The following is a 72,089-nucleotide window of genomic DNA, read 5'->3' as shown; positions in this document are numbered from 1 at the left end:
CTCACAGCTTGGTCCTTGATCCCACAATGTTGAACTATAGGAGAAAGAGGGTACCTGGAACTTAAACATGGGTCCTAGAACTTAAATTCACAGCCTGGGCCTTGACCCAGGCTTGGGACTTGAACTTATGTCCTAGGCATTAAACTCAGGATCTGGATCCAGAACTTATGACCTGTAATTTAAACAGTGGCCATAGACCTTCAACTCAAGGACTGGGCCTTGAACTCAGCACCTGTGACTTGAATTCTCAGCCTGGGATTTTTACTCGTGGCCTGGTACATGAATTCTCGACCTGGGATTTGAATTCCTGGCCTGCATCTTGAACCATTGGCTTGGGATTTGAACTCCTGGCCTGGATCTTAAACTCTTAGCTGGGCTATTTAACTCAAAGCTTATTACTGGAACTCATAGACTGAACTTTTGGCCTGGATATTGAACTTAAAATCTGGGAATTAAACTCAGAGACTGAGCCATGAACTCTCAGTGTGGCATTTGAATTCAGAACATAGACCTTGAAGTTTGGGCCTGTGATTTGAACTCAAGGCTTGGACTTTGAACTCAAAACCCAGGCCTCAAACTGGGTGCTTGGACCTTGAACGGTCTACCTGGGACTTGAACCCATAGTTGGGCCTGAAACTGGGCCTGGGACCTAAACTCACAACCTGGCCTTGAACTCAAAGGCTGGGACATGAACTCATGGGCTGGTAGTTTCACTGGCAACCTGGTCCTTGAAATCTGGGTCTGAGGATTGAAATCAGGGCCTGCGCCTTGAACTTTGGGCCTTCAACTTGAAGTACAGGACTGGGAATTTTACTCTTTAGCCCTCGGGTCTGCAAGCACATGAAGCCCTGGGTTTGATTCCTCAGTTCCATAGACACAGAAAAAGCCAGAAATGGAGCTGTGGCTCAAGTGGTAGAGCACCATCCTTGAAAAAAGGAAGTGCCCAGGCCCAGACCCTGAGTTCAAGAATCAGGACTGGCAAAAAAAAAGAAAAAGAAAAAAGACCAATGCTTAGCATTTATTGATTGATTATTTAAGTATTATCTGGAAGCAGGCATTTTAGAGGTGTTTGAATTCCACTGGTCACGTTTGCTCACATGTGTAGAAGTTATAGCCAATTTATAAACATGGACAGGTGCACACATACACACAATGTTGACTGAAATGTAGGTGTAAGTCCTTCCAACAACTCACTTACAGTTGATGAAAGATACCAGGAAGGTGGGTTGTGTATAGCTAGGGGTGGAATGAGGACACAAGGGGTGGAAAGAGCAAGGGTGGGTGGAGAGAGCAAGGGAGGGAGAATTCAGCCTTTGTATTCCCTGTCCACAGATGAATTTAGAGTCCCTTGGGACTGCAGGGGAGGGGTAAGGGGGGTTGAGACATGGTGAAGGAATGAAGGGACGGTGTGGCTCAAGATGCATTGTGCTCACACACCGCCACGTTTGTTCAAAACCCCTTTGTACAACTGCTTAACCATAAAAAATAACTTATTTTAATTTAATGAATGTGTGTGTGTGTGTGTGTGTGTGCGTGTGTGTGTGTGTGTGTATGTGTGTGTGTGTGTGTGTGTGTGTCCTTGGTCTTGATTTTAGGGCCTGGGTGCTGTCATTGAGCTCTATCACTCAAGGCTGGCGCTCTACCACTTGAGCCACAGCACCACTTCCAGCTTTTAAAGTGGTTCATTGGAGATCAGAGTCTCATGAACTTTCCTGCCCGGGCTGGCTTTGAACCACGATCCTCAGATCTCAGCCTCCTGAGTAGCTGGGTTGAAAGGTATGAGCCACCGATGCCTGGCAAAAATAAATTCAAGGGAAACAAGAAGAGAACATTGATGTCTGTTCCACGCAAACTCACCCGTGATGGTGGGAGCGAAAGCTCTCTGTCCGTTTGTCCTTCCAGGCCTTGAAATTCAAGATATTAATTAAGAACAAGAAAATTGGAACGCTAATGGAAACCTGGGCAAGGAAATTTGGAGGAGTATGAAGAGGAAGTGGGAGATTAAGAGGAAGAAGAGGAGGAAGTGAAGGACGCGGAAACACAAGGGCCTCAGGAAAAGGAGTCTGAGCTCCTGAAGACCTTCACCTCCAGCTTTTTCAAGAAAAGGAAGGTGAGGTGGTTGGTCTCGAACTTGCCAATGCCAGGGAGATTTTTCTGACTCTTATTTTGGAGAGCTGGGATTACTGAGACACTGGAATCTCCTTCCTTCTTATGAAAGCCCAAATCTACCACTAAAACTCAGCTTTTTTTTTAATCCGAGAATGTAGAATCTTTTTCTTTCTTAGTAAGGCCCTAATCGATCACCAAATTTCACCTTAAAGAAAAATAAATTGGCAGTGTAAAAGCCAAATTAAAAGCCATCTCTTTTCCTAGAGTAGCTGTTTCTAAGTAGTTTTTTGACTCTAGTTGATCACTAGTAGAGCTGATCACTAGTAGAGCTGTTGCGTGCGAGGCCTGGTGTTGAACACCTATTCTCAATTATTCTAACATGTGATTACATATTAAATAATTATATTTTGTATATAATATTTATTTATTTAGCCAGTCCTGGGTCTTGAACTCAGGGCCTGGGCCCTGTCCCTTAGCTCAAGGATGGCCCCTACCCACCTTAAGTCACAGCTCCACTTCTGACTTTATCTGTTCATGAGGTACTTAGGAGCCAAACCCAGGACTTCATGCATGCTAGGCAAATATTCTTCCACTAAGCTCCCTTCCCAGCCCTATAATATTATAGGTATATCATAGATTGCATCATATTATTTATATATAATATATAGTATCATATATATAATATATTGTATCTTATTATACCATAGACTAGATATAATATATTCTGGATGATTATATATTATAATATATAATATTTTAATGTATTATTTAATATTATATATTATGTATTCTAGATTCTACAATTATATATTATAATATATATTATATTGAATATAATAACAAAATATATTACATATAATTATTATATATGATATATATAAAGTTATATGTGATATGTATTTATTATGTGTAACTTTATTAATTTATATGCATAATTCATATTAGTTTAAAATGAGCACTAACTACATTGCTTGTTAAATATGATGGTTATAAAAATCGTCTGGACTCTCTCTGCATAATTTTGTGGAGCTGTGCCTTATGAGAAGACTGAGATTTATGTAAACAGGTTTGCTCCGAAGTTTATTCTTCCATTCACTCCTCCTCCCTCTTCCCTTCCCCCCCACCTGGCCCCCTTTATTGCAAACAGGGAATGTGTGATGGCTCAGGGTGAAATGGCTGCGTTTTGTTTCCAGACCTGGAAGGGAAAAATAGCTCTGGCCTTATCTGATCTCATCATTTATACCAAAGTGGAGAGGTTCCAAGCTTCCACTATGCAAGGCTGTACCAGCAGTTCAACGAAGGCAGCCCCCTGAGTGAGTCCCAAACCAGGAGTCTTTCCAAGCTGAGGTAAAGGTTCTTGCGAGCTTGGAACGGAGCATGGGTGCATTTGTGTCAGTTCCAGCCTGTGCTAAGTTATTAAGGTATAACAGAAAGAGCTATGAATGGGTATATCAGTCTCTTGCGAGATTTCAGGTTACTGAGAATAACTTGGAGAAGGATGGATTATTACATGTCTTTAATGATCACTCCCCTTTCTTAAATTAGTTGAGGCAGTTCTGGCTAGCCTCCATTGGCAATCCTCCTGACTGGGCCTTCGACTCGGCCTCAAGTCATGGCATTTTGACGGAGGGCGTTAAGTGGGCACCCTGTGGTGGGGATGGTGGTGGTGAGCAGTTTGAGAGAGGAAGGAGAAGGAAGACTGTAAGGTTTAGGTAGACCAGGAGCAAGACACTTGGAGTTGGTCATTCATTCTTCTTTTTTTTTAAAGCAAGAGGAGATTGCCTCAAACTGCAGCTGATGGCTGCTGTCTTTACAGCCCAGCTTTAAGGCTGAGCTCTGAGGATCGCAGTTCAAAGCCAGCCTGGGTAGGGAAGTCCATGAGACTCTGATCTCCAATGGAAACCAGAAGTGGCACAGTGGCTCAAGTAATAAAGTGCTAGATTCAAGTGAAAAAGGTCAAGGATGGTGCCCAGGCCTTGAGCTCAAGTCCCAGTGTGTATTCACTCAGGTCCTATTTGCTCCCACAAACACAACTTTGCTCTTTACAATAACCATTAAGACACAGCCTACCAGCTCTGTGACCTTGTCATAAACAATCTTAAAAGAAAAGCAAAAAAACTCCCAAATACCTCTCAGTCCTATCTCTTAACGTTAACGGACTGAACTCTCCAATTAAGCGACATAGACTGTCTAGTTGGATTAAAAAACAAGACCCTTCTATCTGCTGCCTGCAGGAGTCACATCTTGCCTGTAAAAACAAACACATTTTCAATGTGTTTGGAACACATTCTGGAACAAAATCTACCAAGCAAACGGCCCTCATAAACAGGCGGGAGTTGCAATCCTAATATCAGATAAAATAGACTTCAAATTAAAATTCGTAAGAAGAGATAAACAAGGTCCCTACATACTAATTAAAGGATCTCTCTTTCAGGAGGATATTACAATTCTAAATATCTACTTTCCAAACAATGGAGCACCCAAATTTATTAAAGAAACACTACGTTCCCTCAAATCCCATATAGATCCAAAGACATTAATTGTTGGGGATTTTAACACACCAATCTCCCCACTAGATAGATCAACTCGGCAAAACTCAACAGAGAAACCGCAGATCTAAACAGCTGCATGATCAACTAGACTTAACAAACATTTACCGAACATTTCACCCAGCAGGATCAGAATACACTTTCTTCTCAGCAGCACATGGAACGTTGTCTAAAATAGACCACATGTTAGGCCAAAAAGCAAACTTGTCTAAATTCAGAAACATTGAGGTTATACCTTGCATTCTCTCTGACCATAAGGGAATAAAATTAGTACGCTACACCAAAAGCCACCAAAGAAAGTCCGGCATCACATGGAGGCTGAACAACACACTGCTGAATCATGAGTGGGTCATGGAAGACATTAGAAAGGTAATTCCAATGTTCATGCTATTCAACAAAAATGAACACACAAATTACCAGCTCCTCTGGGACACAGCAAAGGCAGTCCTCAGAGGCAAATTCATAGCTCTGAGCTCCTACATCAACAAATTGGAGAGATCTGAAACTAACAATTTAATGACACAACTAAACCTCCTTGAAAAACAGCAGCAAGATAAACCCCAATCCAGTAGACGGAAAGAAATAATCAAAATTAAATCAGAATTAAATGAAGTAGAATCCAAAAAAACTATAGAAACAATCAACAAAACAAAGAGTTGGTTCTTTGAAAAACTTAACAAAATTGACAGACCCTTAACAAATCTTATCAGAAAAAGGAGAGAACACATCCAAATTAATAAACTCAGAGATGAGAATGGAAACATCACCACGGAAACAACCAAGATTCAGAACATTATAAGGGAATACTTCTCAAAACTGTACGCTAATAAGTTTGAGAACTTGACAGAAATGGACCTTTTCCTAGCAAATATTGACATGCCAAAACTAAACCAAGATGAGTTAAACCAGCTTAACAGGCCCATATCAAGCATTGAAATAGAAACAACAATAAGAGACCTGCCAGCTAAGAAAAGTCCAGGACCAGATGGTTTTACAGCGGAATTTTACAAGGCCTTCAAAGCAGAGCTCACACCAATACTCCTCCAACTCTTCAATGAAATCGAAAGAGAAAGCTCACTACCGAACACATTCTATGAAGCCATCATAACCCTCATCCCAAAACCAGGCAGGGACTCATCAAAGAAAGAGAACTATAGACCCATTTCTTTGATGAACAATGATGCAAAACTTTTCAACAAAATTTTGGCCAATCGACTTCAACAATTCATCCAAAAAATCATACACCACGATCAAACAGGATTCGTTTCAGGTATGCAAAGCTGGTTCAATATACACAAATCAAGTATTATTATTCATCACAACAACAGGAGCAAGAATAAGAGCCACATGGTTATCTCAATAGATGCAGAAAAAGCATTTGACAAGATCCAACACCCCTATATGATGAAGGTTTTGGAAAAATTAGGAATCCATGGAACATTCCTCAATACAATAAAGGCTGTATATGACAAACCTACAGCCAGCATTATAATCAATGGTGAAAAACTAAAGCCATTTCCTCTTAACTCAGGACCAAGACAAGGATGCCCACTCTCTCAACTCCTCTTCAATCTAGTATTAGAATGCCTACCTACAGCAATAAGACAAGATGCACACATAAAGGGGATCCAAATAGGGAAAGAAGAAATAAAACTCTCCCTCTTTGCAGGTGACATGATCTTGTATTGAAAGAACCCCATAGACTCCACTCCCAAATTACACAAGCTGATTCAAAACTTTGGCAAAGTATCAGGTTATAAAATTAACCCCCCAAAATCAATGGCTTTTATGTATGCCAACAATGAAAAAAGTGTGGCTTTAATTAGGAAAGCAACACCATTTGTAATAGCCCCACAAAAAATAAAATACCTAGGAATTAACTTAACTAAAGAAGTGAAGGACCTCTATGATGAAAACTTTAAAATCTTGAAGAAGGAAATCAACACAGAACTAAAAAAATTGCAAATCCTCCCATGCTCCTGGATTGGAAAGATTAACATCGTGAAAATCGCAATACTTCCCAAGGCCATCTACAAATTCAACGCAATACCTATCAAAATTCCAACCTCATTCTTGAAGGAAATAGAAGAGGCATTCCAAAAATTCGTACGGAACTATAAAAGACCCCGAATAGCAAAAATGCTCCTCAACGGAAAGAACACTTCTGGAGGAATATCAATACTAAATATCAAACTCTACTATCAAGCCATGGTAATCAAAACAGTTTGGTATTGGCATAAGAACAGACCTCAGGACCAATAGAATAGAATTGAAATCCCAGAAATGAACCTACAGAACTATAGCCATCTAATCTTCGATAAGGAAGCTAAAACAATAGAATGGAAGAAAGACAGCCTCTTCAGTAAATGGTGCTGGCAAAATTGGTACATTTCTACATGTAGAAAACTAAAGCTAGATCCTTAGATATCACCCTGCACCAGAATCAACTCCAAATGGATCAAAGACCATGAACTCAAAGCAGACACTCTGAAAACATTACAGGATGGAAGAGGACAAACCCTAGGTCTCCTTGGCTCAGGCCGAAATTTTCTGAATAGAGACCCGGAAGCACAACAAATCAAAGAAAGGTTGGACAAATGGGATTGCATAAGGTTGCAGAGCTTCTGCAGGACAAACGACATAGCTAGCAAGATCAATAGAAAGCACACCGATTGAGGGAAGATCTTTACTAGCCATACAACGGACAAGGGTCTCATATCTAAAATATACTTGGAACTCAAAAAATTAAACCACCCAACAACAAATCCTCAAAGACATAACTGCCCAAGAAATAAGTGGGTGAAAGACTTAAAGAGAAACTTCTCTGAAGAAGAAAGAAGGATGGCCAATAGACACATGAAGAAATGTTCAACATCCCTAGCCATAAAAGAAATGCAAATCAAAACAACATTGAGATATCACCTCACCCCAGTTAGAACGGCAAAAATGAAGAACTCTAACAACAACAGATGCTGGAGGGAATGTGGACAGAAAGGAACCTTACTTCATTGTTGGTGGGAATGTAAACTTGTTCAACTACTTTGGAAAGCAGTATGGAGGTTCCTCAAAAGACTTCACATTGATCTCCCCTATGACCCAGCAATCCCACTTTTGGGCATTTGCCGAAATGTTTACAAACAAGGCCACACTAAAGCTACCAGCACAACAATGTTTATTGTGGCATTGTTTACCATAGCTAAGATATGGAACCAACCCAGATGTCCCTCAGCAGATGAATGGATCAAGAATATGTGGTATATATACACAATGGAATTCTGTGCCTCCATCAGAAAGAATGACATTGCCCTATTTGTTAGGAAATGAAAAAACTTGGATTATATTATGTGAAGCCAGGCCCAAAGAAACATAGGTCCCATGGTTTCCCTTATTTGTAATATCTAGTATAAGTATGAGTCAAGCGCAAAAGGTCAGATAATGTGTTAGGAATATGAACCCCTAGATATATATTTTAATGTTTTTTTCTTTCATGCATTTGCTTCTAATGCATTTATAAGATTAACTCTTTGTTGCTTTGTATGTCCGTCCCCCACATTATAATCCCTGCTTTCAGTATATTTGATGTCAGTATAACATGTGGAGGAGATGGGGACAAACAAGTCGTTTAACGATTCAGGTGTACCTGTTGCAACAATGAGAAGTACAAGTTGTCGTGTTGAAAATGAGCTTTACAACATTGGTATTGGGGGGGCAGTGGGGGGCAGGATTGGGTGGAGTGGTGGGGGGAGATTGGGAAGGGATGTGAAAGGGAGACAAAGGAGGAGGCTGCAATGCTTGATAAGAAATGCACGCATTATCCTGCCCATGTAATTGTAACCCCTCTGTACAATATGTTCACAAAAAAAAATAAAATAAATATAGATCAAAAAAATAAGAAACGGGCGGGCTGGAGAGACTGCAATGGGCAGAGAGGACACTAAAATAACGGAGAAGGTTACGTTAGGTGCTACTGTGTCCATCCAGAGGGCATCAACTTTTTAATTCTTTTTTGTTGGACATGGGACTTGAACTCAGGGTCTGGGCGTTGTCCCTCAGGTCTTTCATTCAAGGCTGGCGCTATACCACTTGAGGCACAGTAACACTTCCAGTTTTCTGTTGGTTCAGGGGAGATCAGAATCTTCTGCACTTTCCTGCCCAGGCTGGCTTTGAACTGCCATCTTCAGATCTCAGCCTCCCTGAGTAGCTGGGATGACAGGCATGGGCCATCGGCGCCCATTGGGTTTTCATATGTATCCGAGAGGAATGATAATGCATGTTTGCCCAAACTATCCTTGAATTATTCATTGCAGCTGAATGGCCAAGGCCTCAAGAACCTGGAGGAGTGGAGAAATGGCTCAAGTGGTAGAGCACAAGCCTTGAGAAAAGAAAAAAACAAAGCTCAGGAATAGCGCCCAAGCCCCAAGTTCAAGCCCCCGTCTGAAAACACCAAAGAACTCAAAACACTTAAAAATAAAGTCCAGATGTCTGGCCACAGAGGAAAGGCCAATCAAACAATGGTAGGTTATGTCATGAAATCTTATTTGTACCTAGAAAGGCCTAGATTTGATTCGAAAATGCCACAGCTTGGCTGAGCATGCTGTCAGAGAAAAATATCAATCTCCACACAGTCCATAGGGATGTAATTCCATGCTTAGATGATTCTAGAAATCACAGCATTGGAGGAATGGCAGGCAGGAGAGAGGAGCAGATACACGTTCGTAGAGATACAACCTGGCTTTATCCTGCTTATGATCCTTAGTATAAAATTCCCTAAATTCAATCCTATAAATTCTCTAAAAATAATACAGTTCTCTAAATTCCAGAAATTAACAGGGAATTCTAGAAATTCTGGCAAAATTCTAAGCATTAATTCTCTAATGTAATTCTATACATTCCAGAAATAAAGTCTATAAATTCTATACATTATCAGCTGCAAATACCAGGTCTCTTGGTATTATTTCTTTTCGATGTGATATTCATAATTTTTTTCTTATGAGTTAGCTAGCTAGAGACTTTGGCTGGAGTCATGGCTTAAAGTTTAATGGACAGTAGAGGGACACCAAGAAGGACTAACATAAATCTTGAAGATTTGAGCATTCAATGGCTGGAGAGAAAAAAAATTGCCCCAAATTGGCTGTAAGAAAGAGGTGTTGGTCTGGTGCTGGTGGCTCATGCCTGTCATGCCAGCTACTCAAGAGGCTGAGAGCTGAGGATCACAGTTCAAATCCAGCCCGAGCAGGAAAGTCTGTGAGATTCTGATCACCAATAACCACCAGAAAACCAAAAGTGCCCAGGCCCTGAGTTCAAAAAACATATGATGGACAAAAAAAAATATAAAAAAGGAAGAGGAATTGAAATAATTAGGGAATGAATAGCGAGTTCAGGAAATCAAGAGTCAAGAATATGCATATATACAGATATGTATTTCCTCCCCCTGGAATTTGAGCAAGAGATTAACCAGGACTCTATGAACATTATTTTTTCTTCCTTTCTCAAAGTGACTGATCAAGTCTGCACACTTAAGGACAACGATTGAAAGACTGGAGAGTGTGGGTGGTAGATTTTTCACCCTCAATTTAAACGTGGATCTCACTAATCAGGGACACTTATTATTATTGTTGTTTTTGTATTATTATTATTATTATTATTATTATTATTATTATTATTATTATTATTATTATTATTATTATTTTGTCAGTCATGGCAGGGCTTGGGTGCTGTCCCTCAGCTCCTGAGTAGCTGAGATGACAGACATGAGCCCTGGGCACCTGAGTGTTGTTGTTATTATTATTACTGAAATTTATTTCAACTTGAAATTTATTTGCATAAGGTGGTTGCATTTCAGATTCTTACTCTTAGTCTTGAAATTCATTTGCCTCAGACAGATGCTTTTCAAGTAATTATTACTCTTGAAATTTATTTGCACGAGGTGGATGCATTTCAGATTATTATTACTGAAATTTATTTGCATCAGTTGGATGCATTTCAAATAATATTCTTGAACTGTATTTACACAAGACAGATGCACTTTAGATGATTACTATTTGTGATTAGTCTTGAACTTTATCTGCGTCAGGTGCATGCATTTCAGATGATTCCTATTTTTGGCATCAGACAGTTGCCTTGCTAATGGAACATGGTGCCAACGTGGCATGAAGTTGGGCTGTCTGCAAGGTTTCTGGGAGTCGGAGGCATGCCTTGGTTCCCTGGGGCTGGAGACACCACGTGGCGAGCAAGCTGGGGGCCTAGCTCATTTTTTCTTCTGATGCCAGGAGTGACCTACAATGTGGACGATCTTTTCTCTTGTTTTTTGGCCAAGAGTCATGATAAAATTTAATTTGGCGAGTCTGGGCTAGGGGTTGCTCATGAATTCACTTATTAAGCTCCAACAGAGGGCTAGTTAGATGCTGTGCTTCCAGAAGAAAAAAAAGCCACTGGAATCAGAGAGCCAGGCCTAAGATCTATGGTTTAAGGGTGATGGCTGCTATTTTTTTCCTGAATTCTGAAGCTCAGCTCACCCATTTCTAATCACAGGGAACTAAATGTCTATGCAAGGACAGGGTTCATTTAAAAATAGCAATACTGGGTAGACACTGGAGACTTGCACCAGGAATTTAAATAAAAACAGGATGGGGTGCCAGGATTGGCACCCCTCTACCCCACTGAATATAAATTTAGCATTTTGCAGAAAGAAAAGTGATATATTTCCTAAGCAGTGACTTCAGTTTGTAAAGCCCAGATTTCTTGGGGAGGAAAAATTCTCAAAAAAAAAAGAATATATATATATACATATATATATATATATATGCATACCAAATCACTGTTACAGTAGTGATTAATTAATACTGAAACCAATCTCGATGAGCATATGAGAAGCAAGAACAGAATATGGAATTGGAAGAAATTTAAATAGAAATGTCCATATATGAGAATGGCTAATGTGATGTTTGATGAGAATGAATGATCCAAAATAAATGTACAGGGAAAGTAGTTATGACCTGAATGGGAAAAGGAAGAAATAAGTCCAAAAAATATGTCATCCTGACACTCTCCCTCCCCACCCGCCCCCCATAAAACAATATAAAAAGCTATGTGATTTACTCAATGTTCTCCACAGAATATTCTCTATTACAGGATAACTAAGTTGTGAGCGCTATATAATCGCCCAGTAAGACAAACAGAGAGAGAGAGACAGAGAGAGTGAGTGAGAGAGAGAGAGAGAGAAGGAGAGAGAGAGAGGTAATTCTTTCCAAAAAAAAAAAGGAAATCTGCAGAAAGAAATTGAATTCTATTTGTGGAAATTTCCTGACTGTTCAGAGACTAGTGACTGACTGAATAGTGACTGACTCCCTATGTTGGAAAAGAATGGTCCAATTTTCTTTCTGGGTTGTTGGGTTCTGGGCTCCGTGAGTCATAAAGGAATTGTGGATTTGCGCCACCAGCCCATAGAAGGTGGCCAAGCACAAGCAACGTGTGGACAGATTTATAAATTGTCTGTGGATTATTATGGAATCAGGATACAGGATGGATTTTTCTGAGAGGAGAAAATGAGCCAAGCGTATTAAATGTCAAGTATTTGGAGGAAAAAAAACATTTGAAGAGTATTATTGAACTATAATGGATACGAATCATTGTAGAGGAGGCAGAATTGATGGAACATTCATGAGGAGAGGAAGAGAAGAGAGAGAGACACAAGGACACTTAGAGCTCTTTGATTGGGGCAAATGTTAGAAAACTCCATAGCTCAACAAGGGGTTTCTAGAAGTCGGAGGAAATTTGGATAGTGGACGTTGAAGAACTTTCTTTGGATTGGACCACAACAGACATGCCAAAACTGGACAGCAGAAAATATTATGCAATTTATAAGATATGAATATACAGATCTTCCAGCTTGCTAGGAAACTCAACCCTTAAAAGAATGAAGAGAGGTTTTTTGTTTTTGTTTTTTCTTGTGAAAGGAGTAATTGAAGAAGTAGCAGAGGTTTTAAAAACATGCTAGAAAATGTAGAGGAACTACAGAAAGGCAACAAAGTCAGGGCCATAGAAAGGCCAGTACAAAGTTTCAAGAAGATATGGTAGAAAACAGAAAACTGTGGCAAGAAATAGAAAGGCCCTGATGGTAGGGTGATATGTTAGACTTAATTTAAAAAAGAAAACAAGATTTTCAGAATCTAAAGGGAAGTATTAAATAGAATACACTCAAAATACAGATCAACTTTTGAAGTCCAGAGGTCAATGAAATTAGTGACTAAAAGATTCATTTTGTTTACCTTTTAATTAACAAGTAATAATTATGTACATTTGTGGAACAAAAATGAATATGATCTATCTATGTGTTGATCCATTTATATCTACCTATCTATACATCAATCCATCATCCATTGATCTATCTTCTATATCTGTTTATCATCCATCTATTTATCAATTCATATATCAATCTGTCAGCTAGCAAGCTATCTATACATGCACTGTTGAAAAATTAATTCCTAATAATATTTCCAACTTACAATTTGCCATGTTGAATTGCATTAATCCTAATAGGCAAGGCAAATAATCACAGAAACGTTTTCTTTCGTTATAATTACATTGTAACTGATTCCATTTAATTCTGAGTTGTAATTTTAATTCATTCATTCTGTGACGACCGTGATTCATGCTCCATTTCTATATTCAAGTCCAGAGACTGTCCATTAGAAACATCTCTGTTAGTTCTTTTTCCTTTCCTTTTTATTGTTGGGCCAGTCCTAGGACTTGAACTCAGGTCCTGAACACTTGGCATTGTCCTTGGGCTTTTTGTTGCTCTATCTAGCACTCTACTACTTGAGCCACCACTTCCACTTTTTTTCTGGTGGTTCATTGGACACTTTCCTGCCCAGGCTGTCTTTTAACCAGGATCCTCAAATCTGAGCCTCCCAAGTAGCTAGGATGACAGGCATGAGCCAGCAGCACCCAGCTCTCTGTTCAGTTTCTATGTCCTTGGACCTGAGATATCTTATTTCTTATTTCTGTTTTCTAGCTGAAGAAATAACTTCCCAGTCCAATTAACCAAGTTACTGCACTGCTTATTATGCTTTTATCAATCCATTCAGAATACAACCAACCAACCATCCAATCAATTATCCTAGTTACCTTTTTTACAAGTGTACATAAGAGCTAGGCAAAAGTTTAAGGAGCTTTGCTGGAATCACAACAGTAAAGCTACTAAAAGCAGAATGTTCTAGATATTTTGACTCTTGAATCGGTGAGCATCCATCAGCAAATGTCTTGGGAAAGGTGGTTTAAACTCCCTGCGTTTCAGATATTATGTGTGTATAATAATTAGGTAAAATTCAGTTGTCAGCTTTCCTAGGTTTCTTAAATCCTTTTTTATGTATTTATTTATTTGTATCCATTGTGGACCTTGAACTCAGGGACTGGTCACTGTCCCTCAGCTCTTCTGCTCTAGGCTGGTGCTCTACCACTTGAGCCACAGCACAACTTCCTCTTTTCTGGTGGTTCATGGGACCTCAGAGTCTTGCGGACTTTCCTGACCAGTCTGGTTTTGAATCGCAATACTCAGATATCAGCCTTCTAAGTAGCTGGGATGACAGGCATGAGCCACAGGCACCCAGCTTCTTGTATTCTCAACTACATAAAAATCATTGCAGGATGTTGAATTATTCATTTCACAATCACCCCTAAAGATCCTGCTTCAACAATTTGCTCAGGAAAAAAATATTTTTTTTCTTCTGTCACAGCTGATTGTTTTTGGTACAAGAAACACAACAAAGATATTCATATTGACTTTTTTTTGGTTTTTGTTCCAAGTCACTGCTGAGTGAGTCATTTGACTGGAAACCTATTGGAAAAACAGCTCTGAGCTCCTGATGGCGTTGTAATTCTAAGCTGACAGTAGGGCTTTTAGCTGTGAATAATCTCCCTCGGGAGAGCTTGCTCTGGATTTTGGAGGCTGACATTTTGGTCACACTGGAAACCTGATCTCTGATTTCTTTGCTTTTCATTTCCCTCAAAGCTGCTTTAAAAAATTATTGTTATTATTAAAGGTCGACATTTTGATACATTACATTTAATGTTCACCCCGTATTTAAAAATTTCTTTGAGCAAAACATTTGTTCCTGGATTGTTTCTCTGACTGGAAGGAGAGGGAAGAAAAGATGGAGAAAAGAATTGATAAGGGGAGGAAAGAAGAGAATAAAACCGAATTGAAGAGGTTAAAAGAGATTTTCCCCCCTATTGAAATTCCATGTCCTGCATTTCTTGGGCTTGTTGAAGGCTGCCTGGAAACCTTTACGATTTCCTCAGTGACTGCTAAGAGAAAGTGGCATTGTGAAGGTGTCTGGAAAGAGAAGAAATGGCAGGTCCTAAATGGAAATGGCTTATGTGAGTTTTCCTACCAACAGGTATAGAGTGAATATAAAAGTATGCTGGTTGATGAGAGCTCTTGGCCAGAGGCCAAGGCACCAAGGTCTTAATCAATAAGGTCATTGCAAGGCTGAAATTATCGTCTTAATCAATAAGGTCATTGCAAGGCTGAAATTATCACCAAAATAATCACAAAATGCACTTATCACACACACACATTCACTTCTGAGTGGAAAGCTCAAATTTACACACACACACACACACAAACACACACACACACACACACACACACGTTTGTAGCTATTGGAAGAGGTCTAATGCAAAAGCATACTTCTGCCCAGGAATCTTCTAGTAAGTGGGACATGCAAGAAATGTGTTCCAATAGGGCTGGGAAGGTGGCTCAGTGGTAAAGTGCTTTCTTGCATGCACAAGGCCTACAGTTCGATTCCTCAGTGCCACATAAGCAGAAAAAAACAGAAGTGCCGTGGCAAAGTGGTAGAACACTGCCTTGAGTTGAAGAGCTGAGGTACAGCATCAAGGACCAGAGTTCAAGCCCAATGACCGACAAAAAAAAGGAAGAAAGAAATGTGTTCCAATACAAAAGACTACCCTAGTTACAAAATAATGACTCTCTTGCCAAAATAGTTGTCTTGGGTTTTTGAAAATGCAGCTCTTTTTCACTGACTATTGTGTTTTTGTTAACAGACAGTAAGTATATGGTTTGTTTTTAATGAATTGGTAAATATGTTGTGTGTGTGTGTGTGTGTGTGTGTGTGTGTGTGTGTGTTTGTGTTTGTGTGTGTATGTTTCCTAGAGCTTGAACTCTGGGCCTGGACGCTGTCCCTGAGCTCTTCAGCTCAAGGCTGGTGCTCTTCCATAGGAGCCATAGATCCACTTCTAGCTTTTTGGTGATTCATTGGAAAGAAGAGTCTCATAGACTTTCCTGCCTGGGCTGGCTTAAAACTGTGATCCTGAGATCTCAGCCTCCCGAGTAGCAAGGATGGCAGATGTGAGCCACCGACACCTGGCACAATTATCAGGTTATTTTTACAAATGTGAACCAGAGCTTAGCAAATATCACTAGATGTCTACTATGGTATTGTGTTTTTCCTCACCCAGTGTAATTCTACAATAATAATTACAAAGGATGTACACAAATATATACATATATGTCATATATAATTATATGATATCTACATATAATTGTATATATATGGTAGTTATAAATATCTAATAGGACACATGGATACATATAAAATATATAAATACATATACATATATACTTATATGTATATAATTAAATACAATGCATATAAATATATATAAATATAAAAATCATTAAATACTTGAAAGCTTTGCAAATATCTGCCAGATGTCCCTTCCTTCAGTGTAATTCTGCAATAATTATTATTCACATATTATATATAAATATACATCTATGAATTATATGTACATATATCATTTATGTACACATATATTTATATACCTATAAATACATTATATTATACACATATGTAATGTAGATACAAATAATTATATAATATATACCTATATTATATATATAAATGCATTATATACATATGTACAATATACATATAATTATATAGTATAGACACATATAATCATACATACATCTAAATGATATATATATATTATAGCCACAAAAATATATAAATATCTAAACATATAAAAATCGTGCAATCATCCAGTCTTGCATTTCGAAGAGTCAGCACTCACTGGTTTGGTGGCTGACTGGGAGGGAGTACGTGTGCATTTCTTCAGCTAATCAAGTCATTGGGAAACACAATCAGCGAGCGTGTGGAAAGTTCACACCAGGCAGTAGGCCTCGTGTGGCCGATGACATGCGGGTGTGTAAATATCACGCTGTGTCTGGACACTGTCCAGAGTAACATAGGCTTCATGGAAGAATTTGGAGAAGGAGCAGCTGAGTGTGAAGTGCCAGCGGTCCATCCCCAAGGAGGCTATAAATTATCTTAGACACACACAGGGAAGAAATGCCACCAGGTGGGGGACATATTTATCTGTTGCTCCATAACTCACTTCAAGGGTCCAGAAACGTCAACTTGAGCAAAAGAACAAAACAAAAATATTCTCCGGAGTATTATGTCAGAAGAATATTCCAGACCAACTAAAAGTACGATGTGCATTTCTTTACACGATGCGCTGTTCATTCTATTTAAAAAGAAAGAAAAAAAGAAAAAGGCCCATGGCTGGGTGCTGGTGGCTTATGCCTGTCATCCCAGCTACTCAGGAGGCTGAGATCTGAGGATTGTGGTTCAAGGCCAGTCCATGAGACTCTCATCTCCAGTGAACCATCAAAAAAGCTTGAAATGGAGTTGTGGCTCAGGTGGTAGAGAACTAGCTCTGAGCCAGAAAACTCAGGAACAGCACTCAGAAGTTGAATTCAAGCACACACACTCACACACACACACACACACACACACACACACACACACACACACAGAGGCCTGTAATTCACAAGTTCTTTTCAGTTATTCGTACCTTTTCACAAATAAGTTGTAAGAGCCAAACATTAAATTAAGAAATAAACCCTGTTAGACAACAAAGAGGTTAATTTTAGGTAGAATTGAAAAACTATTCGAAATAGGCTTTACAAAGAAAATTAAAGCTATGGAAGAAACTTTCCTTCAGATATTTAGTGTTAGTGTGTGGCTCCCTATCCTCTTCCTACAAAATGTAGTGGTGGAAGGTGCTCATATTCCTTTTAAAGAAAAGGAAAAGGAGTCAGAGAATTGGGCTGAGAAGGGGGCTCAGTGGTAGAGTGTTCCCCTAGCATGCATAAGCCCTGGGTTCAATTCCTCAGTACCACAGACAGAAAAAAGCAGCAAATGGAGCTGTGGCTCAATTGGAGTGCTATACTTGAGCAAAAGAAGTTCAGGGCAGTGCCCAGGCCCTGAGTTCAAATCCCAGGACTGGCAAAAAAATCCATTATACTTTTAGTGGAGGAACAAAAGATGCAAGGCCTCTGATATATAAAATAACTCCAGGAAATTTAAAGAAGAGGTTCTTTTCTTCTACATTGTCTTTGTTTTCTTTTTGTCTCCTGGATGGGTTTCTCTGAATCTGAGAGGGTGAGGGGGGCACAGAAATGGGGGCACAGAGGGGGAACCAAGGCAGCCAAGGTATCCTCACTGGGTACCATGTGGAGAATGAATTCTACCACTTGTGGGTGGGGACTGGAGTGAAACACTGGGGAGAGAGCGAGGGAAGTGGGGACAGGGTCCAAAGTGAAATGGGCTCATAACTTGACTGATGTCCCTGTCACCTCTCTACATGTCACCTTTGTCATCATAATTTAACAATGAATTCTATGATTCTCTCCGCTGGCCCCATATGATCTCTCAGGCTATGACAGCATATTTAACTTTAATATCTATTTTCAGACCTTCCTCTATCATTTCTAGCCTCACACGTAGCTCTGATTAGAATTTCCGGATAGATTCCAAGAGTGCACTTGCTAAGTGGATAAGCCCATTTGAAAGGGAGCACTTATTGCATCAGAATGAAAAAAATTACTTCTTCTAGACTTTGCATGTATTAATAGAAATAGACTGTGTTCCATTTGCATCTGTGCTGCACTACATTAGTACAACTCAGTTTTGTTCCCCTTTACCTGGAGTAACTAGGGAAAATGTTTGTTTGTTTTCTACTATCTTCAGATTTAGTTGTTGGTGTGTTTTCTTTTCTTTTTCTTTTTTCCTGAAAGCTTTGATGGAGAGAAGGAAAAAAAAATGTGAAATTTGTTTTGTGTTATTTGTTGAATTAAACCTGTAGCGTACAGTGCCACTTATCTAAGAGCCATACAACAAACGATGGCAATGCCACAGAGTTACTTTTCTCACTGTTACCATCTTTGATCAAAGCCTTTTGATTAAGCACCCACCTATAAAAAGCATGGTACTAGCTGAGCACCTGCGGCTCACGCCTGTCATCCTAGCTATTCAGGAAGCTGAGATCTGAGGATCGTGGTTCAATGCCAACTTGGGCAGGAAATCCATGAGACTCTCATCTCCAACTGACCACCAGAAAACTGGAAGTGGTGCTGTGGCTCATGTGGTAGAGCACCAGCCTTGAGCAGAAAGAGCTCAGGGACAGCACCTAGGCCCTGAGTTCAAACCCAGGATTGGCAAAAACAAACAACAAAAAAGAATATACTAAATCCAAAGATGAAATAAATCCTCACAGTTAGCTGAATAGTTGAGAAATGAGAGCACTTATTTCAAACATAACAATAATTCCTGGGCTGGGAAGGTGGCTCAAGTAGTAGAGCGCTTGCCTTGCATGCCTGAGGCCCTGGGTTTGATTCCTCAGCACCACATAAGCAAAAAGAAAAAAGCCAGAAGTGGAACTGTGGCTCAAATGGTAGAGCGCTAGCCTTGAGCTGAAGGGACAGCACCCAGGCCCACAGTTCAGGCCCCACGACCAGATCCCCCTCCCAAAATAGCAATAATTCCTAATATTTATCATCATCTCCTAAGTGCCGATAGATGTCAACTAATCAAAACCCTTAGAGTTCAAAGCAATGATTATTATGCAGTATATAGTATATATACATTATATATTATATACTATATATATTTATTCCAGATCTTCTTATGTGTGACTGTCCTTTATAATATATATCCTTAATAGAGATATACATATATAAAATATATATAGTATATATACATACATATATACACACAAATATATATTATATATTATATATACATGCTTATGTGATATTATATATTATATAATATTGTATTATATATACTTAGTGTCTATATTATATATTTTATTTTACTTATTATAAAGCATATAGCATATATATACTTAGTGCCTACCCAGAGATTGAACTCAGGGCCTGGTTGCTTTCCCAAAGCATTAAGTATTTCTTTGTTTGCCCAAGGCTGGTGCTCTACCACTTAAGCCACAGAACCACTTCCTGTTTTCTGGTGGTTCATTGGAGATCAGAGTCTCACAGACTTTCCTGCCCAGGGTGCCTTTGAACCATGATCCTCAGATCTCTAGGATGACAAGCATGTGTCAGCAGGGCTTGGCCTGAAGCTAATGCTTTGTGTGAAGAGAATCTACCAATAACTTAGGCCATTTTTCCCAAGGTATCTTTATGAAAAAAAAAATCCCAGCATCAGACCGAGGTTGTGGGGTCCTTGGTTTGATCCTAAAAGGCGTGCATAGCTAAATACTAGTGCCATCCAAGTAGAAAAGTCACCCCAAACTTGGCAACCAGCGAAGAGACTGCAGTGGTGTGTTTGGGAGAATGATTCACAAATGATTGTGTCTCCCCCTTCTAGAGAATTCTGTAGAGAGGAAGGTAGAATACTCTAAATGATACTTAGCACACCTTCAAGGGTGAAGATTGGACTCAGAAACATGCAAAAACTTCCACCAGATGAGAAAGGAAAAGCAATGAGAGGAAAACCAAGAAGAAAAGCACATTAGAGCAAAGGAGAGCAAAGTATCACCTTGATAAGCTTGGGGCTTTAGGGTTGAAGGATACATGGAAAAACCTGGGGTAGCAGAGACATGTAAGGAATCAAGGCAATAAATAGTCCATTTTAAGAGATCTTCAAATAGGGAGAGTGTGAGAATTCTAGAAGATGAAAAGGGGCATGATCATATAAAGGGATGGGGTGAGAAACACATATCTCTTTATTTAGTTCATAGAGTTTCCATTGCAAGGTGTGTCTAATAATGACATTAATACACTCACCAGAGAGGTTGGGATTATTTTAATGGTGTGTGTGTGTGTGTGTGTGTGTGTGTGTGTGTGTGTGTGTGTGTGCGCGCGCGCGTGCCTGCACACGCGCGCGCACTTTGCCTTCCTTTATGATTAGAAAAAAGGTTCAAAAAGAGAGCTGGGCTGACTGGAATCGAATCTAAAGGCATCATTCCGACCTCGAATTGTAGCAAGCACCTATTTGAGCCTGCAAAACATCCTTGAGCCGACCTTGACATGTCTCATAAGCTTCCAGTCAAACGTGTTCATAATTGTGAGTAATGCATGTGAATCAATTGCATTTAGGCAGGTGATATCTAAAATCTTAATGCAATTAAAGAAATAAAGAAGCCAAACTTCTAGCTATGCATTTTTACCAGACCCTTCTGCTCTCTGACTCTGTGTGTGTGTGTGTGTGGTGTGTGTGTTCACATGTGCGTGCTGCTGTGCAAAAATCTCCAACTTCAGCAATACTTCCCAATTTGTGCCTGGCCTACAGGCCTCACTACTTGTTATGGTTATAACATGTAAAGGAAGAAAAGTTCATCCAGATACCAGTGGCTCATGTCTGTTATCTTAGCTGCTTGGGAAGCTGAGAGGTGAGGATCATGGTTCGAAGCCAACCCAGGTAGAAAAGTCTGTGATACTCTAATCTCCAGTTAACTATCAGAAAACCCGAAGTGGCACTGTGGCTTAAGTGGTAGAAGACCAGTGAAAGAGTGAAAGAGCTCAGGGACAGTGCCTAGGCCTTCAGTTCAAATTCAGGACCAGCAAACATACATACATACATACACACACACACACACACACACACACACACACACACACACACACAAATCCAGGTCAAAGAGCTTTCTACAGTATTGCATGAGTTTGAAATATGGGGAAATAGTAACAATGATTTGCTGGGTGCTGGTGACTCACTCCTGTCATCCCAGCTACTTAGGAGACAGATCTGAGGATTGTGGTTCAAAGCCAGCCAAGGCAGGAAAGTGGGTGAGACTCTGATCTCCAATGACCCACTAGAAAACCTGAAGTGGCACTGTGGCTAAGTGGTGGGCACTCACCTTGAACTGAAGAGCTGAGGGACAGCGCCCAGGCCCAGAGTACAAGACCCATGACCGCCCAAAAAATAACAAGAACAACAATAATGATGATGATTTAGTGCTAAGTATCCCTTAGCTGGTGCCTAGCCCCTAGCTGTGAGGAGGAATTCTGTCACTGGGTGAAGTGTCCATGTGATTTCTCCCTTCCCATCCACATCTTGATAGCCCTATGTCTCCTGTGTCAGTTTCTCAGATCAACAAATCTGCAAGGTGGCATTGATCATCTAGACCAACTCCCGCATGATGAACTACAGGAGTACCTTCCACAGCTGGTTCAGGTGAGCATTGCAAAGTCTGGGGCTTTAAGATCCTCTCCAAGGTTCCCAGTGCATCAACAATTGACTCCTTCAGAAGAATATTGCAACTCGGCCTATCAGATAACTCAATCCTTGCTGGGCACTTGTGCTCACACCTGCCATCCCAGCTAGGCTGAGATTTTAGGATCATGGTTCAAAGCCAGCCTGGGGGCAGGACAGTCTGTGAGACTTTATCTCCAATGAACCACCAGCAAAATAAAAGTAGAGCTGTGGCTCAAGTGGTAGAGCCACTAGGCATTAAAGGACAGCAGCCAGGCCATGAGTTCGAGTCCCAGGGTCAGAGACAAATGGAGTGGGGGAGATAGGTACAGAAGGAGAGCTAAAGTCCTCTGTGTCTTACCTCAGGCTGTGAAGTTTGAATGGAGCCTGGAAAGCCCTCTGGTGGACCACCTGCTGCATTGTTCTTTGCAAAGCATTTGGCTGGCTCATCGGCTATACTGATGAGCTCATTTCCAACAGGAGAGAGGGACCATTTCAATTGCAATTTAATGTAATCCTCTCTGGGCAGCTGTGGTAGAAGCTTTTTCTACCCTGTAACTGTTAGCAGCCTCAACTTCAAGGTCATCGGCCATTGGAATCCTTCTCATGTGATTATCATTGTTCTTATTATTTTTGTATTTACTTTCTCAAATGATCTTCAAGTAGTTGTCCAGTAATGTTTTCAATTCAAGATAGCAGGTGATGAGGACAATACATCTTGATGCACGGCACCCCTTCCACCATCCTTCTCCCCCATTTGGTGGATGAATCACCCAAATGCCAGAGGTAGAGCTGTGACTCCAGCCCCAGGACATTCTTCCCCTCCCCCACAACACACACACACACACACACACACACACACACACACACACACACACACCCAAACATGCACCATGCACACACACATACCACATTTACTTGCATCACTCATTGCAAACATTGGGATGTGATCACTAATATATATTTTTCTACTCTTCCTGTTGAAAATTTGCTAGAGGGCCAAGCTTTTTTTGCCAAGTGTAAATATAACACATTTTAGCTCACCTCTTTCTCTGTGTGCGCTTTGATGAATCTATGCCCTAGACTTACCAGAAGATCTTACCAGGAGACTCTCTCCTCTCTCCAGGAGATGCCACTTCCCTCCTGTGAAATGGCGTCCGATGACCTGAATATTTAACCGACCGTGGATTCTCTAATAAGACTTAATGTGGTGTCCATGCTACATAAATACTTATACTGCATGGTTCAGGAAATAATGAGTTCTTCAACAGGATAGATTCTTTGTGTTTTGCAGATTGTATTTTTAGATGCTTAATCGTTCTGTAAGCAAGTGAACATGTGGTTGTTTGGAGCAATAAGTTTTTACCACTTTCTGTGAGCAGAAGCAATGAATTGTTTTAATATATTTTATTGTGAAGATAACGGTGACATACAGAGAGGTGACAGTGACATCTGTCAGATCATGAGCACATTTCTCTTTGGACCATGTCCCTTGCTCTCTCCCCCAGTTTTTCCCTCCCATCCCCACCCATGAGGGGTAGAGTTCATTTTCCACATGGTGTCCAGTGAGAACCATGGATGCCTTGATTCCCTCTCTGGTCCCCCATTTCTGTGCCCCCTCTCACTCTCCCATAGATAGGTGAAAGAACAATGACAAAAAGAAAAAAACAAGAACCACAAAATCTTGTTTCAATTTGTTGGAGTTCATTTCATAAAATATTGTTTTATAAGGTAATATACACATTGTTATTGCACTTTGTGATCCTCTCCTAAGATTATCCTCCTTTGGACTCACTGTGTGAATGTTTAGAAACCTGTATATTGATCATGTCCCAGGTGTTTCTTTTTTAAAAACCATCCAGTGTGTTTACTTGTAGATTTATAGCTACCACAAATGAGGGAAATCATGAAACTTATGTTTCTTTGGGTCTGGCTTACTTCGCTTAATATAATTTTTTCCAAGTCTTTCTATTTCCTTGTAAATGGTACAATATCATTATTTTTCATGGAAGCATAGAATTCCATTGTGTGTCTACACTATATTTTCTTGATTCATTTGTCCACTGAGAGGCATCTGTGCTGATTCTGTATCTTGGCTAAGGTAAACAATGCTTCAATGAACATGGTTGTGCTGGTGGCTTTAGTGTGGCCTGGTTTGTGGTCAATTGAATAAATGCCAGGAGTAGGATTGCATAGGGGCACTCTATGTTTAGTCCTTTCCAGGAATCTCCATACTGCTTTCCAGAGAGATTGAGCAAGTTTACATTCCCACCAACAGTGTAGTAGTGTTCCCTTTTGGCCACCTTCCCACCAGTATCAGTTATTGTTGGTTTTCTTGATAATGGCCATTCTAACTGGGTTGAGGTGGAATCTCAATGTGGTTTTGATTTGCATTTCTTATATGGCCAGAAATATTGAACATCTCTTCCTATTTCGCCACACTTACTTCTTCCTCTGAGAAATCCCTCTTTAACTCTTTAGCCCATTAATTAATTGGATTGCTGATTCTTTGAGGGTTTATTTGGGGGGAGGTGTTAATTATTTTGAACTCTATTTTAGATATAAAGTTCTTGTCTGATTTAATAATTGGGTTATTGATTCTTTAAGAGTTTATTTGGGTGGACAGGCATTAATTGTTTTGAACTCTAAGTATATTTTAGATATGAGGTCCTTCTCTGATACACAACTCCCCTCCATGGGCTTTCTATTTATTAGCTATGTCCTTTTCGCAGATATTTTTAAGCTGCAGTAAAAACCCCACAGGTCCAGAGTGCCCAATGCACCTGCTTTTACAAACTGCAGCAGGCAAGGTCATGGTTGGATGAGCATCACCGCCAGCTTCTATTATTTAAGTATATACTCCCATTTTTAAGTCCTAATGAAGGAAGAGTGTATTAGAGTCAACGTGTGTGTGCTAGTAAATTGTTTTCACTGGGAAAAAGAAAAATCTTAAAATAAATCCCCAAATTTGGGGACCACCGGAGAGGAAGTTCCCATTGGAACCATTTTCTCTGTCTGTGTGCAGGGATTGTTTTTACCCACTTCCGGTGTTATTGACTGGCATCTTGGCTTCATCTAGGCCAGGCTTGGGCTTGGTTACAGATGTGCCATGCATGACTCCTGAGTGGCATGAGCCAGCCTCACTCAGGCCTAACTGTGCACCTGCAGGCAGGGGCCATGAGGTGGTGGGAGAGAGCTTTGAAGATCATTCGCATGGTGATTTCAGGAGCCTGGACCAGCAGGGAACTGGGCACTGGATCTACCACAGAAGGGCAGAGCTAGAGAGAAGGGCGTTTGAAGCCCCTCAGACACATTCAAACAGGCACTTGGTGTTTAAGAATACATAGGGTTGTTTTTTGTTGTTGTTGTTGTTGTTTTGATGTGGAGATGTATACCACTTTAATAATAATTTTCATACAGAGAAATAATCAGCTCTTCTTTTTTTACCTTTTCTATAAAATATATTGCTCCTAATATCTGTTTTTCTCTAGCTGATATGAACACATACATTCAGAACATAATGTCCACGACAATCCATTTATTCATGGGACAAAAGGTTTGAGGTGTTGAATGATTGGGAACCAATCATTCTCTGGTGTCTCATACCTGTAAAGCCAGCTACTTAGGAGGCTGAGATCTGAGGGTCGCAGTTCAAAGACAGCCTGCACAAGAAAGCCCATGAGACTCTTGTATTCAAAGAACCACCAGAAAATTAGAAGTGGAGCTGTGGCTCAAATGGTAGAGTGCCAGGCTTGAGTGAAAGAGCTCAAGGACAGAGCCCAGGCCCTGAGTTCAAGCTCCACAACCAAATAAATAAATAAATAAATAAATGTGTGCTGTCATTCTGTCAGTTTTAAATAATGAGAAACACATGCAGAGAGAGTAACTGATCTCTCTGTCTCCCTCCCTCCCTTCTTCCTTACTTCCCTTCCCCCCTTCACATTCATGTCAGGCTAAACAACTGTGCTTAAGGGAGCTCCAACCATGCAGTAAAGACAAAGCGTCCATCCTTCCCTTTCCAGAATCATATCGCTACAAATTCACCTTTTGTTTTTCTGTTTTACCTTGGCTGCATAATAACTAAGAAATTATCGGTTCCCTCTTTCCATGAAGGGAAGATGGGTGTCACTGTTGTTTCCCATCCATCCACTGGCCTCCTCTTTCCATCAAGTTGCTTTTCACAAAAGTGTCTTCGGGACACCATCTCAGCAAACAGCAACTTCTGGAAACAATATCACTTCACTTTCTCTCCTTCCTCCCTCCCCACCCCCCATACACACAAAGAAATATGAAAGAAAAACTGCTATGTATTTGCAAAAAGCGAAGGAAAATGATATACCCTCTTTTATACAGCCATTGGTTAAAAATCAATTTCATTACATGGTTGTTTTAGTAAATATAAATAGAATATGCATTTTCATCTATTTTATTCAACAGAGGTCTAAACCCACGTCACTTAGAAATTAAGTTCACAATATCAACTAAGTTTTAGTACTGCTGTGAAGTACATAGGAAGAAATAATCTGGCAGGATATGGGTGGCACACGCCTGCTATCCCAGCTACTCTGGAGTCTAAGATTTGAGGATCATGGTTTGAGGCCAATGGAAGTGCTGCTGTGGCTTGGGGCAGGGCAGTCTGTGAGTCTCTTATCTACAATGAGCCATCAGAAAACTGGAAGTGGAGCTGTGGCTGAAAGTGGTAGACCACCAGCCTTGAGCAAAAGAGCTCAGGTCGTGAGTTCAAGTCTTAGCGTTGACAAAATAACAACAACAACAACAACAACAACAACAATAATAATAATATAAAAACTAGTCATTGTCACAGGACCTATTGGCCTGAAGGTCTTGCCCCTGTGTATTGGAATCACCATTTTACTCTTCTTTTAGCCAAAAAATAGATAAATAAATAAGACTCACTAGCTTTCTAGAGTTGGAGGAGGTTGAGTGTGGCATGCTGGGAAACACATTCCTCAAGTCGTCTCACGAGGTTACCCTGATTGATGAGGGCAGGGCAGAGAGCTTTGAACTGACTTAAATAGAGCATGCCTTAAAACCACGGTAGAACACCAAAGGTCCACTTAGCCAAAGGCACTTCAGACCAAGATGGCAGCCAGCAACAGATTCACTGGTTCCCTTTGGAAATATAATACTCTGTGCTGACATGTCCTAGGAATGCTGGGAAATTATTGAACAGCTCCTGATTGTGTTTCCCCTCCCCTCCTCCATTTCCCTTTCTTTTTCTTCCCTCTGAGTTATGAGGATCTGGAGCTCTTTGTGTGCTGTTGTCAGGAAAACCCCTTGATTTTCCTGGCTGACCTTTTCCTTTTTATCTCTGCTCATCAAAAGCTGGCTTATCTGGAAAGTACCAGTGACTTTTCTTTCTTTCCTGGCCATTTGGTTTTCTAGCTCAGTCTGTTTGTGATGAATGTAGTGGCAAGAGAAAGAAAGCTTCTTGATTGTTCTTTGACTGCTAGAACTTCCTAGGGTGTTGTTATTATTTGTCAGACACCGAAACCCAGATGTGGAGATTTCAGCCAGATGTGGCTTGTGATGAATAGAGTTGGGGTCCTTGCTTTGCTAGACACGACACCTTCTCCACCAGCCATGGTGAGCAGATGTAGCAACTCCCTTCCAGAGCTTATAAGTCTGCCTGAGGCCTGACCCTCTCTCAGAGAATGTGTAATAACTGGGCTATGCCTCTCGGAGCTCAGTCACCTGCAAAGGTGGAGTAAAATCATCCTGACACAGGCACGGCTTTCCGGAGTACACTGGGGCGTCGTGTGCATAGGTCCCTCAAAATGTCAGGAGTGTGGGGAATTTACAGAGCTAGCATAGCTGGGCCTGCTTCTTTGCCAATGGGAGTTGCCACCCCTCTTATAGAAGCTGCTGGTTGTGCGCACACCAGGGACAGAGTAAACTGAGGACAATCAGACTCTCAGAAGATGAACCAGAGCTCCAGACAGAGGAGGCTAAGGTACAGTGGGCCAGCCAGCCACGAACACCCCAGTGAAGACAGTCAGGCCGGGGACCCGGAGATACTAAGGCACTGTGGTACACCACACTTTCATCATTTCCTCCACCTATTCTTCCAGCCTTTATGTAAATGATCCATCACACAAGATACGTGTAATATAGATATCTCTTTATATGCGATATATACATATAGAGGTATAGATATTTATATATATATTCATTTCTTTATACATATAACTTAATATATATGTCCTATTATATATGCGATATATGTCACATATATAATGTCTATATGTCATACAATATATTTATAGCTGTAGATATCTATAGATAGATATCAATATATTATATAGCTGTATACATTTGTTATATTATATATATGCATATATGTCATATATAATATATATTTATAGCTACATCTAGAAAGCTATAGTTAGATATCATTATATTATATAGGTGTATGATATATATGTTACATTATATATGTCATATATAATACATATTTATAGCTATATCAAGATATCTTTAGATAGATATATATTAGATATATAGGTATGGATATATAGATATAGATACATAGATATAGCTGTCAATACATGACATATGTCATATATAATATAGAGATATCTATATCTAATATATAAATATTTGTACCTATATCTTTATATATAGATATATTTATATTCATCATATATATTTATATTATATATGACATATAATGTATATATATACTGTCATATAATTTATATGACATATAACATCATATAATGTAAAATACATATTATACAACCTTGGAATATATAAAATAATGCATATTATATAAAATATGCATAGTATATATTATATAATCTATGATCAAATATAATATGTGTAATATAATAACCACCTAAAACAAGAAGCAGATTTGTATTTCAGGTGGTAGAGCGCTAGCCTTGAACAACAACAACAACAAAAAATGCTCAAGGACAGCGCCCAGGCCCTCAGTTCAAGTCCCATGGCCGAGAACAGCAACTAACATAAACATTTGCAGTGAGAATAAAAAAGAAAAAATAAATAAAATCAGCAGATCAACAAGCTCCAGACTCCTTTCTTGTGACCTTTGGAGACAGTGTCTTGCAACACTCAAGCCTCAGAGTAAGAGGGCGACTGTGAGAGACTCATTGGAAGGAGTAAGCTCACCTCATTCACGGGTGGCTGGTCGAGACTTGTTTCTACGTTCCCGTTCCCCAAACCTCTACCATCTCACTCCCACTCCAAGACAGAAACAAATACAAACAGAAGTGGTCATTGGTTCCTGGCTCCTTTGAAAGGCTTCTGCCTGGGAACTGCAAATGGAAAATAACCCCCAGTGATCAAGATGAGACCCCAAGAGCCGAGACCTGGGAGAATTAAGTAGAAAGGTAAGAGAACTCATCACCCAGCAGGAAAACCATTCCATCCAAAATGGCCCCCGGGCCTGGTCTGGAATCACAGCTGGAATCCCAGGCTCCTCAGACGTGGAAGAAAATTCCATCAGTGCCGCTCTCGTGGGATTTGCCTGCATTTCACCATACATTGAACCACCAATGATTTATTGGTGTTCTGGTGTTAACGGTGTGATTAGTGTTACAATAAACCTCACTGCTAAGCATGGAACTTAAAATCAGATAAAGCCAGTCATTGGTGACTCCTGCCTGTCACCCCAGCTACTCAGGAGGCTGAGATCTGAGGATGATGGTCAAAGCCATCCTGGGGCAGGAAAGTCTGTGAGACTCTGATCTCCAATGTATCACCCAAAAGCTGGAAGCGGTGCTGTGGCTCAAATTGTAGAGCGCCAGCCTGGAGCACAAAGAGGCTCAGGGACAGCAATAAGTGTTGGCTGTTGTCCATGCAGTTTATTATTCAAATGAAGCTATGAACGCATCAGACCTTCAATACACATCACTGCACTTCCATCCTAGTTTCCTTCCAGAGATAAATTAGCAAGTTAGATTTTTGTGGCAGTGGTTTTGCGTTGACAGGTTTCAAATACATACACGGCTGGGTGATAGTGCTCACGACTGTCATCCCAGCTACTCAGGAGGCTGAGATCGGAGGATCGTGGTTTGAAGCCAGCCTGGGTAGGAAAGCCCGTGAGACTCTGATCTTCAATGAATCACCAAAAAGCTGGAAGTGGTGCTGTGGCTTAAGTAGTAGAGCACCAACATTGAGAAGCTTAGGGACAGAGCCCAGGCCCCAAGTTCAAGCCCCAGTAATGGTACAAAATCAAAAACTTGAATGGAAAGTCTTCTACATGCAAATATATGTGAATTCTTTGAGAACACAGTTTAGCTATGGACATTAAACTACCCCAAGATAGAGGGTTGCATCATGCATGTGGTACGAGGTTAGAGGTATGTGTTTATTGTCCCATGGTTGCCACAACGTGAAAAAAATATTTTTTTCACCACATTTAAAATTTTATTCACATGTTCCTTATACCAATTTATTGATTATATTCATTTTTGTTTTCTGGTGACATTATTTTTGAAAAATAATTTTCAGAGGACAAAAAGAAACCTGGCAGAGAGAGTTTTTCAAAGGTAGAAAAAAATGGGCACAGGGAAAAAGGAAGGGAGAGTTCATTTTTCTTCTCTTTACCTACCCCATCGTTTGCACTTTTAACCTAAAGATAGCATCTGTTCAGAAACAATAAAAAATAGGGAACATAGATGGTTTCAGCCATGTCTGTGACCAAGAGGGACAGAGGACATCATTTCCCAGGTCTTTGTTTTCTTTTTTATATTAAACACAGAATGTAGGTACTACTCATCTGCTGCCTCATTATTTTATTTTATTTTATTGTTGGTCACATAGTTTGAACTCTGGTCTGGGTGCTGTCCCTGAGCTCTTTCACTCAAGGCTGGTGCCAAAGCTCCATTTCCAGTTTTCTCGTGGTTTGCTGGAGATAAGACTCTCAAAGAGTTTTCTGCCTGGGCTGGCTTTGAACCGTGATCCTCCAATCTCAGCCTCCTGAGTAGCTGGGATGAAAGGAATGAGCCACAGCACCCAGCCTAATTTTCTGTCATTTACTTTATTGCATGGTCAGAGATGGGGTCCCATTCCATTCTGTTTATGAAATCATTGTGCTACAGGTGGTGTGCATAGCAGTGACAGTTCTACAAGTTGGGTAAAGAGTGCATTTCTTTTTGGACAATGTCACCTCTCCCTCGCTCTCTCCATATTCAAGTTCAGTCTTTTACATGGGGATTACAACATCTTTTACCTACCATTTGCACAGAAAGCCATCTTCCCCCACCCCCAGCCCTGGAGTTTTCTTGGAGTTTCTGTTAGAAATTAAGTGCCATAAAAATATGTGTGTGTATGTATGTGTAAGTATATGTATATATGAATTTATGTATATGTATATATGTATACATGTGTGCATATGTACATGCATGTTATGTCTATGTATATGTGCATGCATTTTTGCATATGTTCATATATATATAATATATGCTCAGCATAATCTCCAGGCTTACTCTTTCTACCCCTTGGGTGATGGTCTGCCGTTGGTACTTGAATACCATGCTGCTCTTGTGACAGTAGCTTTTATACATAGACCTTTGAATCCTCACAGTATGTAAAAGCGCTTCTGTGACAATGGTTTGGCCTTGGGGGTACAAAGACACTTCCGTGACTTGAGTTTTTAATAACTGATATATGGGACCTGGGGCTGGGTAATGGGGATAGAGCGAGGAAGAAGCAGGTTGAATGCACACATGGATGACACATTCTTCTCACGGGGAACTTAGCACTGCTACTCAACAGTACCAGGTATTGATTGTGAACAGGCATTTGAAAGCCACAGAACGCAAGCGCCTGTCACCTTTGTTTTATTCTTTTTAATTAAGAGAGAGAAAGAGAAAGTAATTTTCTATTGAGATGATCCGTGTGAGTGAACACAGCTCAATTAGCTTTCAAAATGCAAGTTTAATTAGTGTTCTCATACAAGGCCTGCTTGGAATGTTGCCGGTTATTTGTGGTTTAAAATTTTCTAAGCCAAATTGGATGCTTGTTTGGTGTTGTTATTTGTTTTTTAATAAAAAAATTTTATTGTGAAGGTGTTGTACAGAGGGGTTACAGTTACATAAGTCAGATAAGTATGATTGTTTTTGAACAGTGTCACCCCCTCCCTTGTTCTCTCCCAATCTTTCCCCTCTGCCCATATCCCCACTCCCCTGGTGACAAGTTTTATAGTTCATTTACAACATAACATTTAGTGAGTATCACTGCTGGATTTGTTTATTTTTGTCCCACTGTTTCCCACCTTCCCCTCCCAAATCAGATAAACTTACCTACCAGATAAAAGGTACAGAACTCAAAAACAGTGACAAAAGGAACAAACCAAAGGAAAGAAAAGGAAGGAAGGAAAGAAGGAAGGAAGGAAAGAAAGAAAAAGAAAAGAAGAAAGGAAGGACAAACAGTATAGTAAAAAAAAACCCTCTTGTTTCCATCCCATGGAGTCATTTTGATAAGCATCATTTTATAGGATCATATGCACATAACTATTGAACTGTTGTGATCCTCTCAAAAGAATATCCCATTGTCCTCACTGTGTGAATGTTTAGAGTGTTGTAATTAATCCTATCCAAATGTGATTATTTGCTCTTTACCACCCATTGGGTTTATTTGTAGATTTATAGACATATTCTAATTATTACAAATGAGGGAAGTCATGCAGACTATGTGGCTTGGGGTCCGGCTGACTGCACTTAATATAATTTTCTCCAAGTCTTTCCACTTCCTTACGAGTGAGGTAGTGTCATTCTTTCTGATGGAAGCATAGAACTCCATTGTATATCTTTACCACTTTTTCTTGAGCCATTCATCCACAGAAGGGTGTCTGAGCTGATTCCGTATCTTGACTATGGTGAACAATGTTGCAGTGAACATGGCTTTGCTGGTGGCTTTGTGGTGACACTTGATTTGAAGCACAGGGTCTCCAACCTGCCGCTTAATCTCTTGTTCATCTACTGAACAGTGCAGCTTTAAGTGTCCCACAAATGTCCTTGCATACTTAAGAGGATGGATACTCACTTTCCTTAGCAATTTTCTACCAATCTTATCTATGGAGTAGAAATCCAAGCCTCCCTCCCTTCCATAAATCAGCAACAAAAGTACAAGACACTGTCCCAACAAGGGACAGAGAGATCAGCAAGCAAAATTTAAAGAAATGTCACACACCCTTCCAGAGCTGGGAGGAAAGAAGGGAGGAAGAAACTAATACAAAGCCTGAAATAAGTAACATATACAGCTATTCAGGAGACTGTGATCTGAGGATCATGGTTCAAAACCAGCCCCTGGACAAGAAAGTCCGTGAGACTCTTGTCTTCAATGAACCACTAGAAAACCACTTGAACCACAGTAGAGTGCCAGGCTTGTACAAAAAAGCTCAGGGACAGCGTCCAGGCCCTGACTTCAAGACCATAAGACACACACACACACACACACACACACACACACACACACACACACACACACACACACACACGTGTGAGGAGGGATCAGGCCTTCACACTGAGAAAGCCAAGGCATCAAGGTGGTTGGAAGAGGAGGCAGGAAGGGCATGAGGAAGCCTGGTAACACCTTCTCTTTGGCCTTCTCGCTTTTCATGACCCTGTGGAAAAGATGGAGTCTTTCTTTGTTTTTTTTTTTTTTTTGTCTGGTTAGTTGATTGGTTTTTGTGTATGCCAGTCCTAGGACTTGAACTCAGGCCATGGGAGCTGTCCATGAACTTTGGTGGTCAAGGCTGGTGCTCTACCAATTGAGCCACAGTTCCACTTCTGGCTTCTCAATGGTAAATTGGAGCTAAGAGTCTTATAGGCTTTCTTGCCCAGACTGGCTTTGAACTTTTATCCTCAGATCTCAGATCCTGAGTAGCTAGGATTAGAGGCATGTGCCACAGGCACCTGGCATATAAAAGATGATGGGTATACACAAACCTGTTGGTGTTGTCTTGTTATAGCAGGCTGAAGCAACTGCACTTTCTTAGACCCAAGGCTCCTAGGCTTTTGCCTTATATCTGTCCTCATCTCATCTCTCTATGCTAACCTTGTGCTACCCTCTCTAAACCTGTGCTGTCTTCCATGCCTATCTGCCCATCCCACACTCCTTCTTCCGAATCGTCCACAAAGTCTCTTTGATGGTGGATAATCCCCGGTTCTGTGGTTCCAACACCGACCCCAGCGGGGAATCCTATGCAGCCCAGCAAAAGAACTCATCCTCCTGTCCTCCCTTCTTGGAAACAGCTGAAGAAATACAATTCCGATCTTAGCTTCCTGTAGGTTCTGCAAAATCTTGTCTAGTCAAGAATAAGAAACACGACCCAGGCCCCTAAGAGATCCATGGAGCGCTTTCAAAGCACCAGAGAGAGCTTTTCTTCTCTGCAGTAATTCACTTTCTCCCCAGAATCGCCCTACATGCACATTATAGCCGATATTAGAAGAAACCCAAATGGAATGGAGTCAGCAGCCTTTCTTGCTCAGGGCTTTCTGCCAGCATGATCTCTACTGTCTTAGTTAAGGAGGGACTCTTTTTGTAGAGAAACCCCAAAAGCAGGCATTACTCTGGAGGCGGGCACAGTTCTCGCAGGAAAGCTGAGTGAGATAACTGTAATTTATTATTATTTTTTACTTTTGAGTCTGGAAGAAGAAACATCTGAAAATATCAGGTCAGCCTCCATGTTCACAGGGAAACACCTGGTTTAAAATCCCAATCACCTTCGTTTCTTTGAGAGCTAAATTTCTGGCTCAGACTTTGCATTTTCCTGATTTAATTGGTCTGGTGACAATACAGAAAGCGGAGTTGCCAGAAAATCCACAGCAAATATCATCTGTGCTCTAATATTCGCATCAAGTAAAACAGGGCACCCGCATTGCATTCTTCTCAAAGTGAGCTTTTTCAAAGTAAGGGAGGGAGAAAGGAAGGAAGGAAGGAAGGAAGGAAGGAAGCACAGGAAAGGAAGGAAGGAAAGAAAGGAAAGGAAGGGGTGAGGGAGGGAGGGGCTAAAGGAGAGAGAGGAAGAAAAGAAAGGGGAAAGGGAGGAAGAGAAGGAAGGAGGGATGGAAGGGGAAAGTGGGAGGGGGGAAGTTACGAGAGAAGTAACACTGGAGGGAGGAGAGGAAGGTAAGGGAAGGTTATCATTTATAACACTATCTTTCAACCTAACATTGTACAAGAATAAAAATAATTTGTCTATCAAGCATTAAAAAATTACATCCAGTAATTGCTTATCAGGATACATTTGATTTGTCCTTATTTAATTAGCATTCATAGTCATGCTCATCAGTGTTTGATTGCAGGACTGATTCAAAATCATCAGATGGCTCAGTGTATCATTCATGGTCATAGTCTGTCTCCCATTACAAGATTTCATAACACATAATGAATAATTCACGGTCTGATTAGAAAGAATATGTATGGTACAATGTAGCGGCCGGTTGTAGTAACAGATCTAAGAGATTTTAATTCTAAGATAGAAAGTTCACAAGTATTACAAAGTATCCCAAATATTTCATTATTAATTAATGACTAATACTAAAGTACTTTGGATATTTCAATATTACTTGGAGATTTAAATAATTGTTAAAATAGTTTAATACCATTAATTACTTTGATATGTTAATTAATTGTACAACTAATAATTTATTGCATGTAATTAATATAATATAATTCATCATTAACTATACAGTAATTTTATGTATTACTCAATTACTTATTAACTATATCTTGCTTAATATAAAATTAATTAGAATGTAATTATCTATTGATACATTTTAATTAATTATAACTTAAGTATATATTTATTTGTTAAATAATATATAAGAAATATAATTGGCAATCATAATTAATAGTAGTTACATATTAATTTTAAACATTACTTTGAACAATATTTAAATAACCATGAAGTCTTATTTTGAAAACCTATATTTGAATAATTAATATTTGATATTATTAATATATCCATTCTATGTTCTGTATTATAGGACAGTATAATACTGTTACACACTGTTAGCTCCCTTTGGAAACCACTAGCTGAGAAGTGGAGTCAGCAATGACAAATGGAACCTATCAGCTTTTTCCCTCAACAGGCTACTCTGAAGTCCACAGAGAAATACAAAGGTTCCTGGTAGAAAATGTGCCCATCTATTGATAGCAAATTGAGCGGCTTAAATCAGCGGTAAAGCAATGAGAGACTGCTCTCAGACACAAAGGAAACCACTGTTTCACTCCTCTGTACTTACAACCTCGTGAAATCTTACCATCCATTTTACAACAAGACTATCTCATTTCTAGAAATTTCTGTGCCATTAGCTAATGAGAGAGAGAAAAAAGGCTGCACAGAGCAGAGTCCAACTTTATTACCCAGCCAGCATTCCTTTGCTTCTTATGGAAAATAGCCCTTACCATGTCGCTCACTCTCCTCTCTGTCTCTGTCTCTCTCCTCTCTGTCTCTGTCTCTCTCTCTCTAGCCCTCACCATGTCTCTCTCTCCACTCTATCTCCTCTTTGTCTCTGTCTTGGTCACTGTCTCATTTCTCTCCCCTCTCTCTCTCCTGTCTCTATCTGTCTCTGTCTCTCTTGCCCTTTCCGTGTCTCTCTCTCCACTCTCTGTCTCTCTCTCCTCACTGTTTCTCTGTCTCTCTGGGTCTGTCTGCCTCTCTGTCTCTGTCTCTCTGTGTGTTTCTCTGTCTCTCCTTTCTCTGTCTCTGTCTGTCTCCTCTCTGTCTCTGTCTCTCTCTAGCACTCACCATGTCTCTCTCCACTCTCTCTTCTTTGTCTCTCTGTCCCTTTCTGTCACTCTGTCTCTGTCTCTCCTCTCTGTCTCTCTTCCCTCTCTCTGTCTCTCTGTCTTTGTCTGTTTCTGTCTCTGTTTCTGTCTCTCTTCTGTCTCTGTCTATCCTTTCTCTGTCTCTGTCTGTCTGTCTGTCTGTCTGTCTGTCTGTCTGTCTGTCTGTCTGTCTGTCTGTCTCTCTCTCTCTCTCTCTCTCTCTCTGTAGCCTTGGACTCTATTGCTCTGAATTCGGATTCTGAGCTAGCCACCTGCAGGCAGAGAGTTCTGCAAAAGACTTCTTGCCTGCCATTTCTCAGTTTCTGGGGTTGATTTGGTCTTGGCCTAGCCCAGCTCTGTAGCTGCAGCAAATGGCAGCGGCCAGGGCATCTGGGAAATGAAAGAAATGGAGCTGGTGCCTGGGAGGAGGTATTCTTGGAAATCCTTCCATAAACACGGTAACGAACATCCATCCGAGGCCCGTGTATGAACTGACCTTTGCAACGCCACGCTGAATAGGTTCAAATTATGCCGTGCTTTGAATCACACTTCAGATTAGACTTGAGGGTTATGAAAAATAGCTATTCTGTGTGTTTATCTAACTTTGGTCCTGTAAATGCCCACATTAACCCTTTTTACTTTATTTATTTTGGGTGCCAGTCCTAGGGCTCCAACCCAAGGCCTGGGTCCAGTCTCTGAGTGTTTGTACTCAACCATTTGAGCCACAGCACCCCTTTGGCTTTTTGGTGATTCATTGGAGATCAGAGTCTCATGGACTTTCCTGCCTGGGCTGGCTTTAAACTGCAATCCTCAGATCTCAGTCTCCCTGAGTAGCAGGGATGACAGGTGTGAGCCACCGGCACCCAGTGTCCAACAAATTCCAACAAAGGAATTTGCCATTTTACAACATTTTAAGTTGCTTTTATAATTTAAAAAAGTCTTCTGAATGTAAACTAGGTTCTTTCCATACATCTTTCTAGAGTCCAGAGTTTGGAGCTTATGCCTCTGTTTCCTTTGGAAAAAAATTGCTCATGCATGCGGGGAAAATCTGAAAGAAATACTGATTCGCCAGTATTGTATAAACTTTGTCCTAACTGTGAGGGTTTACATAGCTTATCAAAACATAAACTGGAAGGATAGGGAACACAGGACTCTAGACATCTGCATACAGGGAGATCCAAGGAGGACACTGTGAGGGGAGGAAAACAAAGCACCTCTGATCATAGAAAAGAATATTGATCCCACTGGACACATGAGGTTTCCCACACACATACAGCTATTTTTTTTTTCAGGAAAATAAATAGTAAAAATGTCCTCGCCTATCTAAACCCATCTATGAGCCCTGTACTCTGAACTGACACCCCCAAAAAAACCTCAATGGACCCCAATCCATTGGGGTTGTTGGGTCTTCCTCTGTCTTTGGACGGACGGGGTCAGAGGAGAGGTAAGTGCGAAGTGCAGCCGCTGGCCCTTTCCCCAGCCTCCTTTAGCCCAGGAGACAATCAGACGCAGTGGGGAGTCAAGTCAAGCAGGAACTCGTTTATTAACAGGGAGCATCCCCTTTTTAAAGCAAAAGACTGCTTGGGAGGAGAGGAAATGGGATCAATCAATCACTGAAAGGCCACACCTTAACATGCACCTAAGCTTCCATGAGTTGTTTACACACTGAACCTGAACAAATCCAGCTCTGCCCACTCAACTTCCTCTCTGGGCCATCTTTGCTACCCCCCACACTTATGATCTTATAAAATCTTTGTTTCTGCTCTCAACTACCTGACTTCAAATGTATTCAGCTCTGGTGTCGTTTGCTCTGTGTTTGCATGCCTGTGACAGCAACCCAAGTCAATGTTTAGGAGAATCATAGCTTTAATGACAGAACTGTCAAAGTAACGGGCATTGCACATGGAGAGATTAAAATAGAAGCTGAAAGCTGTTAACTCATGCCTGTCATCCCAGCCACTCAGGAGGCTGAGATGTGTAGATCATGGTTCAAAGCCACCTTGGGCAGGAAAGTCTATTAGACTCCAATCTCCAATAAACAACTCAGAAAAAGCCAGAAGTGATGTTGTGGCTCAAGTAGTAGAGAGCTAACCTTAAGCCAAAAGAAACTCTGTGACAGTGCCCAGGCCCAGCACAAGCAAAGAAAAAGAAAAACAAGAAAAAACAATAACAACAAACTAGTCCTGGAAGTGAAGACAGAATCAGAGACCATGGGTACCGTCTTTATTGAGTTTCCAAAAGGAATGGGTCTAGCCAATTTCAAGAGTCCAAGTTCTTTCATGAGGATGAACAAGAATGTTACGAAAGCTTTCTTAGAACATTAAACACAGCCCCCAAAGTCTCAGGGATAAATATCCTTGGAGGAAATCAACCTTTGAATAGCGTTCACAGACTACGACATGCTGTCTCGGAATTTCTGTGGAGAGGAATGGAGAAGCTGCCCGCGAGCGGTGATGTGTGGCTGAAGTTCCAGGAGAATTCAGCATTTCAAAGCCAGCTTTGGCCTTGCCCTTAGCAACCTAACCTGCCTCTCCGGCTGAGTTCAAACACTTGAAAATTGTTCACTGCACAATCTGATGAAATATCCAGCTTTTCACCAGCAGCTTGGGCAAGAATAAAAGGCTGAGGTGTAAAGAGAGGAGAAACGTATTTTTATGTATGTATGTATGTATATATATATATATATATATATATATATATATATGTGTGTGTGTGTGTGTGTGTGTGTGTGTATAAATATATATACATATGTATATACATATATATGTATATATGTGTATATATTTATATATGTATATGTGGGTATATATGTATATACTAACATATCTACACCCATATATACATACAAACACACACACACACACACACACACACACACATATATATATATACATATTTAGGTTGCTATTTTTAAGAAATATTTAGAAAGCAAAAATATTAGCCATATTAGTTTTTTGGTTTCCTTCTTAATGAAATTTTTTCAGGAGAAAATTTATTTAAAAAACAGATGCCTTTAAAACAATGGCACCTGCATTCCAAAAATAAATAAATAAGTATACCCTTAAAAAAAAAAAAGAACAGGCACTCGGGGCTATATTTGTGATGAATAAGGGCAAAAGCAGAGTCATCACTGATTTAAACATCCCTCAAGCCTAGAGTACCACCAGGCTGTCAGTCTTCACTTAGCCATACCCCTCCAGTTCCTGTTCCAGAATCCCCCATTCCCACCCCCAGCTCCATTTTGGTCCACATAAACTAAACCATAGGACTCCAGGTCTGTAGGATTTATGGTGTCTTGGGTTCTGCTCCAATTTGCCAAGCCAGGAAGAAATGGAGGAGGAATGAATGAATGACTTCCATCCAACAAAAATAATATAAATAAAAGAAGTCTCATGATTCATTCTGTGGGTACTCAGAATTATGTCTGGTATCAGATGCTCAAGCCTATATCCCTGGCTACTTAAGGAGGCTGAGATCTGAGGATCACTGTTTGAAACCAACCTGGGCAGAAAAAAGTCTAGGAGACTCATATCTCCAATGAACCAGTTAAAAGCAGGAAGTGGCTATGGCTTGTGTAGTAGAGCACCAGCTTTGGGTTTAAAAAAAATCTCAAGGGCAGTGCCCAGACCCTGAGTTTAAGCTCCAGGATTGGCACACACACACACACACAAAGAAGTGTTATTCATAATACAATAGCAGTAAAATCTCAACACTGGGGAAAGAATGTATATGTTCAAATGAGCTGAATTAAAGCAATTCTGAATTACCCTTTGAGACTTGTTCTCTTCCATGAAAGAAAGCCATTTGCATTTCTTTTACAGTTGTTTGCTGTTGCTCTTGTTGGTGGTGGTGTTGATGGTGGTGGTGCTGGTGTTGGTGGTGGTGGTGCTGGTGGTGGTGGTGGTGGTGTGTGTGTGTTTGTGTGTCTCCTGAGACTTGAACTCAGGGCCTAGCCATTGTCCCTAATTATTTCTCACTCAAGGCTGGCACACTACCACTTTGAGCCGCAGCTCCACTTTCCATCTTCTGGTGGTTCATTGGAGGTAAGAAACCCACAGACTTCCCTGTTTGGGTTGGCTTTGAACCGTGATCCTCAGAACTCAGCCTCCTGAGTAGCTGGAATGTCAGACAAGAGCCACCGGCTCCTGGCTTTGCTTTTTTAGCCTAGAATAGTATGGTGAAAATGATCAGTCATCGAATTCATTCACTTAGCTCCTGACAGTTTTTATTTTTTCAGTTTAGTATGTTCATTAGCCTTTCTCATCTCTGTCTAAAACACCTGACCCAAACAAATCTTAAGAGAGGCAGGATTTGGGGTGCATGGTTTCTTTCTGCCATGATCATTGGGTCCCATTTTAACAGAAACATCACTTTCTGTTTCTTCATCCTTGTTGAACAGGAAACAGAAAAGAGAGATAGATGCAGAGGCCAGGATTGAACTGAATCTATGACTCCATGACTGTGTCACAGAAGCCAAACAAAAGAGAAAAGAGAGAGAAAAGTAAAATTACCTTGCTAAGGATAAAAAAAAACATATACTTCTTGTTCCTTCTGGAATTCTTGTGAAAAATCCAAGATTTCCCTTTGGAAATCCAATGGGATTGCAAATACAGAATGTGGTGTCCAATTTCCATATTTGAAGATGAGAATCCAATATGGAATCCATATTGGATTTCAGCCATTATTTATTCTAGAGTAAACATAACTTGAAGAACTTCATTTTTCCCTGATCTGTACAATATAATAATAGTAATAATAATAATAATAATTTTCCAAAGCTAAAATTAAGAGCAAGACTGGAGAAAGTCAGTAGGCAAAGAGAGCTGGTTGATAAGATTATATTTTTCGGCCCTGTGTGGGTTGACTGATGAAAGGTGAACTTGTAATTTCCCTGTGATTTTCACCAGCACAGCATCCATGAAAATTATGAAGATGAGCCTCCATTTTCAAAGGGGGGCGAGGTTGGAGAGAAAAATCATCCTCATTGCATTCATACAAAGCATTACGATTATGTCTGAATCTACTAATTGAGGTAACTTCCTTCTCTGTTCCTTTCAGCCCTGTTACATGGCTCTTACTGCCTACCCATCATGCCTAGCACTTAGGTGAGTGGTGAATCTTCTTGAAGCATCTAGATTTGATGCATTTATTTTATCTTTGGGGGAATTGCCACAGGGAATCTGTGGAATTGAATCATGGCTGGCTGGCTCTTGCCTAAATAGCTCTGGAGAATTTGGCAATGTGCCACACCAGTTGTGTATGGAGAACATCAGCCTGCACTTTGAAAAGCTTCTTTTTTAAAATTTATTTTAATTTTATTTGTGAACATACTGTACAGAGGAGTTACAATTGCATGGGCAGGATAATGCATACATTTCTTACCAAGCATTGCAGCCTCCTCCTTTGTTTACCCTTCACATCCCTTCCCAACCTCCGCCCTCCGCCCAATCCCAATCCTTCTCCTTCCACCCCTCCCCCCCCCCCCGCACCGATGTTGTAAAGCTCGTTTGGGACATGACAACTTGTACTTCTCATTGTTGCAACAGGTCCACCTGTATCCTGAAACAACTGGTTTTTCCCCATCTCCTCCACAAGTTATACTGACATCAAATATAGTGAAAGCAGGGGATATAGTGTGCGGGAGGGACATACAAAGCAACAAAGAGATAATCTTATAAATGCGTTAGAAACACATGCATGAAAGAAAAAAACATTAAAATACACATCTAAGGGTTCATTTTCCTGACATCACATTATCTGACCTTTTCCACTTGACTCATACATATACTAGATATTACAAATAAGGGAAACCATGGGACCTATGTTTCTTTGGGCCTGGCTCACTTCACTTAACATAATTTTTTCCAAGTTTTTCCATTTCCTAACAAATGGGGCAATGTCATTCTTTCTGATGGAGGCATAGAATTCCATTGTGTATATATACCACATTTTCTTGATCCCTTCATCTTCTGAGTGGCATCTGGGTTGGTTCCATATCTTAGCTATGGTAAATAATGCTGCAATAAACACAGTTGTGCTGGTAGTTTAGTGTGGTCTTGTTTGTAAACATTTGGGTAAATGCCCAAAAGTGGGATTGCTGGGTCATAGGGGAGTTCTATGTAAAGTCTTTTGAGGAACCTCCATACTGCTTTCCAAAGTGGTTGAACAAGTTTACATTCCCACCGACAATGAAGTAAGGTTCCTTTCTGTCCACATCCCCTCCAGCATCTGTTGTTGTTAGAGTTCTTGATTTTTGCCGTTCTAACTGGGGTGAGGTGATATCTCAATGTTGATTTGATTTGCATTTCTTTTATGGCTAGGGATGTTGAACATTTCGTCATGTGTCTATTGGCCATCCTTCTTTCTTCTTCAGAGAAGTTTCTCTTTAAGTCTTTTGCCCACTTATTTATTGGGCAGTTGTTTCTTTGAGGATTTGTTGTTGGGTGGTTTAATTTTTTGAGTTCCAAGTATATTTTAGATATGAGACCCTTGTCTGTTGTATGGCTAGTAAAGATCTTCTCCCAATCCGTGGGCTTTCTATTGATCTTGCTAGCTATGTCATTTGTCCTGCAGAAGCTCTGCAACTTTATGCAATCCCATTTGTCCAACCTTTCTTTGATTTGTTGTGTTTCGGGGTCTCTTTTCAGAAAATTTCGGCCTGAGCCAAGGAGTCCTAGGGTTTCTCCTCTTCCATCCTGTAATGTTTTCAGAGTGTCTGCTTTGAGTTCAAGGTCTTTGATCCATTTGGAGTTGATTCTGGTGCAGGGTGATATATAAGGATCTAGCTTAAGTTTTCTATATGTAGTTAACCAATTTTGCCAGCACCTACTGAAGAGGTTGTCTTTCTTCCATTCTATTGTTTTAGTTCCCTTATCGAAGATTAGATGGCTATAGTTCTGTAGGTTCATTTCTGGGTGAAAAGCTCCTTTTTTACATTTACATTTCCAACCTTCCTTGCTGTTCTTCAATCCCTTAAGTTTTTTTTTCTCTCTTCCCCCCCCATGTTTGTTTTTTTTTTAAATTGGGTAGAAGTTTCCAGGCTGCTACGATGTCTTTTGGAAACTAGCGTTTCTATTGACCATCTTCTGAATCAAGCACTGTGAGTAAAATTCCACAGCTTAAGGAGGTGTGAAGACATGTCTCGATGTTTCTATATCTTGGGGTGCAGAAATGAATTGGAGTGGACGTTGGTCTCTGATGAGCCATCCCTGACACAGCATGGTTTCCAATCTGAATTGTTTCAGAATTAAATTCTTCACAGACTGTGTGAGAAGCTAAGGGGTTTGGACTTGGGAGAAGCTGTCAAATGGAAAGGGAGCCAGCCTTGAACCAGGTACCGTCTCCCAGGAAAATAAACCAACCCTCAAAGATGCTAGGCTTCCCCCAACTTTTGGGATTTTTTCGGATGTTGTCTTCTCTGTAGGGCTGCCTCTCTCTGTTTTATTCTGAAATAGGAATTCAGCCGGGTTTTTCGTCATTGAAACAAGAGAGATTCAAACAGATGGCCCAGGGGAAAGGAATTTTGTTTAAAAAAAAGGAAATTCATTTCTAGTGGCCTAAAATCTACACGAAGTATTATTGGACCCCAATCAACTATAGAATTCTATAAGTTCCTCGACTTCATCAAACCCTACATTATAATTTTTCTTTCCTTGTGTTCATAAAAACTTATGGATTTCCTTCATGCAGTCTTTTTTTTCTTTTTGCCAGTCCTGGGGCTTGAACCCAGGGCCTGGGCGCTGTCCCTGAGCTTCTTTTTGCTTAAGGCTGGTGCTCAACCACTTAAGCCATAGCACCACTTCCAGCTTTTTCTGCGTGTTTGGTGCTGAGGAATCAAATCCAGGGCATCATGCATGCTAGGCAAGCACTCTACCACTGAGCCACCTACCCAGTCATATATATATATATATATATATATATATATATATATATATATATATATGTACATACACATATAGATGTGTGTATATATATATATATATACATAATATATATATTAATCATGTACACAGAAACTGGATGGTTGTAGAATTGTATTTATGTAATAAAACAGGTTTTAAAAATATTACCCAAACCAAGTAATTCAATATTCAAAGTGTTCAAAAACGCTGAGATATATTGCTATGGAATCTAGAAATTCTGTATCCATTAAGTCTCCATCTTACGGAAACCCCAAAAAACTAGGAAAGAGTGCTGTGGTATACTCTTCAATCCCCACCACCCACACAGACTATCTTGATGTTCTGTGTGCATGCATTTGCATGCTTGTAGCTAATTACAGAAAACACAGACCATCCAAGAATGTAAAGAGTTAATGGGAAGGAAAGAGGAAAGACGATTGACAGATGACAGATGATACCTCAAGAAAGAAAGCTGGTAGATGATTGATAGATGAAAGGTAGATAGGCAGAAATAGATGGATAGATAGATAATAGAGATAATGATTGGTAGATACGCGATAGATATATGATAGACAGACAGACAATATTCCAGGTTATCAAGCAGAAATATTAAGGAAAGAATTACCCACATCAGGGAGAGTGTGTGATTATTACCTTTTAAAGAAAGTCAGAAGGAAAAGGGGTTTATGCTGCACCCAATCTGTTGAAATCACTTCCCAAACTGCCCTCCAATAAGTCAAAGGCCAGAGAATGAGGGAGAAAATAGAAATTGTGCAAATGAATGGGAATGAGAAACTGCCCCGTCTCTTATTGTTTCTTTAATCTTGGAATTGCATTCGTTGTCAAATGGAAATTGCTTGCTGCTGACACTGAAGCATGCACACACGTGTGCACGTGTACACACACACACACACTCACACACACACACAATGAGCAACATTTGACATCCTAAACTATAAAAATGCCTACACTAGTAGATATTCACTAGATGTTTCTGCTAGAAGTGCTTAAAATTTTTCAGCTCTAGATATCAGTTCTACCGATCTACCATCCATACATCTATCATCTATCCATTCATTCATCCATCTGTCATCTATCTATCCATCCATCCATCATCTATCTGTCTGTCTATCTATCTAGCATCTATTTATCTACCATTTACCAGAATTTCTTTATGTCAGGCTACTGAAGGATGCCTTGAATTAACCTTATTTTCAAAGCTGGTACCAGAAGCTGTTGGCTGTTTTCCAATTCTGTGTCAGAAAAGCCTTGAATGAGTTTTCCAAGGAGAGGAAACTTGTCCACCTTCTGGGAGACATTGTGGAACAAGTCAATACTGCCAGCGACTCTCAAAGACAGGTGTATCACGAAATCAATCTTAACAGAGTACAATATTAATGATAATGTCTGTCACCACAACACAGTTTTTCCTTAAGAGTTTCATAAACCACACAGAGGGAAACTGATGAGAAAGGACCAGAGTTCAAGTCCCACATCTGACAGAAGAAAAAGTTTGGTCAGTCATGGTGCTTGAACTCGGGTCCTGGGCGCTGTCCCTGAGCTCTTTTGCTCAAGGCTGGTGCTCTACCACTTGAGCCACAGCACCACTTCTGGTTTTCTGGTGGTTAATAATAGGAGATAAGAGTCTCATGGACTTTCCTACCCAGGCTGGTTTTGAACCGTGATCCTCAGATCTCAGACTCCTGACTAGCTAGCATGACAGGCATCAGCCACCAGTACTCAGTGAAAAGACCAATTTAAAGACACATGGACCCCTGAAAGTTCATGAAAGTTCATCTTAAAACATCAGTACAACTTAGACTGTTGTAAGAATGCACAAATTCTAGGTTAAAGTTTTCTTAAGTTTGGCCGGGCACTGGTGGCTCACACCTGTCATTCCAGGTACTCAGGAGGCTGAGATCTGAGAATCACAATTCAAAAGCAGCCTGGACAGGAAAGTCCATGAGACAATTCTCCCCAATGAGCAACAAAATGAAACAGAAATGGACCTGTGATTTAGGTGGTCGAGCACCAGCCTTGAGCAAAACAAAAACCAAACAGAAACAAAATCCTCAGGGACAGTACCCAGGCCCTGAGTTCTGGCACAAATAAAAAGGGTGTTTAATCAATAGAAAAAAAGAGTACTTTGCAAGACTCAAGCTCTTGACAATTTTTTTTTTTTATTGTCAAGGTGATGAACAGAAGGAGTCACAGTTACATAAGCTAGGTCAAGTACATTTCTTTTTGGAACAGTTTGATGGCTTCTGAAATGCTTCTGTTTCCTAATGATTTCTCTCACAGGAAGTCCTGGGGAAGAAGATAGGCAGATTAGAAGAATTCTTTCAAGATGTAAAGACTTGCCATCTTCCTCTAAATCCTGCCTGGTGTGTCAAAGGAATTGATCGCAATGTAAGTAAATTGATACAACAGAAAAGTCTTTCTCAGTCTATTGTATATATGCAAATGTGTGTGTGTGTGTGTGTGTGTGAGTAATTTTTTTCCTTCCCTCAGTCCTGGGACTTGAACTCAGTCCCTGAGCCCTGTCCCTGAGCTCTTTTGTTCAAGGCCAGTGCTCTACCGCTTTGAGCCACAGGTCCATGTCTGGCTTTTTGGGGGGTGATTCATTGGAGCTCAGAGGCTCACAGACTTTCCTGCCCAGACTGGCCTCCAACTGCGATCCTCAGATCTCTGCCTCCTGAGTCTCTAGGATGACAAATGGGAGCCACTGGTAGCAGCTATATGTTTTCAAAGTAACTATTTCTGGCTGCAGAAATCATGCATCCTCATCCTTAAAACTGTAAAACCCAAACCGATCGACTTAGGAAAGGCTTGTAATTGGCGAAGGCTTCATTTAGATTGACATGAATAGGTCAGTTAGGATATGGATGCTTCGCTTTTCAACTCACAGGGTTAAGGTCCAAGCTGGGCTGAAACCATATTTTACCAAGTTGATACAATTGAACGTGTCAGATCTTTTCTATTCTCTTTTTCTCTTATTGATTGAACACTTCCTGGCCTCTTCTAGTGGGGCAAACACACACAGCCAGTCCACAGCCCTTCAATTCTCACACTATCACAAGGAAAATAAAATGAGTAGAAAAGCAGCCAGTGTCTGAACACTTAAATACCACCAACGAGAAACTTGAAGGGGAAAATCCATGCCACTTTTATTTAGAGAGAAAATGGCCGTGAATGAAAAGGAAGGAGCCTTTGGCTCACACCTGCCATCCCAGCGACTCAGAAGGCTGAGATCTGAGGATCCCGCCTCAAAGCCAGCCTGTTCAGGAAATTCATGAGATTCTGATCTCCAATGAACCACCAGAAAACCAGACGTGGAGCTGTGGCTCAAGTGGTAGAGAACCAGCCTTGAGAGAAAGAGCTCAAGGACAGCACCTGTACCCTGACTTCAAGCCCCAGGACAAGCAAAAGAAAGAAAGAAAGGGAAGAAGGAAGGAAGGAAGAAAGGAAGGAAGGAAGGAAGGAAGGAAGGAAGGAAGGAAGGAAGGAAGGAAGGAAGGAAGAAAAAGATAAAATGGATTCATTGTACAATAGGCTATAGAAAAGTGACTTGACTCACTTGAAATACTCTAGAGAACGAACGTGTTATACAGCCCCGATTTGAATGCAGGTCTTTTTTAAAAAAATAGGAATAGCAACTTGGACCTCCTATTAGTACGTGAGCTTAGACATGTCTCTTTCCTGCTCAGTTATTTGACTTTGAGCGTGTCACTGTGATTCAATGAAGAAAAGCTACAGTTGAACTTTTCTAAAGTACCAGAAGCAAGCTGACTTGTCCATTGAAGGATACAGGGTGCAATCAATTCCCTTTTATCAAGAGAGATCATAGTCCAAATTCCCCAGGGAAGGTCTCATTGCACAGATAGGGTCAAGTTCTTCATTAGACATGTCTTCTTTCCTCTGTCTAGGATAAAGACACGATGACAGATTGACAATATTTATAGGTACTAATCAAATAGAAGAGCAACAATATATGGTAGTAAAATAACTCAGCCTGTCTGCTTTCATCATTTAGTAAAATAATGGTCACCAGGGTAGAAGCACTATCTTAGTGTAATTGTCTAAGCTGCTAGCTAATGGTTGGTGACTGCATTGACAGGCTGCACAAAGCAGTGAATATCTTATCTCTCTACTCATAATGCTATAGCAAATTAACACTTGGGAATTATTTGTTTCATTTCTGGAATATTCCACCTTCATATTCGTAGCTCATGATGGACTATATAGGTCTCTAAAACTATGCAGAAAAAGACCTGAAGGAGATCTGGAAGCCAGCCCAGGGAGGAAAGTCTGTGATACTCTTATCTCCAATGAGCCACCAAAAAAGCCAGAAATGGAGTTGTGGTTCAAGTGGTAGAGCACCAGCTTTCAGTAACAAAAAATAAAAGCTCATTGCCAAAAACCCAGGCCTGAGTTCAAGGCCCAGGGCTGGCACAAAAGATAAGTTTAATTGATTGATTCAACAAACTTCTTTCCAAAGTCTCGAAACAGCCTATCCTATGCACAGTATTCGTTCATCGAGCAAATGCCACCAGGGGTGGCGGCTTGAGGTAAGGCTTTCAGTTTGCTTTGCTCTGATCGCTGGTTTTCTACCCCCTCTTCACCAGCTCCTGTAGGCATGCTTGTATTTCATGTCCCACCCTTTGCCACTGAAGATCTCTGTCATCAACGCAAACCCAACTGGTAGAACCATCACCATTATTTTCAAGATACAGTAGCTGGCCTCAAAGGGATCAGTGATTCCCTGTTCACAGCCAAACAGGTGATCTGCCCACTGCAATAAACAGTCGCTGCTCTCTTCCCCTACAGCAAAGAAGGTGAAGCCACTGGTTTAGATCATGCCTCCTCCTCCTCCTCCCCCCTCCTCCTTTCTCCTCCTCTTCCTCCAACTGTTCCTCCTCCTCTTTTTCTTCTTCTCCTTCTTCTTTCTCTTCTTCTTCCTCCTCCTCCTCCTCCTCTTCCACCTTCTTCCTCCTCCTCTTCCTCCTCCCTCTCCCCATCCTCCTCCTCTTCCTCCTCTTCTTCCTCCTTCCTCCTCCTCCTCCTCTTCCTCCTCTTCTTTTCTTCTTCTTCTCCTTATTCTGCTCCTCCTCCTGCTGCTGCTGCTCCTCCTCCTCCTCCTCTTCTCCTCCTCCCCCACCTCCTTCTTTTTCTTCCTCCTCCTCCTCTTCCTCACCTCCTCCTTTCCTCCTCCTTTTTCCTTCTTCTTCTGCTCCTCTTCCTTCTTCCTCCTCCTCTTTTCTTCTTCTCCTCCTCTGTAGGGAGCCGGGACGAGACTCCGCCCACTCCCTTGCAGCTTTGAGGTAACCACCCCATATTAGATGGTGCTTGGCGGGACGCCTGGGCTTTGTGCGTGCGCGAGCCAGGTAGAGTCCCCAGCCAATCCCATGACACCTGGTGACGGTGAAAGGCAAGTGACCAACAATAGGCCGACCCGCGTTCCTATTTCCCTATATAAGCGGCTATGTTTCGGGTGCACGCTCTCTCGCGCCCAAGCTCTCCCATCAACTAAAAGGCTCTCCAATAAAGCGTGATCTGAGAAGACTCCTGGTGTGGTGGTCGTTCTTTCTCGCTGGTCGAGTAGACAGTCACTACAAGTGGTGCCGAAACCCGGGAACGAACCAGGGACGGGACCCGCGTGAGAGGCCGAACCAGAGCCAGAACTCAACACGCGGAGAGGGGACGTCGGTAAGTATCCCCCGGTTTGCTGTTCACTGTAGATTTAGATATTTATTGGTTGCTTGCATTGCTTCTTCCTTTGTGGCTTGTCTTTTTGATGGTGCGCACTTGCCTCGAGGAGGGAGGGTTTGATTTAATCCAGGAAGGACGCAAAGTACTAACGCAGCATCAGGATAGTCTATCAGAGTCAGCATCCAGTAAGGGGGAGGAAAATAGGCCTAAAAGAAAAAGGGAAAAAAGACAAAAGGATCCTAAAGAATTAAAGCAGGAGGGACTGCAGCCCTCACAAAAGGAGAAGGGTCTTAGGGAGGGGGTCTCAAGGAGACCCCTATGCCCTTCTTTAAAAGCAAACCGGTTCTCATTCCTACATGTGGAAGGGCGGGACCAAGAATATAGTAATCTTGTGAGTGACTCAGAGGAAGAAATGTTAGGGAGAGCAGCTCGATCCAGCTGATAGTGAAGACTTAGAAGAGGCTGCGGCGGAGCTCAAGGCAGACAGATATGGGGGGTGGCGCCCCCTAGGGGTAGGAGTACCGCAGCAGCCAGGAAGAGGAAACGGAGCTGCCCCTCACCCATCGGCCCCCCGGGCGTGCCCGCCAGCGGGGCGGAGTCACTTTATAAAAGGGAACACCTGGCGGCTGGTGGCCGCCTTTCCAGTTTTTGAAAATCCAATTACTAATGAAAGAATTCTTGAGCCGGTTTCCTACTCCCAGTTAAAAGATTTAGTTGAGGCAGTCAGGACTTATGGGGTGACGGCCAATTATACCACTGCCTTGCTTCAAAGGCTAACTATTAATGCTATGATTCTGTGGGAGCAAAAACTGTTCAATATTTTCCTGAATTAGTGGCTAAACAGGCAATTTTGGTCTGAGAAAAAAAAAGGCAATTTTGGGTATAAAGTATTGTTTGATGCACTCTGCAAAAATTCCAGATAAATTAATTATTCCATACACCCGTGAGCAAGTTGAAATTTTAGCAGCCACAATGGATATGTGGGCAATTCTTGTTTGCTCGTTTCCCAATGTAATTGATAATCATTATCCTAAGCATCCTCTGCTTGCCATAGTTAACAGAAATTTAGTGTATTTTCCTGTCGTTACTTCAAAGGAGCCCCTAGTTAGTGCCCTGACCATCTTTACGGATGGATCGAAATCTGGACAAGGTGCCTTTTTTGTTCTAGGACACAAACAGCTGGTGGTCTTTAAATTTCGGCCGAATGTCCCACAGGCTGTTGAATGTTTAGTTGTGCTTGAAGTTTTTAAAAGATTTGATCAACCTTTTAACTTATTTTCTGATTCATTATATGTTGTAAATGCCGTTGCTTCTCTTGAAGTTGCTGCTTCAGTTAAGCAGGCCAGTACAATTTCTAATGTTTTGTTACAGATTCAATCCCTTATCTTAAACAGAAAACATCCTTTTTATATTGGACATATTCGTGCCCACTCTATGTTGCCGGGCCCGATGGCAAAGTGTAATGATTTGGTAGACCAGGCAACTCGGGCTATGGCTCTGGTTGCTGCTGATCCTGTAGAATTGGCAAAAGACTTTCATAGATTGTATCATATACCTGCTAATACCCTTAGGAAAAGATATAATTTGTCCAGGCATGTGGCAAGAGATATTGTTAAAGCCTGTAAATCTTGTGTTACCTTTCTTCATCCTCCCCATGTGGGGGTAAACCCCAGGGGGGTGAGACCAAACGCCCTATGGCAAATGGATGTTACTCATCTGACGGAATTTGGTAAGTTGAAATATTTACATGTGTCTGTGGACACCTTTTCTGGTGTCATTCATGCCACACCTCTGGCAGGAGAAAAGGTGTCTCACGTCAGAATACACTGCTTAGAAGCTTGGGCAGCTTGGGGAAAGCCCCTTAGACTTAAGACGGATAATGGCCCTGCTTATACTTCCCATGGTTTTCGCGCCTTTTGCGCACAAATGCAGGTTGCCCACACCACCGGATTGCCCTACAATCCTCAAGGACAAGGTATAGTGGAAAGAGCTAATGGAAGCATAAAAGAAATGCTTCAAAAGCAAAAAGGGGGAATTGCTGAGTCCGCGTCCCCCAGGGAAAGACTTTCTCTTTCGCTCTTTACCCTTAATTTTTTAATTCTAAATGACAACGATCAGTCTGCCGCAGATCGGCATATGACAAGAGACTCCATGGATACTAAAGACATGGTTATGTGGAAGGATGTTATTAATAATAAATGGTATGGACCGGATCCGGTAATAACGAGATCCAGGGGAGCTGTTTGTGTTTTTCCACAGAGTCAAGAAGTACCTCACTGGGTGCCAACGAGACTGACCAGGCCGGTGGAGACTGCAGAAGAACCCCCTCTTGAAGATGCCATCCACTCGTCTCCTGATGCAGCTGATCTTCCTGCTGTTAGCAACAGTGCTAATAGCAATCCCTGTGATAGCTAAACCAATGATGCTGTGGGCTGTTACAATTTACTGACTGGATTGCCTCTGCAGTGTCCTTTTCCAAAGAGCGGGTGGGAGTAGGAATGTTTTTAGCCTGCTGCTTGGGAGGATGCGTGGTCTGCCTATGGTTGGTCTGTCGCCTTCGAGCCCAAACCAGAAGGGACAAGGTTGTTATCTTGCAAGCATTAGCCGCTTTGGAGAGTGGATCCTCACCGCAGATTTGACTGTCGGCCCTAAGACGCAGTTAAGCCTTACCATCCTGCATAGCCTTAGCACCCCGATGGATCAGGGGATCCCATTGCACCGGGACAGGTATGCAATTTGCAATTTGGGACAGGGTGCAAGGCAAGTGCACTGCACTTGAGGAGATGGTTCTCATCTCCTCAAGAAGAGCATGCTGGGTTGCAAGTGGGTTGATGCCCAAGATCCCACCTCTGCAAAAAAGGCATCGGACGGGCCTGGTCATCACTGGGGAAGGCGCCCCTCAGGCGAAGGCCAGTGCAAGGTCCTCTCATTAATGTTTTAGACAGAGGCCCAACCTCTACTCTTACCTGTCACCAAAAAACAAGAAGGGGGAACCTGTAGGGAGCCGGGGCGAGACTCCGCCCACTCCCTTGCAGCTTTCTGGTTACCACCCCATATTAGATGGTGCTTGGCAGGACGCCTGGGCTTTGCGCGTGCGCGAGCCAGGTAGAGTCCCCAGCCAATCCCATGACACCTGGTGACGGTGAAAGGCAGGCGACCAACAATAGGCCGACCCGCGTTCCTATTTCCCTATATAAGCGGCTATGTTTCGGGTGCACGCTGTCTCGCGCCCAAGCTCTCCCATCAACTAAAAGGCTCTCCAATAAAGCGTGACCTGAGAAGACTCCTGGTGTGGTGGTCGTTCTTTCTCGCTGGTCGAGTAGACCGTCGCTACACTCCTCCTCCTCCCCTTTTCTTCTTCTTCTCCTTGTCCTCCTCTCCCTCCTCCTCCTCCTCCTTCGCCTTCTTTTCAGAATGATATACTACCTGCCAAACTAGAATTGGCAATAAATTAAACATGACTGGCTCAGAGCCAGGCAATCCTTGGTGCAAAGCATCAGAGGAGGCGTTTTCCTAAGGGAAAGTGTGCATTCCCTTGTGAAAGGCACAGAAAACCCAAGGTGGAGTAGAACGCCTCTGAGGAGACTTTTCTGTTGGCCCCAATGCTAACTTTATGAGCATGAAAATGAGCAAGAACTCAAATGGCCGGAGTGGATTTGGAGTCAGAATCTTCTCTGTTGAGTGCTTACGTAGTTGAGCAAATCAGCCTGCTTCTCTCTTTTGTAAAATGAGATGTACACAGGGACTGGTTTGACCTTCTTCTAGAGTGTCACGAGGAGGGAAAGGAGAGAGAACGGTGCTCAAATAGTAATAGGCAGGCAGGAAAAAGCAGCTTGAAGCCAACAATCAGCTTTGCCAGGTACCAGTGGCTCCCGCCTGTCATCCCAGCTACTCAGGAGGCTGAGATCTAGAGGATTGCACTTCAAAGCCAGCCTAGGCAGAAAAGTCAGTGAGACTCTGATCTCCTATGAACCACCAGAAAACGGGAAGTGGAGCTGTGGTGCAAGTGGTAGTGCACCAGCCTTGAGTGAAAGAGCTCAAGGGACAGAGCCTAGGCCCTGAGTTCAAGTCCCATGACAGGTTAAAAAAAAAGTCAACCAAATCAAGTTAAGTCAGGTTGGAAATGTATCCAAGGAAAAAAATCAAAATGGCTTGTGAGCAGGCTTTTAAGGGAAGCTTCTAGAACAACCCAGAAGATACTGTTTTATTCTTGCCAGACAGGAGATGACTTGCATCAGGACATGGTGGTCCTGCATCTGACGGAAGCCATGGACTGGATGTGGCTGCAGGAAGGCCTGGACCTGCGGATGATCACCTACCACTGCCTCTCCACAAGCAAGGACCAAGGTCAGTTCAAAGTCAGACCGCGATCCTATGGATAGTAGCCCATCTCCGTGCATGCACAGGCTCTCAGATCGGAAATTCGGTATTCCACAGAGCGTTATGCATTCTTCTTTGCTGGAAAAAAATCCTTTCTCTGTCTCTGTCTCTGTCTCTGTCTCTGTCTCTGTCTCTGTCTCTGTCTCTGTCTCTGTCTCTCTGTCTCTCTGTCTCTCTGTCTCTCTGTCTCTCTCTCTCTCTCCCTCTCTCTCTCTCTCTCAACACACCATGGACTAATTCCTAGTTTTCTTTTCTTTTGCTCTTATTTATGTATTTATTTTAGTCAGTCCTGGGTCTTCAACTCAGGGCCTGAGCACTGTCCCTGAACTTCTTTTTGCTGAAAGCTGCCACACTACCACTTGAGCCACAGCTTCACTGCTGGCTTTTTCTGTATAGGTGGGACTGAGTTATCGAACCCAGTGCTTCATGTATGCTAGGTGAGCACTCTACCACTAAGCTACCTTCCCAGCCCCTGGTTTTCTTTAATTTTTCTAAGTGTCATAATGCCTTGGCATTTGAGGTTGTGGAGATGTTGTGAAGCAAATCTAGTATTGGGGAAGAGTGTGGGTAGTTGAGCCTCATTTATCTGACAATGGACTACCATTCTCTGGATTATGAGCTCGCTTGTACATCTAACCAGTATCCAACAACAATGCATGAGCACATGGTTCAGAGAGAGCTCGCGATTCAGAGGTTAAAGTACGGCTCTCTCCTGCAAGCTTGTCACTGTTGCACAACCATAAATTTCAAAAATCTAAAGTCAACCCGTCTTATATCCAGAACTCTCTGTAATACAGAAGCCTGCATATGCCAAAGAAGTATGATTGTTAGCTTTTCACACGAAATGTAGACATTTCCAAATGCTCTGGGTTTGTCTTGTTTTGTCACTCCAGGATTTAAACTCAGGGCCCAGGTACTGTCCCTGAGCTTAAAGCAAGCACTCTACCACTTGAGCCCTTTCCAGTTTTCTGGTGGTTCATTGGAGATCAGAGTCTCACAGACTTTCTTGCCAAGGCTGGCTTTGAACCACGATCCTCTAAGCCTCCTGAATAGCAGGGATGACAGGAGGGAATGCCGGTGTCCAGCTTAAATAACATTTGAACTGCAGTTGGGTGTAGATTAAAACTCAGAAGGCTTGAAAATATTTACACGCTAATAACCAAATAATTAATAACAAGGGCAGGGGGAAAAAATCTCCTGTCTGGTTGTATGCCATTTTAGCAAATCCCTACTTATAGCGATCAATAATCACTCCCTTTCCAGATGAATTATTATTACATGTCTCCTTGCTTGTTGACGGAGAGGAAGAGAGTAAATGGCTGCCCACAGCATCCCTGAAGAGCTATTCTGTCCACTCTCAGGTGTGTGTTATCTAAGCCTGGGCCTGTGCCTCCAACTTGCATTTTGAGTAGTGACTGTTAGGAAGATGGCATTCGGTTCACTTCAGCAGAATATGTTTCTGATATAAACTACAACACCCCCCCCCCCAACACTGAAAAGCAGATTCCCGATCTTAGGTCAGATAACACATTTTGGGTTCGGGTTTGGTTTTGTGCCTGTCCTGGAGCTTGAACTCAGGGCTGGGAGCTGTCCCCGAGCTTTCTGTGCTCAAGGCTGGTGTGTCTATATTGCATATACTATATATGCATAGCTATAAGATATTATGGAATATACAAATATAATATGTATCATGTATAATTCATAGATTATATATCATATGCATATATGATATATATTTATAAAAAATGATACAATATAATACTTATATAATAGATAGTATAGAATATCTATAATTACTATAGTATTTATATAGTATATGATTACGATATCTATTAATATATTAGTGTGTTCTAATAATATTAATATAATACATGTAATATATTATATATTATTCATATTAAATAGTTAATACATTATATAATATATTAAAATTATGTGATACAAATATTGAGATAGGATATATTATATATGTTATATATTATATATTTCCTATACTATATTATATATTACATAAAAGCTGTTGGTTCTGACTTACCTAGCCCAAAGTCTACAAAGCGCCACATTAATTGCAGGATTTAGAGAGAGTCAGAAGAGCTAGTCTATCAAAGTCTTCTGTAGGAAAAGTTTAGAAAGGAGAATAATGATCAACAATGACCAATAATGATCAATAATGATGTGTTTCACTGGACCCAAAGTGGGCATCCATGTGGGAAAGGAAACTCTTCTCTACCCTCTCTCCCTTCCTCCCTCCTCTCCCGCCTCCCCTTCTCCCTCCTCTCCATTTTCTCCTCTCCATCCTACCTCTCTACCCTCTCTCCTCCCCTCCTCCCTCCTCTCCCTCTCCTCTCCCTCCTCCCTCCTCTCCTCCTTCTCTCCAAACTCCTTCTCCATCCTCCCACTCCTCCCCTCCTCCCTCCTTCCCTCCTACATCATCCCTCTCCTCCCTTCTCTGCTCCCCTCCTCTCCCTCCTCCCTTCTCTCTTCTCCATCTTCCTCCTCCTCTCTTCTACATCCTCCCTCTCCTCCCCTGATCCCTCCTCTCCATGCTCCCTCTCCAACCTCTCTCTCCTCCACTCCTCCACCCTCTCTCCTCCCCTCTTACACCCTCTCCTCCCCTCTCCACCCTTTCTCCTCTCCTCCTCCCTCCTCTCCCCTCCCTTCTCACCATCCACCCTCTCCATCCTTCCTCTCCTTCCCTCTTCTCTCCTCTCCTTCCTCCCTCCACCTTCCACTCCCTCCTCCCTCCTCTCCACCCTCTCTCTCCTCCCCTCCTCCATCATCCCTCGCCTCCCTACTCTCCCTCCTCTCCACCCTGTTTATCCTCCCCTCCTCCCTCCTCTCTCCTCTCCACCTTCTCTCTTCTCCCTCCTCTACATCCTCCCTCCTCTCCCTCCTTTCCCCCCTCCCTCTTTCCTCCTCCCTCCTTTCACTTCTCTCCTCCCCTAGGGCTGGTGCATATGGTCCCAGAGGCCTTGACTTTCGCCACCATCCACCGCCAGTTGGGGCTTATGGGGCCGCTGAAAGAAAGCTCCCTCCAGCAATGGTTAGAGCAGCACCATGGCACCAGGGCGGATTTCCAGAAGGTTGTTGCTGGGGAACTGAGTTTCAGCACCCGGACTCCGTCGTGAGTTCTAAACACACCTGGATCATGGCCCAGGGAGGACAGACAGCAGGGCCATGCCAGGCTTCACACAGCCAAGGAACACAGGCCGGCCCTACCCCAAGCCAAACATGAAGTCAAATAAAGGAAGGTGGGGAATGAGCCTGCCTAGCAAGGCCAGAGTCCTGAGCTCAGGTTCCCTAGGCTTCCTGTCATTGTCTGCCCCCAACTCCCAGTCTCGGGACTCGAACTCATGTCCCTTCCGCTTCACTGTCTCAGTCACTGCTCACAGTGGTGCCTCGACCACCTGAGCCATGCCTCCCTGCTAACCTTGGGCTGGCTAATTGGACAGAGATTAGAGTTGAGCCTCAACTCCGGCTCCTCTAGGCCTCAGCCTCCAGAACAGAGTGGTGTGGGCCTTGGTCTCTGAGGTGACCCCGGGCTAGAGCATGTCCTCCTCTGTGGTTTTCTCATGCTTTTGATTGCTGTGTTTATGGGCCGTCTCACCGGTTCTCCCCTGCCCAGGCCTTGAAGAGCTAACTCTTCTTCTGCTCTGGCTGGTGCATGGTGACCTTTGTCCTGGGCATGTTTGACCTGCACAATGACAACATCATGTTCACCTCTGTGGGCCACCTGTTCCACATCGATTTGGGGATGATGCTGGGACACACTCAGACATTTTTGGTGGGGAGGGTTTCAAAAGATCAGTGCACAATGCTTCTCCTACCCAGCCTGCCACACCCCAAGGAAGCTGGCCTCATTCTTTTTTTTTTTTATTTGTGAACAGAGGGCTTACAATTACATGGGCAGGATAATGCGTACATTTCTTACCAAGCATTGCAGCCTCCTCCTTTTGTTTACCCTTCACGTCCCTTCCCAGCCTCCCCCCTCCCCCCAATCCCAATCCTTCTCCTTCCCCCCCAGTCCCCACCCCCGCACCGACGTTGTAAATCTCGTTTTGGACATGACAACTTGTACTTCTCATTGTTGCAACAGGTGCACCTGTATCCTTAAACAACTGGTTTTTCCCCATCTCCTCCTCAAGTTATACTGACATCAAATATAGTGAAAGCAAGGATTATACTGTGGGGGAGGGACATACAAAGCAACAAAGAGATAATCTTATAAATGCGTTAGAAACACATGCATGAAAGAAAAAAACATTAAAATACATATCTAAGGGTTCATTTTCCTGACATCACATTATCTGACCTTTTCCTCTTGAGCTGGCCTCATTCTTACACAAAAACCAGGCCGGGACCCGTGGCAGTGGCTCACACCTGTCATCCCTGTTTCTCAAGAGGCTGAGATCTAAGGATTACGGTTCATAGCCAGCCAGGTTAAGGAAAGTCTGTGAGACTGTTATCTCCAATGAACCACCAGAAAACCAGAAGTGGAGCTGTGACAAGTGGTAGAGCACCAACCTTGAGTGAAAGAGCTCCATACTCTGTGCCTGACTTATGTAACTGGAACTCCTCTGTGTTTAGCATTTTCAAATTAAAAATAACAACAATCATAATCATAGTGATACAAAGAGAGGAGGAGGGGGAGGAGAGGGAGAAAGAGGAGGAGGAGGTAGAAGGAGGAAGAGGAGGTTGAATAGGGGGAGGAGGAGGATGTGGAAGAGAGGAGGAGGAGAGGAGGAGAACGAGGATGAGGGCAAGGACGAGGAGGACGAGGAGGCTTGGGCCAGGGGGGAGGCTGTCTTCCATGGAAGGCCTGGATGGGGAGGCTCAGCTTGAGAGGCTGAGGTCTTCCAGGGCATCTGAAGGGTCATTGCCTGCATCTCCTGAGCTGCCCCATAATTACAGACGCTCCTTCTCAATTAACTCAAAGTGATTATTTGGGAGATCAGGTTGATTGTGCTGGGTGGCACACCGTGGTTCTCAACAATGTAGGTCACCCCTGCTATCAGAAGAAAAAATGAGCTAGGCCCCCAGCTTGCTCGCCACGTGGTGTCTCCAGTCACTCACCGCACTCCCAGGGAACCAAGGCTCCCAGAAACCTTGCGGACAGCCCAATTTCATGCCACATTGGCACCATGTTCCATTTGCAAGGCTTCTATCTGATGCCAATAATAGGAATCATCTGAAATGCATGCACCTGACGCAGATAAAGTTCAAGACTAATAACAATTAGTAATAATCTGAAATGCATGTCTTGTGTAAACACATTTCAAGAATAATTATTTGAAAGGCATCCAACTTATGCAAATAAATTTCAGTAATAATAATAATCTGAAATGCATCCACCTCGTGCAAATAAATTTCAAGAGTAATAATTACTTGAAATGCATCTGTCTGAGGCAAATGAATTTCAAGACTAAGAGTAAGAATCTGAAATGCAACCACCTTATGCAAATAAATTTCAAGTTGAAATAAATTTTAGTAATAATAACAACAACAGTCAGGTGCCCGGGGCTCATGTTTGTCATCTCAGCTACTCAGGAGGCTGAGATCTGATGATCATGGTTCAAAGCCAGCCTAGGCAGGAAAGGCTGGAAACTCTTAACTCCACTAAACCACCAGAAAATGAGAAGTGGCACTGTGACTCAAGTGGTAAAGAGACAGCCTTGAGCAGAAGAGCTGAGGGACAGCACCCAAGTCCTGAGTTCAAGTCACATGATTGACAAAATAATAATAATAACAATACAAAAACAACAATAATATGTGTCCTTGATTAGTGAGACCCACATTTAAATTCAGGGTGAAAAATCTACCACCCACACTCTACAGTCTTTCAATCGTTGTCCTTAAGTGTGCAGACTTGATCAGTCACTTTGAGAAAGGAAGAAAAAATAATGTTCATAGAGTCCTGCTTAATCTCTTGCTCAAATTCCAGGGGGAGGAAATACATATCTGTATATATGCATATTCTTGACTCTTGATTTCCTGATCTCGTTATTCATTCCCTAATTATTTCAATACCTCTTTTTTTGTCCATCATATGTTTTGAACTCAGGGCCTGGGCACTTTTGGTTTTCTGGTGGTTCATTGGTGATCAGAATCTCACAGACTTTCCTGCTCGGGCTGGCTTTGAACCGTGATCCTCAGCTCTCAGCCTCTTGAGTAGCTGGGATGACAGGCATGAGCCACCAGCACCAGGCCAACACCTCTTTCTAACAGCCAATTTGGGGCAATTTTTCTCTCTCCAGCCATTGAATGCTCAAATCTTCAAGATTCATGTTAGTCCTTCTTGGTGTTCCTCCACTGTCCATCAAACTTTAAGCCATGACTCCAGCCAAAGTCTCTATCTAGCTAACTCATAAGAAAAAAAATTATGAACATCTTCAGAGGTAATTGTAGGTTCACATCGAAAAGAAATAATACCGAGAGACCTGGTATTTGCAGCTGATAATGTATAGAATTTATAGACTTTATTTCTGGAATGTATAGAATTACATTAGAGAATTAATGCTTAGAATTTTGCCAGAATTTCTAGAATTCCCTGTTAATTTCTGGAATTTAGAGAACTGTATTATTTTTAGAGAATTTATAGGATTGAATTTAGGGAATTTTATACTAAGGATCATAAGCAGGATAAAGCCAGGTTGTATCTCTACGAACGTGTATCTGCTCCTCTCTCCTGCCTGCCATTCCTCCAATGCTGTGATTTCTAGAATCATCTAAGCATGGAATTACATCCCTATGGACTGTGTGGAGATTGATATTTTTCTCTGACAGGGTGTTCAGCCAAGCTGTGGCATTTTCGAATCAAATCTAGGCCTTTCTAGGTACAAATAAGATTTCATGACATAACCTACCATTGTTTGATTGGCCTTTCCTCTGAGGCCAGACATCTGGACTTTATTTTTAAGTGTTTTGAGTTCTTTTGTTTGGTGTTTTCAGTCGTGGAGCTTGAACTTGGGGCTTGGGCGCTATTCCTGAACTTTGATTTTTTTCTTTTCTCAAGGCTGGTGCTCTACCACTTGAGCCATCTCTCCACTCCTCCAGGTTTTTGAGGCCTTGGCCATTTAGCAACAATGAATAATTCAAGGATAGTTTGGGCAAACATGCATTATCATTCCTCTTGGATACATATGCAAGACCGAATGGGTGCCGGTGGCTCACGCTTGTCATCCCAGCTACTCAGGGAGGCTGAGATCTGAAGATGGCAGTTCAAAGCGAGCTTGGGCAGGAAAGTCCAGAAGACTCTGATCTCCTTTGAACCAACAGAAAACCGGAAGTATTACTGTGCCTCAAGTGGTATAGCGCCAGCCTTGAATGAAAGACCTGAGGGACAGTGCCCAGGCCCTGAGTTCTAGTCCCACGTCCAACAAAGAAGAATTAAAAAGTTGATTCCCTCTGCATGGACACAGTAGCACCTAATGTAACCTTCTCCGTTATTTTAGTGTCCTCTCTGCCCATTGCGGTCTCTGGAGCTGGCATGTTTCTGCACCTGAAAGCTCTCCAGAGTCCTGATTCCAGTGACTTGATCCCTTTCATCTTTACTTTGGAGATGGAGTACTTCATCACAGAGGGCAGGAAAATCCAACAGCAGATCCAAGAGTTTGTGCAGCTCTGTTGCAGGGCATACAATTTTGACTGAAGGCGCAGCTGACTGCTCCTGAATTTCTAGAAATGGTAAGATGGCACAAGAGTCCCTCCCCCCAAAATAACTTTTGTGGGTGACTCTCTTTCACCAGTCCATTTTTTCTGAGGGCTTGGTGTTCCCCGTCCACCCCCTACACACACACACACACACACACACACACACACACACACACACACACACACATACACACAGAGATCTACTGAAGACAAAAAGTAAACGCAAGCAACAGACTGGACAAACTCTTCCGTGTCTATGCACCATTGTCTCAGACATCGCTGTTCACAGCCATGATTGTGAATTGGTGAATTAGTGAATTAGTGAATTCAGAGTCCTATTTTCCATCTGGTCTATTTTCCACCTTCAACAAATGCTGTGATAAACAAGATGAGGGAAGAATTCATTTTATCCTATTGCTCTATTGCTGGTCGCTGGGGTTTGAACTTAAAGCTGCCAGTCCTCTCTGCTTGCTTGCTCAGTCAGTGCTCTGTCTCCGAAATCATGGTTCCAGAACTGCCTTTTAACCAGTTGGACATGGAGTCTGCTGGACGTTTTGACCTTCTGATCCACAGCCTCAAGAGTAGCTGGGATTACAGGCTTGAGTCATTGGTGTCTGTCTGTCATACTGTTCTGGTGGCTGTGGGACTTTAATTAAGGGCCTAGGCACTGTCCCTGAGCTTCCTTTGCTCAAAGCTGACACTGTATTGCTTGAGCCACAGCGCCACTTCTGGATTTTTCTGTGTGTGCGGTACTGAGAAATGGAATCCAGGGCCTCATGCATGCTAGGTGAGCACTCTACCCCTGAACCACCTGCCCAGCCCTTTCTGTAATTCTCATTATGTTGTTGAATAGCTGGCTAGCTGTTCTGCATTTCTACCATAGAAGGTTCTAAATTACCAATGTTTCTGAGCTGCTTCATTTTGGCCTAAATATCAAGGCAGAATATAAAGCAATACAGAAAGCTATGTGGAGTATTTTGGGATGCTATCAGTCTAAAGGTTAAAAGCACTTGCAAAGTTTAATGGACCTATGAAGAATTCCAACACTCATTGGCTAAAAGATGAATGACCCATGTGTCTCTGATTCTGGTCTGCTTCTAGCTACAGGACAAATCTGGGCATGTGCTTTGGCTCTTATCTATGCAGTGCCTACCATTGCTTTGGTACGTTGACTTAACTAAAGTGCATGGCTATTTTGAAATGCATATTCGTGTCTCAATAGCCTTAATAATTAATGTTCTGGGTGGGTGCTGGGCCTGGATCTTAAATTCAGGGGCTAGGAGCTGTCTCTGAGCTTCTTTTTTTCAAGGGTAGCTTTCTACCACTTGAACCATAGGGCCACTTCTTCAATAGCTCAAATTAATATAAGATCGTTGATTTTTCTGTTGTTGCACATTAAGATGAGTGTGTGCGTGCACACATGCATGTGTTTGTTTGCCAATACTGGGGCTTGTACTCAGGGCTTCAACATCTTGCTTAGCTTTTTCATTTCAAGGCTGGTGCTCTACTGCTTGAACCATGTCTCCAGGCTGGAGATATGTGTCTAAAGAATATATCATGTGTGCACTGGTTTTGAACCTTGATCCTCCGATCTCAACCTCCTCAGTAGCTGGGATGACAGGTGTGAGCCACTGTGCCCGGCTAGGCCAATATTTTCCAGGTATTTCCATTAGCAAATGTAATCAGAGCCACAGAGCTGTGAATTTTTGTCCCCACACAAAGACCTGTAGTGACATAGACTGGAGATTCAGCAGCTTCCTCATTTGAAATCTGAAGGCCTGGAAACCCCAACTTGGAAACCAGAAAAAGTCAGATGTAGTGCTGTGGCTCAAGTGGTAGAGCGCCAGCCTTGAGCAAAGGAAACCCAGAGAGAGCAGTCAGGCTCTGAGTTCAAGCCCCAGGACTGGCAAAAAAAAAAGTTAACATAGAATTTGATTAAGGGGAAAATCCAGAATGCAAGGCAAACTCAATTAAAAAAAAAAACAAAACAAAAATCTCACAGGGTGAGATTTAAGAACAGAGCGAATCAGACCAATTTAAGAAAGTAGCTGATTCTAGAGTAGATTTCTGCAGATCTCAAGTTGCAGGGAAGGGCAAAAGGTTCTGTCTCAAGTCTTAGTTCCAGAGTCATCAGGAACTGTTGAAGGAAACCAGAGCTCCGATCCACAGAAAAGTCCCACCCAGAACAGAAAAGTGCTGGGAGAGAATACAGTAGAAAAAAAGGAGCCAGGAGCTGGTGCTCATGCCTGTCATCCCAGCTACTCAGGGAGGCTGAGATCTCAGACCACAGTTCAAAGCCAGCCCAGGCAAGGAAGTCAGTGAGACTCTGATCTCCAAGGAAACACCTGCAAACCAGAAGTGGTTGTATGGCTCAAGTAGTAGAGTGCCAGCCTTGAGTGAAAGAGCTCACGGACATCACACAGGCCCTGAGTTCAAGCCCCAGTACTGGCATACACACACACACACACACACACACACACACAAACACACTGGCAAAGTGAAAATTCCAGAAAAATAAAAAGGAAATGAACAGAATATGATCTGTCCCACCAGCTAAACCTCTTTGAATATACATGATAAACTTCTGGATGTATGCAAAAATATATCCAACGGTAATAACAAAAATGGGCTTCTATTTAAAACAAAACTCAATTTCTAAATGTATCACATCAATGTTAACAAAAACAAAAAGTCCCAATATGGAAAAGAAAAGTCTGCATACAACGTGGCCATAAAAGTTCTGTTATCTTGACTCACAAATTCATCTATACAACAGCACATCTACAGAGGAGAATTTGAAGTTCATTAGGGAAAAAAAAGAAACATATACATATACTTTTCAAAATTGGGTTCTAAATAAACACAGATGGCTCATGTTCACTTCCAATACACACACACACACACACACACACACACACACACACACACACACACGCACATCTACCTAGGGAGCACAAGGACACAAATTGCACACAAGACTCGTTGTTGCCAGGGGATTTGACTTGTGGCTATTGTTTTTCTGTTTTTATTTTCCTTTTGTGTCTCGTGCCTCCAGGATGATAACGGAGAGCCTGGGACTGCTTCCCGGTGAAGCCAAATAACTTGATCAACATTATTGTACAAATGGCAGCCGTCCACCCCACCAAATCAACCCCACACACATCACCCCGGGAATCCTGGGTGCCAAAGACTGCCTGGATGATTCGGCAAGCAACAATTTTGGGGTTCAGCAAGACTCGCCTCCACCATGTAGACCAAAAGCCTGTCCTTCTGGTAGCCACCCTGTCTTTTCCCGTCCCCGAATTTTTCACTGTGCAAATGAAAACTGAGTTACAACTTGATGCTTTAAGCTGAACACCGCTGGTGGCTCATGCCTGTCATCCCAGCTACACAGGAGGCTGAGATCTCGAGGATCATGGTTCAAACCCAGACCGGGCAGGAAAGTCCATGAGACTGATTGCCAATGAACCACTCAGAAAACCGGAAGTGGTGCTGTGGCTCAAGTGTTAGAGCACCAGACTTGAGCTGAAGAACTCAGAGACACCGCCCAGGCCCTGAGTTCAAGTCCCAACAGCTGCTCAGATGGCTGAGATCAGAACCCAGGGCCTCATAGTCTAGCTTAGGGTTTTTTTGTTTGTTTTTGTTTTGTTTTGCCTAAGGGTAATGCTCTTCCACCCAAGCTTTTTGCTAGCTAACTGGAGATCAGGATGTCTCAGCTTTGGTAGAGTGCTCGCCTAGCATGCATGAAGACCTGGGTTTGATACCTAAGCACCATATACACAGAAAAAGCCAGAAGTGAAGCTGTGACTCAATTAACAGAGCGCCAGCCTTGAACAAAAAAAAAAAAAAAGCTCAGGGATAGTTCCCAAGCCCTCAGTTCAAGTCCCAGGACTGGCACACACATGAAAAGAAATGGATTACAGGTGACATCTTTTTTTTCAATTGTGAGACTTGAACTCTGTGCCTTGGCTCTTTCACTAAAGGCTGGTGCTCTACCACTTGAGCCACAGCTCCACTTCTGGTTTTCTGCTGGTTTATGGGAGATAGGAGTCTCACAGACTTTCCCACCCAGGGCTGGCTTTGAACCATGATCCTCAGATCTCAGGCTCCTGCCTAGCTAGGATAACAGGTGTGAACCACCAGCGCCCGGCTCCATGGCCATCTTTTGATTCTGATTTTGATTTTGATTTCTTTTTTTCCCTGCCTATTTTGCTGCAGCTTTGTCTGATCCAAGTGATTGATGCTAACAATGAAATCCACTTAATGGAAAAATCATTTGATCAGTTATCCAAACTTCACAGCCAACTTAAGAAGCAGTTTCCAACAATAACTCTCCTGGAGTAAGATACTGTGTTTTTGTTTTCTTTTCCTAAAGACATTGTACTTTTAGGATGTTTTGTCTCTGATGCTTGTCTTTGAACCAAAGGTAAAGCTATGCTGATTGGTTTGGGTGGGGTTTCTTTCTCCTATGTGTTAGCAACACCATGCTCTTCTTCAACACTGTTCAATCTGTCCCAAGAGTCTATCCTGAACAGAAAGAAGGCTTTGGCTCTTAAAGCAAAACACTTTTGGCAATTTTCTTTTCCCATTCAGCCATTGATTAGGCAGGCAGAAAAAGAAAAAGAAAATAGAGACCCATTTCATGCTGTCCTCAATTATTGGACATGTTCTTGTGTTTTACTTGTTCAAAAATTGACCTCCTAAAATTATTTCGCATTAAGATAAAATTGCAAATGAACATGTAGTATTTAAGCAGTTGTGTGCTCTTTGGAATGATAGCAGACTTTTCATTTCAGTCCCAGAATTAAAAACAAATACATGAATTCGAGTTGCTTTATTTTCCACTCCCATATTCCTGGCCATCAACCATTTGCTTTCTAATTGTTCATTATAAAAACTGACTTGGCTACGTTTAGTTTGTTATTGCGTTCATTTGAGAGCAATCAGGGGGGAAGATCATTGCAACCATTCATGTAATAATGAAAACAATATTTTAAGGAATAAGCTATAATACAATAAAAATAAATAGTCTGTCTAACCGGAAAATTTTCACTTTTAATGTAGAACAAAAGAATGAGTCTTGTCTTGAAAACATTAACTTATCCCAAAATTTATTTCTTGCCCTTAGGAAGGCTGAATATGTATGTATGTATGTATGTATGTATGTATGTATGTATGTATGTATATATATATATGTATATGTATATGTATATGTGTATGTGTGTGTATATATATATATATATATATATATATATATATATATATATATATATATATATATATATATATATATATATTTGTGCCAGTCCTTGTCTTGAACTCAGGGCCTGGGCACTGTCCCTGAGCTTCTTTCACTCAAGGCTGGTGCTCTACCACTTGAGCCACAGCTCCACTTCTGGTTTTCTACAGGTTCATTGAAGATCAGAGTCTCACTGACTTTCCTGCCTGGGCCACCTTCTTAGAGGTCGCATGATTTAACCAGAATTTCAGTGGAGGTAAAAATAAATACTCATGGCTTGTGCCAGAACTCACACCTGTCATCCCAGCTACTTAGGAAGCTTAGATCTGAGGATCATGGATCAAAGCCAGCCCAGGCAGGAAAATTCATGAGACTCATCTCCAATGAACAACCAAGAATCCAGAAGTACAGCTGTGGCTCATGAGGTAGTGTGCTAGCCTTGAGCAAAAGCATCTCCAGGACAGTGCCCAGGCCCTGAATTCAAGTCCCAAGACTGTCCACACACACACACACACACACACACACACACACACACACACACATAAAATAGCTAAATCCTAGTGGTTCAAGACCTTCATCCTATCTATACAAGAGACTAGAATCTGAGGTTTGAAGCCAACCCAGGCATAAATGTCTGGCAGACATGATTTCCAATTGGCTAGCAAAGTATTGGGCTGGAGGCATGGATCAAGGAGTAGAGTGCCATTCTTTCATGAAAAATGCCAGGAGTGAGCCACAAAAAAGTCAAGCAATGGTAAGAAATGTATGCATTATCCTGCCCATGTAATTCTAGCCCCTCTGTACAGTATGTTCTCAAATAAAATAAAATTAAATTAAAAAAAAAAGTCAAGCAAGAGACCAAGCTGGCGACAGGGCAGTAGGGAAACGCCACAGCTCTCCCTAACCAAAAAGAGAGTTTGAGTTCCAACGCTTACTTTCCCCAAGAGATCAACAACAACAAAAAGACAAACATTCAGAGAAAAACAGGAGGTGGAAAATAGCAAAAAAGAAAGAGAGGAAAAGAAGAATTCAGAACAGAAAAGAGCGAAGACCCCTCCCCTAATTTTTACTGGCCGCATGGCAGCGTGCCAAGCCTGGCCAGCTGGCCTGGCAGGGGCTGCCAGTGTCCCAGAGACACAGAGGGCTGCCTGCAGATCACCCGCGCAAAATCCGCCTGAGGTAGTGTTTTGCATACCCGCTGATCGCCAGGAACAGAGAAACCTACCAGCCTGGAGTCTCCAAGAAGATCCCATCCCCACCCCTCACTCTCCATCCGAGCAGAGAGGCTCTATCCCGCCAAAGCCGCCCGGCACCTGGAGTGCTTCAAGCCACTGCCAGCCATCCTGGTGGGGCTGCCTGAGTCCCAGAGACACAGGGAGCTGTCTGCAGATAACCCACGCAGAAGCCACCTGAGGTACTGGTGTCAGACCCGCTGATTGGGATGACCCAGCAGGGCTGCCAGGGTCTCAGAGACACATGGAGCTGTCTGGAGCTATCTCCCACAGAAGCCACCTGAGGTACCAGTGTCAGACCCGCCGATTGCAATAAACAGAGAAACCCCTGAGTCCAGAACTCGGCCCCACTATGGGGGCCCCCAGAGCTATATGGGACACCCACAGAACACCAAAGCAAAAGATCTACAAGGAACTGGTGCTGATCTGGAGAGTGCAAACCCCAATGCCCAGAATCTGTACAGAGGCCCAGCCCCCACCCCTCGACCATGGCGTCTACACTGTGGACCAGACAGCATCGACAGAGGCAGAGACAGAAGAGAATCACACAGAGCCACCACCACCAAGCCCAGCCTGCAACCACCCCAACTGAACTCGGATTGCAACAGCAACCAACGACCTACACCGCACAGAAACAACTAGCTACAGGGTGAATACCCCACAGGGGACAGTGTATCCCTCAAGGGAGACCAGAGCTGGAGGGAATCCCCAGACCCTGACCCAGATTACCTACCCCAACACCCGGACCACAGGACCCACTAAAACTGGGAACTGTTCGAGAGCTCCACCAGCCCGTGGAGTACATTCCACTGGACAGGCTAGAGCAAGAGCACCCCTGAAGGGAGCTTAAACTCACACACCAGGAACAGCACCCCTGGGTCAAGACAACCAACAGTAGAAGAAATTTGAACTGTGTATCTCAGGCTGCATAACCTAGGTGGTATACATAGCAGCACATGCCCAACCGGCATGCCCCAGGCAGGTGGCCGGGACCAGACCTGGGGTTCTAGTGCCTGAACAACACAACCAACTACTCCCAACTGAAGTCAAAAGCTGAGCATCTGCCTCAGCAGAGGGAGAAAAACATGGAACTACACCCCCTGGGAAGCACACCTGTGACAACAAAAGATCTGGAGGCTCAGGAAAAGAGAAGCCCAAACCCCACCAAAACCCAACCCAAATACTCTAGGCTGGGAATTGGGCAACACAGGCCGCCAGCACCTGATAGTAGGCAGGAGCTCAGGCTGGTAAGGTGGCTCAGCAGTAGAGTGATAGTCTTGGGTGCATGAAGACTTAGATCTGATCCCTCAGCATCACATAAGCAGAAAGGGTCAGAAATGGGCCTGTGGCTCAAATGGTAGGGTGCCAGCCTTGAGCTGAAGAGCTGAGGAACAGCACCCAAACCCAGAGTTCAAGCCCACATCCTGCCAAAGAAATAAACAACAAAACAAAATATCAGGAACCCATAGCAGACTCCAGCATCTGGGAGCGTGCATCCAGATCATCCAATCTCCTCAAGAGCACCCTAGGAGCAATTGCATCCAGATCATCCGATCTTGTCAAGAGCACCCTAGGAGCAATCAGGAACAGTCTAGGCTGCTCAACCCTTTCAAAGGTGGGAATTGCCAGTGAGCTACAGCAGAGAGCTGAGAATCCTATGTAGGTCTGACCAATAGCTGGAGGTAGGCCCCCAACAGAATCCAGATCACGCACAGACTCTCTCTACCAATACAGAATCAGCAACCAAGCAATGACTGACACACCAAAACAAAATTGCAGATTAGTCTCCAATAATCCCAAACCCCCATGCAAAAATCACAAAGAAAAATTACAAGGTTTATCACCATCAGGAAACAAGCTATCCTCAATAGCCAGCAGACACGCAGGGGAGAGCCCCAGTGGGAGCAAAGCAGGAATGGAAGACAAAAGCTACATCCAAGGGATGCTGGAGGCAATGACTCAAGAAATAAAGCGAGAAATAAACGAGAAATTGAAAGAGCACAAGGATGAACTATCAAAAGAGTTACAGGATATCAAACAGGAGATGCATGCAAAAATAGAGGCAGCACAAACCTCAGAAGTGAGATAAATGCCAAATTAGAGGCAGTATATACCTCATTAAGAGGTGAGATCAGTACTTTGAGAACCAACATCGAATCCATAAAGGAGTCCATTTCCTCCATGCAAACCACAATAGAAGCCAAAGTTAACAGAGTGAACGAAATGGAATGCAGAGTGTCAGATACAGAAGACAGAATACACCAACTGGACCAAAAAACTGACAGATATGAAAAAAACCACTCAAATTAAGCCAAAGGGAAATTCAAGAATTTTAACCTTTGCATAATTGGAGTGGATGAAGGTGAGGAATTTCAAAGCAAGGGAATGCAACAACTATTCAACAAGTTAATCGTTGAAAATTTTCCCCACCTCACAAAAGAACATGTTACCTACCTACCAGAAGCACATAGAACAAGCAAGATCCCAGGAGAAACACTTCTAGACACCTTATAGTAAAAATGATAGATCTGAATAATAAGGAAACAATCTTGCATGCAGCAAAAATGAAGAAGGAGCAATACTACAATGGGAAAAAAATTAGAATCACTGCAGATCTCGCCACACAAACACTGAATCCAAAAAAAGCCTGGAAAAGTACCATACAAGCCCTGAGAGTCAATAACTGCCAACCCAGACTGATATTCTCGGTAAAGCTAGCATTCACATTCGATGGAGAACTGAAATTTTTTTTAATTTAATTTTATTTTATTAGTGAACATACAGAGGGGTTACAATTACATGGGCAGGATAATGCGTACATTTCTTACCAAGCATTGCACCCTCCTCCTTTGTATTACACTGCACATCCCTTCCCAGCCTTCCCCCTCCCCTCCAATCCCAATCCTTCTATTCCCCTCCCCTCCCACCGCACCGACGTTGTAAAGCTCGTTTTGGACATGACAAATTGTACTTCTGATTGTTGCAACAGGTCCACCTGTATCCTGAAACAACTGGTTTTACCCCTTCTTCCA

The 72,089-nt window shown here is 42.1% G+C and overlaps 1 pseudogene; it reads left to right on the top strand.

The window, feature by feature from the left end:
* Window positions 1-16,874: 16,874 nt before the first annotated feature.
* LOC138829987 (phosphatidylinositol 3-kinase C2 domain-containing subunit gamma-like) lies at window positions 16,875-62,584 on the top strand (annotated as a pseudogene).
* The last annotated feature ends 9,505 nt before the right edge of the window (window positions 62,585-72,089 follow it).

The sequence above is a fragment of the Dipodomys merriami genome, unplaced genomic scaffold (assembly GCF_024711535.1).
Source record: "Dipodomys merriami isolate MVZ:Mamm:240054 unplaced genomic scaffold, mDipMer1.0.p SCAF_18, whole genome shotgun sequence".
Taxonomy (NCBI): Eukaryota; Metazoa; Chordata; class Mammalia; order Rodentia; family Heteromyidae; genus Dipodomys; species Dipodomys merriami.
The sequence above is the reverse complement of the archived record's forward strand: the minus strand, read 5'-3'. Positions and strand labels throughout refer to the sequence as shown.